Source organism: Malurus melanocephalus, unplaced genomic scaffold, assembly GCF_030028575.1.
Source record: "Malurus melanocephalus ecotype Western Australia unplaced genomic scaffold, MMel_1.1 scaffold_47, whole genome shotgun sequence".
Classification (NCBI taxonomy): Eukaryota; Metazoa; Chordata; class Aves; order Passeriformes; family Maluridae; genus Malurus; species Malurus melanocephalus.
This window is the reverse complement of record NW_026623279.1, coordinates 1,556,034-1,619,877: the sequence shown is the minus strand read 5'-3', so window position 1 is coordinate 1,619,877 and position 63,844 is coordinate 1,556,034. Positions and strand designations below refer to the sequence as shown.

The window sequence follows — 63,844 nt, the reverse complement described above, 5'->3', positions numbered from 1 at the left end:
CCGCGGAGCACCGCGCCGCCAAAGTTGTCGCTCCGTTCGCGGCCGTGTGGGCACAGGCGCGACCCCGGCGCCGCAGCCCGGCCTCGGGCGCCCGAGAGGAAGGGGGCAGGAAAGCCGACAGGAAACTTCTCAGAGCCGTCCTACCAGGTGCGATTTCCCCTACTTTCTCCTTTGCGGGGAGTTGCCTCAACACCGGATTACAAGGAAAGGGAGAAAAGCCGGTTTTTTTTTCTGTCTTTAGCTGTCGGTGACCACAGGAGCGGCCCCGCACAGGCGCCCCGGGGCAGAGGGGACTCTCCCGCCCTGGGGAAAGGTAACACTGACGGCCTGTAAGCTGTCGCCAGACCGCTCCATCGGACACGGCGAKGTCATGCAAAACAGAATTGTTTTTAAATATTCTCCAGGAAATTAACGGAAATAGATTGGATTACGTTGACCACGCTCCTTGAGTGCTCTTTATTCTGTTTACAGACGGAGTACCTCGAGCACGATCCTCTGACAAGGGGAACATTTGACCTATCAGCTAACACTGATATCACAAAACTCAGCTAAGAGTAAATGTAAAGCAAATAATGTAGAGGGTTTTTTGTTTCGGAATAGCTGTTTTGTTTCATATACAAATATATGCTTTTAACTTTTAGAAAGTACTGTATTTGGTTCCAAAACAGCTGGGACAGAGGGTTTGTTGCATTTGGTGAGCAGCACCCAGTAGTCACAACAGCCCACAGCCATCAGTGGAAAAGGCTAGACACAGTTTTGTGGCACAAGTCTAATCAGAAGCCCACTGAAACTCCTCACTCCCCTCACCTGGTACTTCAAGAAAGAAACACCGTTTAGTAATACCCATGGAATCCTTTGGCCATTCCATTTCTTGAGAAAGCAACTGTGGCAGAAGTATGAAATACTGTGAAATACACTTGAGTGTAGTAGAAACTCAGCTTTTTGATGTGAGTTGACTGTCCAAAAGGTTAGCCAAGAATTCATCATCCAGAGGAAGCTTTGTGACAAGCAGCTCTGTACCAAATAAGGTCAAAGAGCTTTTCATCCTGCCCTAAACCAGGTAAAAATAGAGCAGGAAGGTTCCCAGCAACAAAATGTAGAAAGTRGATCAGAAACAAAGTGTTCACTACGTTCAGAACGATTCTTTTCTCAAGTTGCTCCAGTATTTTGTTTCAGAGACTTCATCCTGTTTGGGCTACTCATCAGTCACCCACAAAACTCACATGGCTTAAGCATTTATTTAAGCTTTTTGGACAGCAACAATTAAGGCATCCATTTCTTGCCACTTCACCATCATTTTTGAATTTCCCTTTGTATGAGGGGTCAGTCTTCAAAGCATCTCCTAAAATTTTAAACCATTTGACATTTTATGTTTCATCTTCATATTAAGTCTTAATGTGTTCTATTCTGACTCTGTACTCCAGCAKAGCCTGACTTCTGAGCTATTTAGTTTATTCAGGCAAATTTTGCACTTTATCTGATGTTTTTATACACTATAGTAGGTGGCATTTTACCCTACTTCCCTCTCTAGTGACAGATACACTATCTGCCTCTCCCATGACCATGTTCTTAAAAATTCTTAAAACAGATTATGGGTTGTTAACTGTTTGGGGTTTTTTTCTCTTATCTTTTTCCTTCAAACATTGTTCCTCACCCTGCTGTTAACCATTTGGTCTAGCTCAAAATCTGTTCATTTGAATTCCAGAGAGTTCCTCTGGGGGACCATCACTGGCAGGAGGTTAAGCTTAATTGCACAGTGATCAGTTACCAGTGGAGATCCGGTTGTAGTCTTTGCTGATAGCTGTGAACTGCTTCGAACTTATTCAAGGCCTCTGCAGAGTTCACTTCTGCTGGCAGCAAAACAAGATCTGAAAACTTACAGCATTATGTGTTGCTCCTCCAGACCACTTGTAATGGGTCTGGATAACACTTACAGTGTTCTCAGTCAACCAGCCATTACTGAAATAGCTAATTATCTATTTGTCTAGTGTATGAGTTAGCACACTAAAATCATTGTTACTGTGATGGTGGTAGTGAAGAAAAAAAAAATTGTATGCTACTTCAATTACTAGAAGTGTGTCACCAAACATAATAAAATCCACAAATAACTCTTGTCTAATATCCCATCCCAGTGCAATAGCACCTCCACAGAAAAGATGCTAAAAGTGTATTCAGTTCTGTAGACAGGAAGAAGTAAAGTGGRGATAAATAAACTCTTGTAAAGATCGGTGAGGGGTGGAGGAAACAGCAAAAGCCATTAAATGTTTGAATAACAAAAGTAATCTCAGGATAACCATTAATACTCCATCTGTGCTGAAAAAAGGCATGGTGCAGATGGAACAGAGAAAATCACTGACATTTCTTTAGAGATGCATAATAGTGTGCACTTARGATGTGCCAGAGTACTAGATAAAGACTAGCAAAGCAGTTAGAAAAGYATCCTACTAAATACACTCTAGAATTTAATTTGCTTTGCTCTTTGCTACCATGTTTTCACCTTAAAGATTTCCAAGGTCTAATAAACAAGAAACTCTTCTTAGAGGGGTAGGAGAGGGGTGGAATTTTTTACATGCAAARCCTGTCTGGTTTGGGAATAAAGTGAATCAGGATGGAGCTTTTAAATGAGGCTGGTCTTGCCTTCTCACAGCATGAGGCAGGTGGACTGTGTTGGGTTTGGCTGGGATGCAGTTAATTTTCTTTGCAGTAGCTGGTATGAGGCTGCATTTTGGATTTGTGCTCAAATTGTTGATAACACAGGGATGTTTTTGCTATTGCTGAGCAGAGCTGACACGGCATCAAAGTGTCTCTTCTGCTCCTCACCCCACCCCACCAGTGAGGAGGCTGGGGAGTGCACAGTGAGTTGGGAGGGGACACAGGCAGCACAGCTGACCCCAACTGACCCAAGGGACATTCCATACCCTGTGGCATCGTGCTCATCATATACTGCTGGGGGAAGAAGAAGGAAGGGGGGACATTTTGAGTGATGGTGTTTTTCTTCCCAAGTCCCCCTTATGTGTGATGGAGCCCATGCTTTCCTGGGAATGGCTGGACAACTGCCTGCCCMTAGGAAGGGGTGAATTATTCCTTGTTTTGCTTCGCCTGTACACATGGCTTTTGCTTTATGTGTTAAACTGTCTTTATCTCAGCAGATGAGTTTGCTCACTTTTATCATTCTGTCCCCCATCCCACTGGAGGAGGGGAAAAGGTAAGTGGCTGTGTGGGCCTTTGTTGCTCGCTGGGGTTAGGCCAAGACATGCACTGAGACAAGACCGAGGCCAAGGACAGTTGTTTCAGGCAATAAATAGTATTTATATTTAAATAGGTATCACCAGGTGCCAAGTTTTGTCMCAGATGTCTCAAAGAGAAAACTAATACCTCATTATTATAGGCAAAAGCTGGAGCATCTTTCTTTTTTTATGCAGAGTGATGTCTTCAAAAATTTCTCTAGGAGCAAGAAAGGCTCCTAGAGGTCTTTGGTTTGAGAAGCATATGGGGAATTTGAGATAGAAAAGACATTCCTGTGCWACTTACACATTCCATTTAAGAAGACAGATTATCAGAACAAACCCAAGGAATCGGGGTTCAACTCAGCTGTAGCCTCTAAGTTAAGATTCTACAACACAAAATTAATTCCCAATGGCTGTACAATTTGTTTAGGCAGCTTAGTGTCCCTCCACTAATCAGTGTAGCATCTGAACTGAGTGCCGTGTTCCCCACTACTTTTAAAGCTTGTGATCAATAAACACCTTAAAATGTTTTTGAGTACTATTCTTTTATTTAYTATTGTCACTTGCATTAGCAGACGTGTAACTTCATCTGACTTCATTAGCTGAAAATCCTTCTCAGAGGGCAAGGCTATAATATCAGACATTCTAAAATAAAGGTAGAAGCTGTCCCTSTATCTTATTTGCAGGTAAAAAAAGAAAAAGGGAAAAAAGACTATTTCTTCTTAGCCTATTCATAAGTACATAAAAAGTCAATTAAGAGAGTCCATAAAAATTGAAGAGGAAAGGCTTTAAAAGTCCACTCATAGGTTTTCTATTAGGCTAATATCTTAAAGCTTCCTTAGCACTTTCCAACAAATCATTTTATTTGGCTTTATGAACACCTCTGGAGCTAGGTATTACGTCTTTTTAATATTTAAGAAGATCAACAGTTTAAGTAGTAGACCCTTGGAAAAGTCAAGCAACATTGTTAAACAATGTTTATAATAGCAATTAGCCCCAGAGGAGTAAAAGCCTACTTAAAGCAGAAATAAGTGGAGATTTCAGCACTTGTGGGTGTCTGTTTAACTTCCAAGATAACTTGTGTCTATAATACAAAAATGTAAGATTAGGTATAACTGAGAATCAAACTACAAGTGGATGAGAACACAGCAGCCACGGTCACCTTTAAAACATCTCTTCAGAGTTCTTTTTTTGCAATGACTTCTCACTGTATTCTAGATAAAATCCAAATGTCTTTTTTTCAGTTTTACATGGTTACACAGCCCAGTTCCGAGCTACTTGAGACCTGGAGTTCCCAAAACAGCTTCCACACATTGGATTCAGCAGTCTCAGCCACAAGAGCTACAGGTGCAGATTTTCCAATATTAGCATAGATGATGTTATGATAGCAAGATGATTCAAAACACAGCTTTTTCTAAAGTATTGTGGGACACCACTCTCAAACTTCAACTACACAATACCATTCAAAAAATACTTTTGGTTACTGTGCAAACAGGTTATASCCTTGTTCAGAAAGTTCAGTTACATCAAAGAAGTAACTGGCACTGGCTTTGTCACTCCTGGTTTTCATCCCAGAGCTGAGTTCAGGCCGTGAGTTTTGAAGAAGAAAATCAAGACCTGGAATGCAATTCATTTTTCTAAGTTTGCTCGATGGTGAAGATTGCATATGCTGTACTTCATCCAAACGCTGAAAAAATAATTGAAGCTAGATGATTGGTAAGATAGGATAGCAGCTCCAATAAAAAAGAGGACAGTAAAAAAATACTTTTTTTCAGTGTTGCTATGTAAGACCATCAGAAATGAGTAACAAGGTTCTCTAAAGCCATCTAAATGCAAAGACCAATCGAAAATATACAACCACAGAGAAAATGGTACATTTTTCAATATGTTTTGATCTCACCATCACTCTATTATTTGCTTTGCCTGAGYTCAGATTCAGTTGCTTGCTCTTCATCCATGAGCTAATTCCATCTAAGCATTGGGTCATCATGATAATTGCAGTTACATGAAAAAGGCAACTGAATGAAGTAAAGCTGATTATTCAAAATGAAGGGAAAAAAAGTGACAGGAGTTTTAAAGCTGGATTACATGAATTTTACTCATCTCAGAAATGCAGGAAATTATTTTTCCTTGAATTCTGCAAGATCAAGTGTGCCACTGATTAAAACTTTGTCTACTGAACTGGAAGAGCAGAACACTGATGAGTTTGATTGTCCTGCAAGCAAGATATTTTCAATGAGACTGTTAACAAAATGAAGCCACTATGATAATTTAATTCCTAGTTCAGGCCTTCCAGCAGCTTTTCAACATGAGTAATCTCCATCAGTTCAATACYCCTAAAATTATAAATAACAACCAGTGAATATATGCCATTCAAATGTCAGCAGGCATGAACTTATGAGGTAGTTCATAACTTTTATAGCCTCACTATCAATTAACAATGTAAATAAATTGCTAAAGACCTATCAGATTATAATTTCCCCAAAATAACATTCCTGTGATTATGTTTCTGTGATTACAGTTATGAAGTAACTAATCAGAGATGGGGGGGAATCCTAGAATAACCCAAATTAGCAGGAAGCAAGATGGTTGGCTTGTCATGAGTCCCTGCCTCCAGTGTATGTTTACATCCGAGAAACCCCCTCAAATCTTCTGCCAGCTTCTGGGTACAGTTGGCTTGTTAGCAAAGTACTGAGTGATAAAAAAGGAGTAGACTTAGCATTATTTTATCGGTCACAGTAATTCTCTAAGGATGGATGTACTGAAAGGTGTGAGGAGATCTCGTCATTGCTCAGATAATGAAAAAGGCAGGAGGCTACACCATTCAGCACATTATTCAACACTCACTGATGAAGCAGTAGCACCTTCCCATCACAAAGTGTATTACAGATTCAAACAATATTTGGCTACTTCTTTGGCACTATATGCTGCATCACGTGGAAAGGAAGGTGGAGGAGGGAGGAAGACAGACTGCCAGCCACACATGGTAAAACTTGGGGAAATTGCATTTAACTGTCTTTTGCACAATCCCAAGAAGAGATTTGATCAATACAGAATTCCATTTTTACACAAGAAATACCACAAAGAGGCAGCAAAGCCTTGGAGATAATTGATAGATGTTTCAAAGTGTTTTGACAGAATACTCTTTGGATTTCTTCGGTGACATCATATTTGAGCCATTTAAGGAAACAAACCTTGCTAGGAGAAAACCTAGGCAGGCATTTGTACCAGAAATGGTTTCCCAGCTTGTAAGCCCATGTCCTTTCTTTTACATGTTGGCCAAAATTAAGGGAAAGAATAAATCATTTTTCTTAAAGCATGTTGTTTTAATGTTTTAAGTTTTTTAAGCAGTAAGAACAAAGACTTGCAGCTTTGTTCCTCATTTAGGAAGTTCAAGTCTATGAAATCCAGCATTTATAGAGTTGTTTTTATGATCAAATTAATTTGCTAAAAATAAAAGCAAATTAATTTCTGAGACCTCACTGTAATGAGAGATCTAAACATTAGTCTAATATCGAGCCTGTAGACTACACACATTTGGATCCTTAAACTTTTCTTGCAAAAATAATATTCATTTCAGGCAATTATTTTGTGAAGAACAAATGTGATTATGAATGAGATCACAAAGTGGTGTTTTCCTATTCACTTTTCCTTTCATAATTCTCCTCCAGAAACAAGCAGGATTTCTGGAGGCTTCAGAAAARTCAGAACTGTACCACCACATTATGTTTAACATTGTATTTGACAGTGCTTGAGAATGTGGACAACAGACATTTGAATAGAGTTTGGATTTGCATAGCAGCAAGTCCAGCAGGGAGCTTTAGAGCAAAYACACTTTAACACTGGTTTCCTTATAGGGAGAAACTGTCCATTGTCCATAAATTTACTGAATATTAAATGTCAGTTTTCAACCAACAGTACATACTGCAAACATCGAGACTGGAATTTTAAATTCTTGCCAMTTCTTACATTTTATTTCTGCTCTTGATCAAATTATTTGTCTAAAGTATGTAGAAGTAGTTCTATTATATTGTATAATCAGTAATGCATTGGAACAAAGCTGTCAGTGCCCTCTTGGACAGCTGCTTAGAGAAACATGTTGAGACTCACACTGCTTCAAACCTGCTGCTGCTGTACAATTTGTAAGCCTTTCTGTACAAATTGTCAGCCTTTCACAAAGGGTTCACAGGGCATTAATTTCTTTAAAAGAATTATACTATCCCTGTCACAGTAAAGGCTTATCAGTTACTTGTTATTCAACATGCAAAATGAAACAACCTCAAAGGTATCATTCTAAGGTTTGAAAGGTCAAATTTACTGTGTAAGTCGTACATGAATTTTGATAGCAAACACTAGCATCTTCATAAAGCTGAAAAGGTTGATGTTTTTGAGGTTAAAACTGGTTACTAATATAATCAGAAGTGGTTTGACTACATAGCTTAATATTTAAATAGATAAAGCATTCAGAAAAGAGGTCCACCAGTAGCCTCAGTGGAGGCTACTTGGTAAGTACTCGATGCTSTAAGTGTTTATTGTTTATGCTGCTGGAAGCAATGAGGCCGGGAACATAGGCTCACAAAATAAACACTGAATTCAAATGGAAGGCAAGAGTTCTACTTTGCTGAAGGAATAAAACCAACCCAAAATAATACATGTTTGAAGCCACAAGAAATATTTATTATCAACATTAATTTGTGCTGTTTTATTTTTCTATACAACAAAACTACTGCATAGCTTTCACAGCTGGAAGAACCACTCAGAGCTGAGATGTACACAAATGAAAATTATTTTATCATCTGTCCAACATACATTCAGTGTTCCTGAGAAACCACTATATTTGAGTTGAAACTGCAAAATCAGAACACCTACAATCAGCAGAACTAGTCTTGTTACCRCTGCTACAGGAATGTTATTTTACTGCTGTTACCATATTTAGTTTAATCCCTTGATAGTGGAAGCTTGATCTCCTTGATGCCAACCACTTATCTCAAACGMATCAGTGCCAATTAAGAGGCAGCCCAAGCTTGTCATTTGTGAAAGGAAAAGTGGAGAGGGGCAAATGCTCTCATAACGGTTTCATTCTGGTTTTAAAGCTGCTCGTTTCAAGCTTAAAAATATGAGACATTGGTATACTGGGAACCAATGCCCAATTCTAGAACAGTTCCAGGAAGCATACATACTCCAAAACAAAGCTACTAGTGTCAGAAGTACTACTAGAAAAATAAACTAGGTTGACCAAGTAGATAATTTTTCCCCCTGCATCACATAAATCTAATGTCACATACACAGTCATGAAGTTACATAATTTTAGGTCAACAAACTACCAGAGTAAGATTATACTTCTAATAGTAAAACATGTTTATTATTAAAACCCTCAGCTGTTCCGAAACCAAGACAGATGTCTACTCACAAACTACARTAAGTGAATAAATTTATGTACTTTAGAATATAACTCTGCTTTCTACTGTCATGGTGTGGTATGGCTTTTTATTGCTATACATTATTAGAAAACAACTAGAGCAATCTGATTACAAATTAATAATTGTAGCTGGACTGGATGGAAGAAAATACTTTGACTTTTGCTACAGTATCTTTTCAAATGACATGATGAAAGCTAATTTCAGCATTTTTGCTTTGAGCTGCATTACTTGTGGCAAATGAGCGGTTTCCAATATGCACTGTGTAGCAGTGCAGGTCGTAAGTTACATGTCACAAACCAATGCTGTGTCACAAGTTCTGATCCAAAAMGGGAAGTGGTGATCACACAAAACTGACCAAAGTGATACAGAAGGTACCAACCCAGGCTGGCCCAAACCAGCTGCTCTCTGACTTCAAAGAATGGGCACAGGTACAGAGTGTGAAGATATTCCCACAAACCCTGAAGGAACTTCAGCATGTCTCTTGCATTGCAGTATGCACAGATCTCCCAAAAGCAAGAGTTCAGGGGCTTTTATGACATTAAAACATGGCGAAGCATGGAGTCATCCTTTATTCCCTGAAATTCTAAGCGCTATAAAATCCCTACAAATTTGAACACAATATTAAGGAGTCACTTCTTTGTCTCACCATAATGAAGATAAGTACCTAACCACATGTACTTAGCCATTTGTAACCTGTGTCTAACAAACCTAAAGACACTTACTACCTCACACTAATACTAGCCCTTTACTGCTCTGAGGTATTACACAGCAGCACAATTAAGACAGAAGACTCTCCTCTTTTCAAAAAATATACTCCTTTCACTTAGTACTGGTTTTCCTATCRTCTAATCCATTCTGTATTTTCAAAAGTCCCACACTATAAATACTTTATTATATACAAACCACATATTTTCAAAAAATATCAGAATGTCTCTGATAAAAAGATCATTGTAAGTAAACAATACATCATTTTTCCTTTTAGATTGTTCCAAAGGAGATAACCAGCTAATCCTAAGGAACAGTTCTGTACTCCAAAACACACATACACCCTGGCTAGCAATCTGAACACTCTGAAGTGGCATCAGTAATGCAGGGAACACAGAAGAACAGCAAATGCTGCAGCTGCTGGGGGCAGCTCTGTACTTTGAGAACCCTYACTCTACAGGCCAGCAGAAAGAGCCCCAGTCTTGCAGTTGTGGCTTCTCACAGAACAAAACAGAAGTGGCTGAATTTTTGACACCAGCAAACTCTTAATTTCCAACCTTCCCCCTTATTTACTGCATTCTCTGTATGTAAGCATAAGCAGCCAGAGCTCTGATGATAGGCAGAGATGTATTTTCAAAGCTTTTAAGAGGGAGGCAGTAATCTTCATACGCTCATAGATAATCTACTTGTCTACTTCCTGTATCTACTTCTAGGTCTCCTTTTGTTTCTCTGGGCAATCTTTTTTGACATTTTCCCATCAGAAAAATGGGAACAAGGTTGTATCTTTCAAAACACAAGTTAAAAAAGCCCAGAGTTCAAACCCAAGCTCCTCTCCATGCATCTGGTGTACCCCTGAGACAGCAGTAGCTAAGGAGGCAGTTCCTGGTAAGAGTTTCCCTTTAGAAGTCAGGAAACATCTTTCTTCAAGAAGTTGTGCTTTCCGTCATTACTCCTTCAGAAAGAGACAGTGACTCCTTAGATACCTGGTTCCCCTCAGTAACTGAGGTATTCACAGTGATTTAAGCGAGTCTATTTCTGCCCTTAACCCTTAAATGCCCTCAGTTGTTTGAGATCAGCACTGGGCACAGGACAGACTGCACCACATCTGCACAAAGCTGCTCCAACTCTGKGGCCATTCTCCACCACCTGATCCGTAGCGAAGGAATGGCTCCCTACACAGCGTATRTAACGCTTTAGTCCTAAACCCAAGTATTGCCAGTGCTTTGTCAGTTCAAGAACRGGGAGTGTTTTTCAGGAATACACAAGTGTCACACAAGTATAAAATGCAATAGGTTCTCGAGGTGTCAAGGCTTCCAAATCTTCCCAAAGCACTACCCCCAGATTCCATCAGCATCTCAGCAGGAAAGCTGTTTCCCGTTGCTCACAGGTGGAGTTGGGGCACTGGGCCTGCTCTGTCCCCAGTGACGGCTGGGACACCACCAGCCTTGCAATTAAGTCCAGGTGTCACCAGCTTAATTGGAAGGTGGCAGGGTTGCACAGCTGTCAGAGAATATGAGTTTGGCCAGTAGTATTTACATTCCTGGTAGCAAAGGCAGAGCASAGTGAAAGATCCCAGGTCAGCTGTCACAGCCCAAGCTGAGCTTGTGGATATGACAATTCAAGGGAAAAAAAAACACCAAAAACAAGCCAAAGTCGCTCCTGTGTCAAGTTCCACTCACAGCCATAGCCATCTGCTCCCCCATCCCCAAGGACCCAAGCTACAGCAGCTGATGCCAGCTGGTTCTGGGGTCCCTGAGGCGTTTCATGCAGAGAACTGTCCGTGGCCCTTGCCAGACCTAGGGAAAGTCATGCAGAAGGTGGTTCTACACCATTCAGCTGCACACAAATACTAAGAGAAATTCTTACCTGGGGAGCAGCCAGTTTTCAGCATTGCRCAAAGCAGCCCCCTATGCCCCCCACATAGAGTTGGCAAGAAAGTCATCAGGAAATCCCACATAGCCAGCCTCAGTCATCCCAGAGCAGGAATTTGCAAAACCAACATTTGCATATTGAGGAATACTAGTTTAAAATCCAGTTGTTTAAGTTCGGAATCTGTTTTAAATAAAACATCTTGTAACTGCAATCAGAAAACTCCAATCCAGTTCAACATTTTATGCAGAGTGAAGCACCTCCCTTTTTTCTTTCTGAAAATGATTTTGTAGGGCAGGAGAGTCCAGACTCATCTCACTTTCTCTCTCACTTAGCAAACCCAAGACAGACTCCAAAGTCCCACTGCATATTATAAATCCACTCMAATTTTAGTCTTCTTACATTTTTATTTTCACTATTATTGTTTTAGTTGCTAACAAAAAGTTTCTAAACTTCTCTACTCCCATCTTATAAACAGCAATTAAAAAAACATGTTTGAACTGGAAGAAAATCCTCTAATTATTCCAAGTAATTTTATAGCCCACTGCTATGATTTAAATAGGACAGGATACCCCAAACATCAGTGCTTAAAATTAGTCTGAGGTTGGTTACCAGCTCCACAAAGGTAACCTATTTTTGCTTCAGCCTTACAGCATGACAGTGGCACAGCTCTCCTGAGGGAACCAATTTCAGCAAGAGCTGATCCAGCTTCTCTTTGCCAGAAGGACCAAAGTTCAGTGTATTCCAGGGGGAGGGAAAAACTGAAATCTGATCAGATACATTAAACCACAGAATGGCTTGAGTTCAACCAGACCCTAGAGATCATCCAGCTYTAACCCTCCTGCTAAGGCAAGGACACCTTCCAGTAGACAAGGCTGCTCAAAGCCCCATCCCACCTGACCTCRAACACTCCGGGGATTGGGCACCCACAACTTCCCCAGAAAATTCTGTTCCAGTCCCTCACCACCTGCACAGAGACAAATTTCTTCCTTATGTCCAATCTYAATCTACCYTCTGCCAGAGTAAAACCAATGTCCTGTCACTGGTATAAGTTTTTACCACAAGCCCTGATAAAAACCCTCACTCGTTCTTCTAAAACCTCTGGAGGAATTCAAAGGCCACATTAAGGTCTCCCCCTTCTTTTCTCCAGGCTGAACAACATTCTCAGCCTGCCCTCTTAAGTGAGGTGCTCCAACCCTCTGATCAAATTTTACTACAAATGCCTCATGGGATTACACTGTCAAATCGTATTTCACAAAAAATCATTACAAAATTACAGTGGTGCGGTGTGATTTGACCTACAGTGTTGTTTATGCTATCATTTGTGTTGATCCTAAACAGTACCTGAATATTGCCCAGCAGGAAGGCCATTTCTACCTGGCCACAGACACTCCACTTTACAGGACACGCTACTACAGTTCTGTCTGAGAAATATTTAGGGATATGTTGGAAGAAAGCATTCTCCTAACATATCTGCATGCATTTTGATTTTTTGTAAATAATTTTAACAAGTTTGCAAGGGATCAACATTGTATGCATCATATTGTATTATCACTGTGCTGCTTAAACATCTGCACTTTTAATATTAAAATATTAAACTACTGATATGTCAATCAAACAGCAGTTTAATGGGAGACTAAATGGGCTTCTCGTACTTCGATCAAAACAACAGAAATACTGACATACTGTGGCACAAAAGTAGTATAAATAGACTTTATTGAAGTCAGTACCCTTGTACTGAAGCCGAAGATTGTGTCTACAGAAGCACAAGTTGTAACATTTCACAACTTCTAAAAGGAATGTCAACAATTACAACGATCATGCATACCATGGTCGATAATCACATTTTTAGAAGCATTTTCAACCATTTCTAAAGAAATGCTTATAACATTGTTATATATAGAACTACTTTCAATAAACTGCAAAACATTGATTAGCTTTTCCAGTATGAGCTACAGTGTCAACACAAAAGGGAGGCATAAATGTTTAATTTATGAAATCAGAATGGAATATTTACTGTAAAGAAAAATTAAAAAGCTTTCAAATAAAGGCCATTATTGAACCAAAGTGAAGAGCACAACTTGAACTTTGAATCCTTTCATCTCTTAAAGCTGTCCTCTGAATAACTTCAGTTCAAAGCATAAATTCAGTACTGTGAGTATTCCTTGGACTGAAGTTTGGCAATGATGCGATCCAACTGTCTCTTTGCTTCACACTGTGGAAAATTGCTCATGTCATAATACTGAGGGGCAATTTTCACCAGCCTGTCAAAAAAGGAGAAGCTTGTTACTGATACTCAAACTTGAAGATGCATCTTACAAAAATTCTACAACTGAAGGAAACAAAGTTTATCCATTATTTTCAGCTCACTCTGCAATTCTAAGACTAACAGAAGTTTACACACATGTACACACACTTAAAATAGCAGCGCCATCCTGAGCAAGTRTCCAAGTCCAAAGCAAAAAGCCACACGTGACACTCACGAGACACTCCTGTTTGGCTGTGTGACCCTTACAGCCTCTTGCTGCTGCTTCAATTCCTGCCATGGTAACCCACACAGCCTGAGCTGCCGTTTAATGTCAGTGTGACAGCTACWGACAGAAGTCTATGCAAACATCCATTTGTGCCTGTTCATCCTTTGCTGTTTTAAACTTAAAAATACAAACAAGGCCATAGGATCCTGCTTCAGGCCAGACAGTCCYGGTCAAAACAAGATTTTTAAGCAGGGATTCAAATATATTTTCCATTAAAATACTACAGAACAATATATATATATATGCTGAGTTTTCCAGCTTAGGAATCTTTACACTCTTCCTGCTCAACAGTAAAATTTCAGCAACTGAAGAGATTCCTGTGTCCCCAAAGCTTACTACAACCTGGCAGTTAAAGTAAAACCTCAAAGACAGGCAAGATGCTTCAGATCTCTGCTTGTTTGCAGAGATTCAAGCTTCTGATTTCCTTGATATACTCTGTTGATGAATAAATATCATGACATGGCAGCTTGCACCACTATTACCACCTCTTTCCTTAGAACTCCAAGCAGCTCCAGGATCCCTGAAGYAACTGGTTTTAAGTCAAGCAATGCACTGCATAGAGTCCAGACATCAGAGTTCTAAACACAAACACACACAAGTATACACAAAGAAAACCTTTAGTCATCTACAAGACCTCAACTCCATACCACTGCCATCCCTCAGAGTTTTTCTAAAACTAGCCTCAGGGAAAGTGGAAAGAATTACCTCAACTTTAGAAAAAGGGAAAAAAAAAAACCAAACCAAGAACTCTACAGTATGTCATGACTGTTGCAAGACTCTGGCTTACCATTCTGGCTTGATGTCTGTACATGTCCGGATGTAATTCTTCGTTGTAAGGACAAACTCATTATACAGCACCCATTCTGGTTTGTGATCAAGAACAGTGGAGGGATGCAACTGCACCACCTGGTTATCTTTTACTGTTAAGTAATGACCTGTTCGCTCCAAATGTGCCACCTAAATAAAAAGACATTCTTTCATTAACAAAGGCAATTTTTAAATGAAGCAATTCCAAGCTGATTGTTAAGTGTTCTATACAAAACATATTATCCCAACTTTCAAACCTCATCTAAATTTGGCACATTACTTGACCACTTCAACTGTTCATGCTTTTTAATAGACACAATCGAGATGCCAGATGTTTTTCTAACTGCCATGGTAAAATGTATATTCTAATATACAATTCAAGCAACATACAAACATAATTATCATCCAAAGAGAATAATCATTATTAGAACAGAAGCAATGCAAACACGAAGCAYTGGAAGGGGATATATATTGGACAGGTCTGCAACATCACGCAAAGTCAACTGTGGTCTACTACAGACATCTGCTTCAAGCGTTTCATTTGCAGCAGCTACTATGGGACCAGTAAGTCACAATGTTATCCTTTTATGAGAGACATCTTGCTAAAAGATGAGCTTCAGAGCTGGAAAAGGTAGGTTCAGCAACACATTTCTGCTGTGACCTTGGTGAAAATCAATTAACCTTTCTCTGACTAAGCTTTTTGCTCTAAGAAAGGGAAGAATGCCTGCCTTGCCAAGATGCTCCGATACCTAGCTCATTAAGATTTGGTAAATCAGACAGTTATCTGTAGAATGATATCCTCTGTATGAACAGCTAATCTAACAGAACAGGTAACTAAAATTAACCCTTGAATACCAGTAACTGAAGATAACAATCTGATTTTACACACACACACACACACACACAGAATAAAAAGATTAAAAAGGCTGGGCAATGGCCAATAGACATCAAAAAGACACATTTAATAAAATCACCCTTAGTTGTTTTCCTTTAATATAGACTGTGTACTTCCTTGTTTTCTTCAATTCCTAGGTATATTTCACTTTTTTTCCCCCAGTCAAGAACGAACTCCACCCATTAGATTAAAACTCCACCACTTCTAGAGCAATAGCTACCTCAAATTTTAAAGCAGCATATCTATTTAGTAAGGAATTACTTACTTTGTGCTTCTCTTTTATACATTATGACATTAATATCCAGAGCATATTTTAGGAGTAGAACAAAGTATTTCAATAGTTTGCAAATCTTGTCACCTGAGATTTTAGAGATTACACTTTACTTCAAGTCTGGGAAGCCAAAAGAGGTTTCTTTAAATGGAGACTAACAGCACATTGTCCATAATGATTTAGGCCTAATTTCATCCAACTTAATACAACACTGCAAAATTAAATAGCACAGGTGCAAGCCAGACTAGGCCAGACAYTCATCTGTCACAGGCCTAGCACAAACACAGCACACCTTGCTGTGGGATTAGGATTTTTTTTCAAAGGAAATTCTGTTTAAAAACCAATTTCATTTTTCAAATCAGAAGTACACATGCATACGAAAGTATATTTTACCTAGAACAGGACAGAACAATGCATTATTTATGTTTCATGCTAGAAACATGTGCTGTTAATTTCAATACAATTTACCTTAAGCACTTCAGTCTCATATGTATTTTAACAGTAAAATCTTACAATTTACCTTTCCAAAGTACAATTTCCTTTCCCATGTCATTTATAGTGGTAGAGTTCTGTTTCTTACTGATTTTGTGTAATTCTGAACTAAGTTAGAAGACTCCAAAATAACTAATTAAGCATACTCAAAATAAAATAAATGCTACAGAAACATACAGTTAACTCTTCATTTCCAGAGATGGACTGAATTTGGAAGAACTGAAATGACCCCAATGAAGAAGAAAATGCTTCCTTAGACCACCGGTAGCAGGGATATGCCACCTTTAGGTGGTTACACACTATTGTGACTGGCTTTGATCCTGAGCTAACAATGGGTTGCAGTATTTRTTCTGTTCAGATGTTTCTACAAGGTGTGTTTGTTGGCACACACCTTGGTAAAGAATTTCAGTGTCAGTGATGGCAGCTCTATGGGGAAATATACAGTGAAGCTATGGCTCCACAGCAAGCCATGGTGATCTGCCAGCTGCTGCATTTTCCTGCTCACTCCCGGTCTGCGCTATTCCAGCACAGCTGACTGAGCCCATTCTTGCTTCCATTCTGTAAGTGGCCCACCAGGTCACTGAGCTGGAAGAATTTAGAATAGGCTCAGGCAAGCACCAAGGTTGACATAAGGGAGCAAACAAGGACAAATGGGAGGCAGCTTATATACACTTCTCTGAAACCATGGCATGCAACCACTATCAGTGCCTGTAAATGCAGGGGTGGTTGGAGCAGGCGTGCTCCCGAGGGCCCTTTCACCTCAACCATTCTGTGAYACTTTTCAGAGTACAGAAAGCATAAGCTTCCACAGAAACCAAAGTATCATAAAAAGTATGTCTAGGAAACAGATTTATTTCTTGATAAGTAGAACATAACTGAATCCTGAGATCACCAGTTAGGCTACCTGAACATGACTCAAAAAGGATGGTCAAGTGCCAAGCCAGCCCATGTATCACTGCAACAGATCACTCTGCAGCCCCAGAAAGCCCACCTAACTGATGATTTAGAGACAATGCTTTTATGAACATGACAAACTCACACGGAAAGAGTCACACATACCACCAGGGGCAAATGTTTTACTTAAAGTTCTCATCACAATTTTATTAAGAATTACACACCCTCCTCTGAAATTTTAAGTATGCTTGTACTTATTTATTAGCTATCATGTCACTGAACCTAGAGGGTGAAATCAGGGTCTTCAGTCAAACATTAACACTACACCTAAATGCCCTTGGAAAGGTTAAAAGYAGGAATAGTATCACAAGATCCAGCCTTTTTAGATTTAAGGCTACACGTTGTGGCAGGCTAGTCTTGCCAGTTTAGAGAAATTATTGTTTTTTGTTCTTTCTGACAAAAGAATCCTAGTATGCACCAAAGAAACCCTGGAAATTTCCTGGATTTCCAAAATTTCTGCTTGCAGCACACCCAAGAGTGTTTCTGAATCTATTAAAAAGTTTTACACCATTTTTCTGCATTCTTAAAAGAGCAAAATGAATACTATTAAATGCACCAGTAACCACCTTCATGTCAAAGGTTTMTTTTATTACCATTCTATTATTATAGGAGCCTAATTATGTAAAGACTTCAAAATATACAAAATTCCATACAAGAAATAAGCTCCAAAGACTGAGTAGCATCAGGAATGAGATTTTAACTAGAAGGCAAATCATCTGACATCTAACTTCTTGTACATTACTGGTCATTTAAGGTTAYCCTCTGTAGTGACCATTATATACATATATAGCCTGTATTTGACTAAATCACATCTCCCCAGAAAAATTCCAAGCCTGATCTGTATACCTTTGTGGCCAAGAAGGCCAATGGTAGCCTGGGGTGCATTGCTGGAAAAGCATTGCCAGCAGGCTGAGGAAGGYRACCCTGCCCCTCTGCTCAGCCCTGGTGAGGYGCATCTGGAGTGTTCAGTTCTGGACTCCTCAGTACAAGGGAGACATGAAACTCCAGAGGCAGGTCCACAGGAGGGCTACAAGGATGATGAAGGGATTGGGGCATCTCTGTTACAAGGACAGACTGAGGGAGCTGGGCCTGTTCAGCTTCAAGAAGAAATTACTGRGAGGGCACCTCACCAATGTCTGTGAGTGTCTKWAGGGARGGTGCCAGGAGGATGGAGCCAGGCTCTGCTCAGGGGTGCCCRGCAACAGGACAAGAGGCAGARACTGACAGAAGTTCCACTTGAACAGGAGAACTTCTYTACTGTGTGAATGACAAAGCACTGGAAGAGACYGCCCAGAGAGTTTGTGGTTTACCTCACTGGAGATATTCCAGAACTGTCTGAACACAATCCTGTACCATGYTCTCTAGGATGACTGTGAGCAGAGGATGGACTAGATGATCCACTGCGGTCCTTCCAACCCRACCCATTCTTTGATTTGAAAAACCACAAAGGATTTGCTTCCACCTCTAAATTCTGACTTAAATTTTCAACTATCAGGTCTTGATGTGTCTTCAATACTAGACTGAAAATATGACAAAAACCTACATTCTTTTTGACAACTGGTAAAAAACAAACAAAATCACTAAGAGGAAGATGACCCATCCTTAAGATAATCTGTCATTTGCTTGCCTTTTGCAATTTCTTAGCTACACCACAGAAAGTAATCTATTTTTTGCTTATCTTTACCACAGTTACTTCAGCTACTATTAACACTTTGAAGATTCTAAGCTTAGTTTTCAGTGGATATCAGGGATAAGCCTCCATTATGGGGTAACCTACTCTTGTGCTTTGATCCCCAGCTAACACTAAGCTACAGTATTTATCCTATTTAGATRTTTCTATAAAGTATGATTAGTTACTCGGAAGAAGTAGGAGAAATAATCTATACCTAGTTCCTGAATTTCATTACCAAATTACAATTATATTACACTTGTACAATATGCCAATTCCTCTCCCTTTTTAAGACAGGCTACGTCCGAAAAAAGACTTGGAAATCAGTACTGGAAATCAGTACTTCTCTTTTTGCAAGTGGTTTTGCAAGCATCACTCGTGCTGTATTTTACATTTCTTTGCATATTGATGGGTGATATAGAATGTTATTTTWAAAAAAACAACTTTTTCATTATAAAAACTAGAAGACATCTGAGACACAGCACCAAAATTTTCTAAGACACTTAACTTCTTGTCAATATCTATCTTTCCAGAAGTTTTACTATACACAGAATAGTTGACAGTTTTAAATTAATTTACTACTCACTTTGCTTGTCTATGGCAGATTTACTGTARTTCAAATTTGCATTTAAATATGAAGGGTAAAGAGATGATTCATCACAAACAGAAATCCCACATGTATCTGTCACTAACACACAACTAAAGGCAGGTAAACATRTAGTACTGATTACATAGCCAGTACTACGATGATAGTTAGTACAGGCCTATACTGACATAAACCAGAGGTCTTGATTAGAACAAAAAATTCTACAGTGAGTTTTTTGACTGCTTTTAGGACAGCAGGCAATTGCCAAAGTATAAAACAATGCGGCAAATGAGAATTATTTCAGAACACTGGCTGCTATTGTTTTTTCCATTTCACACTACCTTTTTAAATTTAGAGTTTGAAGAATCAACTTATGCCATGTGCTGTCCACACGATTTAGTAATTTACATGCATAAGCTATTTACTGTACATGCACATACTTTGCAAGTGCCCACACTTGGAATTCCACACRTTCTGTACTTAGAGGACAAAGAATGATGGATGCATTTCATTACTAATGTTTTCTGAACAAGAGCCCCCAAATGCTAGAGCCTAAATATTGGCTTAGAGAAGGTGTAATTTCATACAKACTAGCATTTTAAGTACTTCAGCTGCTGGTAAATAACATGTCTTTTGAGTACTTGAAATTATTCTACTGAAGGTTACAGCAACATGGAATTCACGACAGAGGGTTCAGAGTCAAGGTCAAATAGACATCACTATCAGGAAGGGTTAAAGAGTTGAAAAAAGTCAAACTAAAATGGACTGAAACACTTTAAAGCAGACGAAAAACTGCTGAAACAGCTTCCATGCCAAATACTTTCAAAAGGTCTGCTGYAGCTATTTCTTGATATAGCCCAAAAATTCAATTAGGCATTTTGGGTGAGGGAGGCAGTAAATAACCTATTGACCATGTAAGCCCAAGAAGACTTCTGGACAGGCTTTAATTTTCATGTGCATGAATCTACTTACTACTCTGGTCACAACAAAAATACTAAGTCTAATCTTTAACTCCTAAGATAGACAGACCAAAAATCTACTTGCACCAATGCTGGTGCAGCTCCCCATTCATGGGAATAGGTGCCTTCTAATAGGAAAACACCAGTCAGAGGAAGTGTTGCACTCTGAGTAACAAAAACTGACGGCACACCAACTTCCAAGTACATGACTTCCCCACAGGTTCAATTAAGTAGAAGAAGGCATGGGGTATGGTACTAAACAAAAGTGCAGCTGTGGCACTCAGACCTGCCTAGGGCCCAAAATGGAACGTTGGACAGAATTGTTCTTTGTTTTTCAAAACATTTACAGAATTAAAGGTCTAGGTAGGAATGCGTTCTGAAGCGTTCACCAAAATATGCAGAAAACATGTCCAAAATTCAAGGACTGAACACAGTTACAGCCTGCTTGTCTGAAAAGCTACAGCAAGTAAGGCTTTAGAACCATTTTAATATTTAAAAGCAGCTAACAGGCTTAATCTCCCATTTGCATTACAGTGAAAGGCAGTTGCTGATATTCCTGTATTATGAAAACCCAGAAACATGTTTCTGCTGCAAACTGGCTGGCTGAGCCCAGGAGACACCCTGGCAGGGGCAGTTTAAAGACAGAGCCCCRGTCTGTGCCCCAGTTCAGGTGTGTAAGTGCAGTGCCTGTCAGGCCCACATCACCCTCACCCACACAGCACAGACCAAATGTTTGTGTTCAAACACCATGACAGCACASCCCAAGGGAAAAATCAGGAAATGCCATGAGCACTGGTCAGCCTCTTAACAGACTGTGCTTTCCAGAAGTATGGTAATAGGCTCTAGCAGAGATTTTGCAGAGATGTATCGGAATGCATTTTTGCTAGGAAAAGCATTATAACAACAATCCAGAGTCAATGAGGATGAAGATTCATGCTCTGGATCCACAAGAGCCAGCAAAGAGACTGGTAGTTCTAAGGATGAATGTTCAAGAGAAAAAGCACAGAATGATGGGACTAGGGGAAAAAAACAAAAAAACCAAACCAAACCAAACAACAAAACAACACAAASCCACAAAAAACCAAACCCAACAAAGAAAAAACCAAGCAGCATTCTAGCTTGGGGCATGCTTAACCTGAAATGCAAAGCATGCAGAAGGCAGCACTGGCAACTGGCTTCCACAGCATTCTAGTTCAAGGGGCAAACAAGTTTCAAACAGTATACATCTTGAGATTACAGAACTGCTCCAGTACTCCAGTATCTGACTCATGTAATTGAAAAGTGACACATAAATATGGAAAAGCATACAAAAGAAAATACTCTCCTTCTGAAAGGATCACATGTAATTCATATTTATATACCACTATACTTCCCCTTTTGGTAACAAATAACTTTAGAACTACATATTCTGCAATTACTTTGAAATGTTTTATGTAGTTACTTCCTGAATGGTCATGCCAGAAATGAGATTTTGATACACTAGTAAGATCACCTACAACTTCTTTTCCATTTGACTAAAGAACATGCTACTTGCATCATCACCTGGCAACCTGATAAAGACTAGCTGGCGATATAGTTAGCCACATACAATTAAAGTAACATTTATTAAGCTTCACTAAATTAAGTAAAATTTACTAAATTACTAAAGTTAAGCTTTACTAACATTACGAGCCACATAAACACTGAACTAAGCTCCCTATGAGAATAAACACATACCTGCATGAAATACCCAGTAACTAATGCCTTTCTTATGTTGATGTAATAGTCTCGACTGGTAAAATCTGTGCTTCTACGAGGCAAATTAAATCTATCCATGATTCGTGACAGCTGTTGGCGTACATTGTCTGCAGACATCAGGGACCTGTAGTTAATGAAGTTGTCGTAACACCACTGAACCGACTCATGATCTGCAACATTAGAAAACATGAATCAAACTTAGAACAAGTAAATAAAATAGCAACTAACAATTCATCAGATGAACCAGAAAAATATATCAATAAACTTTTGTACATGACAACAACTCTTGGTTTATTCAGTCAATTTCTTGCATAAGGTAACTTGCCAAAACTTTTCTATTCAGGAAGCATGTGRTCAGGACAGAAGAAAATCAAGTTTTTTCCCCTCACCAACATAACATAAATACAGTCACTGTTGTTTTACTGAAATATTGTTTTACTGAAACACCATACCACTAAATTTTGGACATTTCAAAAATCCATCCTGCAACTAGAAAAGCCATTTCCTAAACCTGAAGCATAAAACATAACATGATACAAGGAACACCCTGCAATCTTTAACTGCAGCATACAATGAACATACAAGACAACTGTATATAATAGGTAATTATTATGTACAGTTGTCACTGCATGCTGCAGTGRTATTAATATGTAATCACACATAATAATGTAATACACACGCTATATTTGAGAAATTAAACCCTACTTAAATTAAGGACTCAAGGAACAGCTAAGAGCTATACAAACAGTCTGTTCTAAGTTTGACACACCTCACAGCAGTTTAACTCAATGTGACTCGTAAAATACAGCAACTGTAACAGAACACTGTACTCTYACTGTTCCTACTGCTGAGACCTCTGAGAGGAAATCTGTTAAAACAGCTAGCCTCAGCCATTCGGTCAGTATAAATACCTGCATGTTTCACATGAAGAAACCCAGATCTCCCTAGCAATTCTCTTACTTTTCAAGTAATGCTCTTCTAATCTTTGTCAGTTTAATAATCCAACAAAGCCAGCCTTAAAAAGAATAAAAACTCAAGGTAACTCTAGAAAGATGAGACTTTTCTTAATTTGCATTGAAAACAATGAAGGTTATGGAAGTCAAGGTATGTCCAAGTTCTTTCTGCACTTTACCTTGCAAAATATACTTTAAATGAAGTATGAATGATGCTCTTGTACAGTTATGACTCTACTGTAYGGTACCATAGCATACAACTTTCTGAGCCAACTGAATTATGCATTGTAGATAATTCATAGATATTTTATATTGTTCTAGATACAAACAGTAGTAGCATTTTGTCTTCTGATCCCAGAAGTCAATTCACAATTTCACAAGATGATTTCTGAAATAATTCCATCCCTCAGTAACCTGAGTATTAAAGAAATGGCTTCTGGAAACATGCACAAAATGTCTGCAGGACTTATTGGATCCTATTAACAAAAAAAGGTAACAGGAAAGAAACAACTAACACATATCCCAAATTTACCAATGTTTAATAGAAGCTTCTCAGTTATTGTTTTAAACATAAAAAATATTTTTATTTAATAGTATTTTTATTTTGTATTGTCACATAATGATWATGTTAGAGGATTTCAATAAAAAAATCTCTAAATCAAACCTACAACAGGAAGAGGCTCTAAGTCGCATTTCTTTTTACTCAGGGTAAAAAGACTACTGGCTTCTTGTTTCCTTACAGGAAAATATAACTGGAGGACCTAAGTTTACAGGTCTGGCAGTTTATAGCAGCATTTTTATCTGCCACCAGTATAAGTCACTGTTAAAAAAAGTGGGCCACTTTCTCATTTTTCAAGAGAAGTCCTAGCTCCATCTATTCATTCTTATCTTCTTTAAGCTGCTAAAATATATTTCAGCTATCCTGAAGAGGACCACACGTTTCTCTAAATTCCATCCACAGAAATTACATAAATGAAACCTGTGTATTACACAGTTCTACCATACCTCTTGTTGATGCATCAACCCTTTGCCTCTCAATCTATTCCAAAGCCTTATTACARAACTGCTAATGGCATTAACAAGTTAGGATTAAGAAGGTTTTTGTTCTAGGAACATATCCTTCTTCAATTTCAGTTTTTTCTGCAYTGCTCTCTCTGAAAAATCACTAAGCAATTATGCAGATTTTTTAATAATTAATGCCATATAAACTTCCAATATTTCTTAATTACAGGAACCCTTGCTTCCTTCTGTCCAAGGTTACCCAGCATTGATTTAAAAGCCTGGCTTGTCTGCATGCTCATCAGTTTATTACATGACTGCTTGGGTAGTTTTTTGGTTTTGTTTGACCCCCAAAGGCAAGCACTCAAATAACAAAACCCAGGCCTTTGAACTGTCCTCGGAACCCAGAAATGGAAGTTGACAGCMCAAAACATTACAAACAATTTTACTATAACAGACACAGACTTACTTTGCTTGAAAGCATGGTAGACATTCAGCARCGTCAAATGATCTCCATCTATGTGGGCAAACCTCATCTTGGCTTCATCTGCTGCTTTCTTTGCTTCCGTGGGGCGAACAAAACACTGTGGGACTAAACAAGGTTGGTATGGGCCCAACACAAACGCCCATATCGATGAGTCACGCATTCACAGAYAGAGGAACAAGGCCTAGCTAGGTCAGTTCACAGAGCATAGGGCAGGGCAGGATGGCCTCCAACTGCATCTTGGACTGTTTACTACCTTGAATTGGTACATCAACACCTAACCACATCTGTAAGACAAGAGGGTTTCAAAGCTACAGAGTACCTGATTATTTTAATAGAACTATATGTAGGCATCAAAATCTCTAGTCTGAAGGCCATCAAGGTTACCTACACAGACTGGAAGGCTAAACAAATCTTAGCTCAAATCCAGTGCTGATAGCTCTACCAGGAGAAGTCAAGGTATGTCCAAGTTCTTTCTGCACTTTACCTTGCAAAATATACTTTAAATGAAGTATAAATGAAGAATGAAACTCTTTGTTTTTTCAAAAAGCAAAACAGATAGAAATAGATAGTTCTGAAACTGTACTAGCACAGTCTAAACCAACTTGAGGTTTTATTATCCTAAGTCTGTTACCAGACAAAACACACCGGTCAAGTCTCTTTCCAGATGGTATTGCTATCAGCACTGGTATACAGAAACATRTGAATGAAGGTATTAAGAAGTCTAAAGGCTGTGATGCTAGCGGTAGTGGTGGAAGGTTAAACCGCCCTCTGGCACTACTTCAAATAAAAAGTTTTAAAAAAATGTATTAAAAATGTAGCATGATGAGCTTTCTCTAYCATTATATTCTCTTACATACATCTGACTCATCTGACTTCCATCCAAAAATCATGTTTTACCATTTATTTTCCAGATACAAACTAGCAAAGATCACAAATAGTATTGCAGCAATTTTAATTCATGGTCTGTCAACATTCTATTTAGTTATAAGATTGACACCAATTCACAAGATCTTTAAAGTAGTTATAAGAGATCTGCCRGAGCAGGAAGGTTGGGCCAGGTCACCCACTATGATTCCTTTCAACCATACCCATTCTGTGATTTACTTTGTAATGATCTGCACAAAAAATGTCAGTTTGGTTTTAAGTAGATGTAATTTTAAAGAGATTATATTTCAATAAAATGAAAGCTAAAAAATTAAAAATCCTTTATCTTTTTCATGTTRCTTGGGACATTAGTTTTCTCGTAACTGAAGCTCCACAATCACGAGAAGATCTCTGCATATGACATATCCCTCTCAAAGGAGGGCTTTTTTGTGTGGTATTACATCATTTTACTTTGTTTCATTCAAAGATTTGCATACAAGCCCCAAAGCACTAGATATTGTGAACTGAATACCAGACGGAACTAGAGAAAAAACCCACAGAGCAACATGAGYCACAGTAACAAATCAATGAAGACTTATGCATTTAAGAAAATGGCAATGCAGGTGTGAAATCAACACCCTGTATAGTGGGTCCTGCATTTGAAAAAAGAGATAGTATAAAGCATATAACTTCAAACTCATACTAATAAAAGAAAAATCCAGATTATTTTATCAYTGGCTTAACTGGTTTTTTGAAAAAGTAATAGCACTTTCCATACCACAGCATGACATCATGGCTCTCGTAAGATGGAAGTATAATAATTTCATCTGCTCATTTATTTAATGCTATTTTGGCTCTTTTCTGTTATCTAGTTTCCCATTCAGTCCAAGCTTAATACACAGATTGCTATCGAGAGCCTGACGATCTTTATGTGCACTTAATGCACCAAAACACACAATTATGCTGCTACTTTAGAAGTGCTGACATTGGGAAACAGCCCTCACAAATACCACAGCTATGGGTTTCTTAAGAGTAGCATTTTAGTTATARTCCATACATTAACTAGCTTCAATCCATTTTTTGGTTTTCCCCCAAAACTTATTTATCATTATGTTAAACGTGGCTTAAAACAAAAAAGGTATCATGACCTGGGAAAAGGTTAACTGGAAAAGGAGTAAGGCAAATCAGTTGAGGGCCATGGAAAAAAAACTATACTGACTTGTTCTATAGTAAATACTGGAGGGAAAAGGGGGAAGAGAAGAGAAAGACAGGCACCAACCTACCACCACCTCCGCAATTAAGCCTACCATTTAATTTTAAAAAAATTATTCTGCCCTGCCCATCTGCTCTGAGTCTGAACAATCATAACTCTGAAACAAACATTTTAACTTGTACTTAAATGCTTTCATATAAATAGACTATAAGACTAAACTGAAGCAACAGATTTTACAATTAGCCAAAACTTCTTTTTTCTCTACCCAATCAAGTTAAGCGTGTCAGCACTGTGGACAGCCTGGTAAAATAGCACATCCCAAAGACAAAAGAGCACTCATGAGTAAGAATACCRCAATTTTCATAATAATTAAAACTTSCTGCTTGTCCTATGACCTCTAGTTATAAAACAAAGTCACTTCTACACAACTGGGAAATTAAATACAAGGTTTGTTTGGTAACATTTCACTCTCATCAAGCAGCTCTGCTCTGACACAGAGCTGTTCACATTAACTGCAGCAGAGTACAGTTGTGCACCTAAGTTAATTCTTATACATCTTCCTTCCAAGTTTCTTTTTTTCCTTTAAAAGAACTGACTGTTCTCCAGTTTTTTTTCGCCACTTAATGACTGAAAAATATAACATGTACGAGCTTATAATTTAATATAAATTATACTCTAATCCGATTACGAAGACTGATTTATCAAAGTRCAGGAGAATGCACAATACAAAATTGATTTCACCACCTTAAAAATAGTGGCTGACATTTCTGGTCCTGACTATGAACCTAAACAGCAATTTCTGTTCCACTAGCCTGATTCCCCACCCCACCCTCAACAATTCAAATATATATACTTTTAACCAATTTTAGGAGCAAACTGTTTTTGACCATTTTATGCATTAGTTTTTAACCTTACTACTCACTAGCTTCAAGGTCTCTACGTAAATCCGTAATAACTGAACCCATATATGAAGTTTTAAAAAATAATTCTAGTTTTATTAGAAATACATTTCTGTTATTTGTTTTATGWGAAAAAAATAAAAGTTCCCCAAATTGAAGATCTGCATTTTGTTTAGTATTTTTTTTCCTGCTATTACCTGACAACATGGCAGTAATAGATAGGACCTCATTAGAACAGTTGTAGTCACAGCTTGCAATAACCATTTTAGCCAGCTGTGGATCCAGTGGAAACTCTGCCATCATGGATCCCAACTCAGTCAAGTCTCCATCATCATTTAAAGCAGCCAGATAATTCAAAAGCTCTAAGGCTCTCATCAGTGTTTCAGGAGCTGAAAGAAAAAAYATGCAAATTCACGTATTAACCCAACTGCTCTGAATCAGCAAAAATTATTAGGTTTTTTTGGGGGGATTTTTGATTTTTGGTTTTTTTTTTTTTGTTCTCTATTCACAAGCATCCAAATGCAAAACTGTTACCAAATTCAGTAATACACACCCAGGCATGAATGAATGGAGGTGGCAGGCAGTGAACACCTGAGAAAAGCTTTATACTTAATCACAAGCTTTGAATATTTGAAGATTACTGCTTTTCGAAATTCAGACAGCAGTGGCATTGTKAAACATTCAGTATCAGTAGCATCACTTCTCCCTGCAGATACTTTTTCCYTTGTTCCACAGTAAATAGATCAATAGTCCTAAAATCTCAGCCATGTCAACTCTAGATACCTACAGTCTTTCAGAAAGCCACTAAGAATGTTCTCTTAATCTTGCATTCCTCACACAGAGTTAGTATTAACAAAAGAAAAAAAAGGAAATCCAGAAGTCATTCTGCTAAGCTATTATAGATGTTGCAAGATATTGCACAGCACAAAGAATTTAACTGTTCTGTAGAACTATTTAAAAACTTACAGACTCTGTCAGATTTTTATTTTAGGGGGAAAAACAACTAATTCACATTTATATTTGGTAGATTTACATTTTTAATCAGCAACATAACTCAGTTACTTCTGAAGCACGTATGTACATTTAACACTCAGAAGACACACATTAAYGCTACAGTCTGAGCCAAAACCATGTGTTCAGCTTTAAAAACACCAGCTCATTTTATTTACAAACAGTTGTTAACTGATTGCACAATYAGAATATGTAATCAAGGTGATAAGTTAAAAAAACTCAACAGATTTTCTAATGCCAAGAATTTTCTCTTATTCTCTGAAGGCAAGAGGCATTCAGTAAACTCCTTGGCTCCATTAAAAGCTGTTACACAGCAAGCTTTTTGTGTTTCTTCCTTCAATATGACACAGAGCACTTAATTTCAGGATAAATGAAAGACATTCCTTACAGATTACAATAAAAAAAACAGAAAAAAAMCAATAAAAATTTATTCCATGTTGTCATTATATAGAATAGTCACAAAAATAAAGATTGGAAAGATGGAAACAGGTACCTGGAGGATCCATAAAATCAAAGTGCACCAAATCATCTATACCAAGCTTCTTGAGCTGTAATACTACAGATCCTAAGTTAGACCTCAAAATTTCAGGGTATGTGTTGTCCTGGGGGGATGAGGGGAAAAAAAAAAAAAAGAAAATTTGTAACACTTCTTCCAGACACTTTATACTACAGATGCATTGAAATTCTGATTTTGTTTAATAGCACAGTACCCAATGACCTGAATCAGACATTCTTACAGACACAATGTAAAACCCACAATCTTACCTGCATTTCAGTTTTGTAAGCCTTCTCAGTGTAAAGCCTGAAGCACTTGCCTGGCCGAGTACGACCAGCACGGCCAGCTCGYTGCTGGGCAGACGCTTTACTGATCGCAGTCACCAACAGAGACTCCACTCTGATACGAGGATTGTACACCTATTGCAAAGTGGAGGCATAGCAGGAAAGAATGGAAAAGAATAAATAATGCTCATGCTTAAGGTTTAAAGCAGTTTGGATAGTTCTCTTTTTTTAAACACAGCTTCTGACTAGGAAATCACAAGTTGTATGCATCTGAAAAGAAACCTGGCTMCAAAACTCTGGACCAGTGACAAGAGCTTCAAATACAACTGCCTAGAGAGTGACATTTTTTATTCATTTGTTAATAGCAACTCCTGCCAGGCTCCCTGTTCTTAAATGTATTTTTAGATAAGATTTTGTTGGCAAAAGGAATGTGTCCAATTTGTTCTACAGAGCGCTAAACACTCCTGATGCTCAAAAAATTCCATAAAAATGCTGTCCTGATATAATGATGAGGATGAATAATCATATTCTAGAGATCAGAAAAATCTAACATTAAGGATATACACAACTGCAAAAATCAGGCTGATGATTAAAGAAAACTGTATTTCAAGGGTACAAGCAGACTGTCACAGTACAAAACATGKGCTGGGATTTACAGTAAAACTTCCAGGGCAGTCAATACCAAGACAGCAACCCTGCCAACTTAACAGGGCCCATGCAAAGGAATACACTGAAAAAAATGGCAGTAGTCAGATAGAGATTTCAGTTGAAGGCATTCTCGGTCCATGTTTTAAGACCTTTCTGGTATGACTAGATATAAAGTATGTACAGGAACCTTAAGTTTTTATATGGAAGAATACTTTCCATATAATAAGAACTATTTGCGAAAGAAATTCAGCCATACTGATGATTCAAACTTACGCATTCCAACACACCAGCTGCACTAACATTCTACTGTATGTCTGTCTCATTTTGCAAAAGTTGAAAAGGCTGACCTTGTGTACCACTACTAAAGGAAAAGACTAAGAAACCAAGTTATAAAGAAAGTTACATTTAGTGAAAAAACTGAAGACAATGAGATTCATATTTTATTTGATTACTGAGTTGACTGTAAGAAAGCTACTTCAGCTACTCTGAACATGCTATCAGTTCCAAGAACCACAATCTTCAGGRCTGCAACACTACATGACAAATACTCATGAAATAGCAGGTATCATTTCTTTCTTCTCATTTTAGTGCTGGAGTTTTTTATGGTGACTTAAAAGGAGGCATCTATAACCAGTTTTATTTCCTTTCATACAATTTTTTTGTTTTACTTGAGCATTCTCAAGCATAGACACATAGTACAAAACCACCCTTCCTGAAATATCTAGAAAATCGATATTCYAAGCCTAACTCAAAATTCTCCTATTTTTTTAAATGAAATAATTCTATCTAAAGTTTGTAGACTAAGTGCAAACCATAAAAAAAATAAGTTAAAAACCAAACAAATCCAAATCAACCAAGTTCAAGATTTCAACTGGAAAAAGACCTATCAGTGTTTGCAAAGTGACAAGTTACCTGAGCAAACCAGATTCCAGCAACTTTCCTACCATAAAGAGAAAAAAATTGTACGTACCTTCTGTTTTGCAAAGCCAGGATCAATCACAAACACTACACCATCTATTGTTAATGATGTCTCAGCAATGTTAGTGGACACAACAACCTGCCGGAAAAAAACCCAAAAAAACAAAAACTCAAACAACTAAATGAAACTACTGTACCTTGAAGATGAATGGCTGCAATTTTGTCTCCACACAAATAATTTTCAGCTAACTTCCCATCACTTAATCAGTAACTACCAGAGCTGTGCTACAACACTTTTACAGGATCATCTCAAATCAACCTAATGGATTTCTACTGAAAAGAGAGCAATTTTCATCCACTGTTTTTTGCTCCACTGTGAGTTCGTTAACAACATAACAAATGTTGGTTGAGAAAAAGAAGAGCAAAAATTTAACTTATGAAACTACTACTCAGAATTTTTTCTCACATCTTTGGTGCAAAATGACAAGTTATACCGGASCCCTTAAACATCATCTATTATTCTAGCTTTTTTCCTTTTTCTGAAAGCCTGAAGAGGGCAAACTGGTTAAATAATTTAAACCAAAGGTTATAAACAGTGGCAGCCTAATATTTTATTTGGATTGAAATAAAGCTGCTATGGACACATTCCAGCTAAAATCCTGAACAATACGTATTTAATTTCTACTTTGTCTATTTCCATCACCAGATACACAAACACCATCACACACCTTTAATGTTAGCTTCTTAGCCTTTCAGAAGGTAAGTCACACACATAAGTTAAAGCAAAGGTGAGTTCCAAGGTTTGATTTGTCCCCAYTTAAATTTCTATATCCAGAGATGCAGTGTAACAGGCTATGGACACCACTAGCTCTCATTCCAACAGTGACCCCACTGAATCACTTTATTAGCAAATTGCATCAGCTRCCTCAGAAAAGACCCAAAACTTGTTCAGCATTTCATTACAAGTACTTACTCTTCACTTCCTAATTTCAGACCATTCTGCAATTACTGCTTTCAGTTTATCAGCTAGAACTGGTGAGACCCCTAACATTTAGTTCAGAATTACAATGAGGCCAGTGACTGGATTAGATTGGCAGCCCTTCCTACTGGCTGATCACTTTGCCAGCTGGCTACTTATTACACTCAGCTTGTCTCCTCTTAAGGTATAAGCTTGCCCAAATACTACAATATATTGAAAGCAACACTTTGATGGAAAAAACACTGCCTGCAAGTAATTTGGAATTATCGTGTTTCAACCTGAAATTATGTGCTACTTACAATTCCTCAAACATAAAATCCTGTACACATCATTCACAGGCAACCTGCACACGTAAGTCAATAGATAACAGCTACAAATTCAGTTTAAGTCAGTTAAAAAYTGCAATATGTTTTCATTAAAAATTTGTACAGCATTAAACATACAAATTAAACGCACATTCCCACATTAAAAGCCTAGTCAATCCACATTCAGCTTACCATTACAGAGTATACCTAATTTTAAAAGTTTTGTGGTTTTCTGTATCTACTAATGTACAGAACCATCCACACTCAGATTCTTCAAATACTAATTACAGAGCAGCCACAAAAGGTTTTTATCCTGCTTTTAACCACTGATTTCTGTTAGGACGCTTCAATAGCGGCAACTCAATACAGTTAGTATGCTTCATCCACAGTGGTACAAKAATTTTATTCCTGCCTGAATTTACTTAATTTATAGTCAATTTATATAGAACTTTCCTAAGGTAGAAGGAAAAAAATTATTTACACAGTGGATTCTGTTGCACATGCTGGTATCATTTGTAAATGTCACACTGCTTCAAAACCAGTAATTAATAACTGTAAAACTAGAAGATTTTTTTTTTAAGTTGTTGAAATCATAACACATCTTTCAAATCTAAATCACAGTACGTAGTTACCTGGACATCAAACAGCTGAAATTAGCACTAAACTATATAAAATAATAAATTCTAATTAGCCTTAGCTGCAGTTTTACAGTTTCTGAGATTGTTTTGAATATTAAAATATACACAGTATCTACCATCTAACAATATATCTATATTGCATATGTATGAACTAGCAATGCTTAAGACTGCTGAAACAGAAACTAGAACAGTATGAAAAGGATAAGATGACAAGGGGCCTTTAACATAGGACAAGAGAAACGCTATGTCATCTTCATCTTCCTCAATTAAAAAAACATTCTTACTTAATCAGAGTATTTGTCTGTAATCTTAAACCTTCTCGAAATAATAGCTGCTTTCTTAGCACAAAGAGGAGAAAAAAAGTGCTAAGTTATCAAGCTGTATCACCACTAACTGTTACCATCACTACTACAGCAAAATGCCACACTACTTCTGCCATCTCTCACTTCACAAAGTTAAAGCACAGGAGATATTTATTCAGATACTGCAAGCATTTCACTCKACTTGTATAATCGGTAGAGCCTTTGAAATGATTCAGATCACCTACTAGCTCCCTCCTCAGCAGACCTAAAATCTAGGTTCAACTCCCACAGGGCACTGGATGAAAACAGACATTTTCTTATATGGAGAGGCACAACACCACATGGTTTTACTTTATGCATCTTGATCACTACAACTACATGTAACTAAACCAACATTTGAAAAATTTACAACACAGATGCACTTTCACTCATAGTTAGGTTTGTCATGGAGATAAAAACGGAAACATGGAAGCCAAAACATTTCAGCCAAAGTAGGCAAAGAGGAAAAGTAACTTCATAGGTCTGAGTCTGTTGCCTATGTACCGTGCCTGCTTTTGCCTACAGTTGGCATCATTTCGGCTTAACAACTTTTCTTGCAGTAAAATAGCTGCTACATCAAGAGTGTCTTTCTCTCAGAGACTGGTACTGGCTCTRTCATTTTAACAAAAATCAAAGCTCTGCACTTGTAATCCTCTTATGCAGAAAACCAAARACTACCTATTTTGAAGGGCATAGTTTTCAACATGAGTGAAAATTCATGAAATACACAGCTATCACTTGTTTATTACTTAAAAGRAATTTCATTCATTTAAGTTATTTGCAAACACAATCTTGTTGCAGCACTAGTTTCATTATTTCAGACTGAATACTTTCTCCAATCAACTTCTACAGGAAAAGGAAGATARTTTATTAAGTGATTTACTCTTTCTGAAGACTAGAAAGTTGTCACTAGTATTCTACATGCATCGTACTGCACAAAACCAACAAATAGTCAAGGAACAAACTCTGCCTAGAGCACACAGTATGATTCAGCTTTGACCTTCAAAATCTTAGCTTTGTGACTGCCAATTTCATAGAGCATTAGTTTAGTTTCAGGAAACTCTAATATGCTTCCTTTCTATTAAACACACAGCTTCTACTACAGATTATTGTGAACACTGACATATTAATTTTATGAAGAACATTCACTGTGCCATTTCAAGTTTTTCAGTTTTTTAATCAGTTTTGCCTAATGAAACCCTAATGAAATAACCTAAATTCCTCATTTATTACTACACAAAACACTAACCTCAAACTTCAACATACTTTTTTAACTTGCACCTTCTCATAAACCTTAAGAAACAGATATAACCTACCTGACAACCTACCCTGAAAGCCCATTTTGTCTCTAAAAAACAAAAAAAAACTCCAAAAAACCAAAACAAAAATCAGACAAACACAAAAAAGGGAACAAAACAAAAACAAAAGAAACAAACCAACCAACACACCACCAACACGTCTCAAAATAATTATTATGGAAAAAAAAACATCCTTCCACATAAATCATTATTCTCACAAGAAACTTAAATTAGTGCCACTTCCATTCAGTCAAATCAGTTACCACAACATCCTGGCTCTGTATAGGTGGATGACAGAACTTTGATTTGTTGAGAAACAAATGTCAAGATATCTAACAATTCTAATGTAATAAAACACTGCATTTTTAAGRCTTCATTAAGAAACAGTTGTACTTGTTGGTGTCCAAACATATTTAACAGAGCTGAATGTCATATTTCACTGCCAATAYAACTGTGGTAGCTACTTACAGAAGAGAATACTAAACACAGCTTAGTATTTACCTTTCTTCCTATTGCTCCATTTTGTTTTTTTGGTGGGGGAGGTTCAAATATCCTTTGCTGTTGCTGTGGAGGAAGGGTGGAATACAATGGAATGATTTTTATGTCACCAACTTCAGGACCTAAATCATCAATTTCACGTTTTATCCTCTTGCAGGCTTCATCAATCTCCTGCAAAATAAAAATATAAGTTAGAAAACTCCATGAAAAAAGATGCACATTTAGAGTGCCTATGAAAATTAGTTTAAGTCTACACCCTGCAGAACAATTACAGTAACTTCTACTTTATAAAAATAACTTTAAAAAAATCAATCAAGGTGCTTACTGAATCTGCAATCAAATTTCCACAATACTTCAAGATGTTTCAGCTTCTATACTCTAATGAATAGCCTAATTTGCATTCCACATCCTTTTTCTTTTAGTCATGTTCCCTAATTAAATCTCTACAAATTGTACTAAAATTGAAATCTCTCACCCTGGAATATTAAACTGCACTCATGACCTTTTCAATTTTCACAATCTGAAGGAAATTGATGTGCAAGATATTTAAAATAAGCCAATTAAGCTTTAATGTCACGTATCACTAATGCAATTATATGGAAGATTTGCTTCATTGTACCTAATGAGAACAAAACACCTTTGCAGTATAAACATGGATACTCAAAACCAAACCTCTCAATCATGTGTTTCAGATTTTACTTTAAAATTAACTGAAACCCCATTTAAGCCTAAGAAAAATCAGTGAAATATTCTGAAGATCAAAGATTTTTCATGCCTTTTTTTACATAATATTTTCTTAGCCTATTTTCTGCTTACCATACAAAACAGTTCACAACAGCCCAATCATTCTAACTCCATTTTGTTTTAAAACTACTATATTTAAGCCAGCTAGGTGACCTGTAGTTATGACAAGATCTAATGAAAATTGGAGTGCACAGAAATTTAGGTTAATGAGTAACACCACTTATTATCTTCAACTTTAAAATCACAAAATACCTCCTCTAGTGGAATTAAGAGACAYACTGACCAACTACTGATCTTCCATCTGAACCACTAATGGGAGAATAAAGTCATGACAAGAAACAACAGTAGGCAAAAGCAAAAAAAAATGGATCCAACATATCTGAGAAAAGAGGGGAGAGCCYCCCTTATCACATTCTAGTCTGAAGGTGAAGTGGTATTAAAGACCTTAAAGCAAATACATGGAACTAGAGGAGGTAATCTGAAGACTGTATAAAATGACTGCTTTCAACTGTCATTTAAAAAACAAAAGGAGTCTCCTCAGAAATCATAAATTCAGGTGGATCTGCACCAAATCTGGGTCTTTCACTTGTTTTTAAAGAGACATTTATATTCTCAGCGCAAATGCACTAAGTATGTTTTAAAGAAGCACAGACAATAGTTGTTCTGTATTGATCAGTGCATACAATTAATGTAAGCATGGTAAAATAAAGGCTCTTCTTCTTTGATGTCCAAAGCCCTTTTAAGAGTAAGCCTAATGCTTTCTGGTAATGCAGTACCAATTTGAATAAATTGCAGAGATTTACCAAAACCCTCTTTGTTTAAAAGATGCACTTTGCCAACAAATCCAACACATCTTCATAAAAAGTATACAAAAAACTGAACTGGAATGCCCACTACCGGTTTACTACAAGAGAATTTTTTTTTTTTTTTTTTTTACACAGGTGTAAGTATTCATTGCTCTCCTGATTACCCTGTAACAAGTTCAGTAATAGCCTCCCAGTGGAAAGGGACTTTGATATTTAATATAAACAAAAGTACAAAACAGACCTTAGTTCCTAGTCTGAGTGCGGATTACACTGTTTAATTAGGAAAGCTGGATGATGGACAGGAAGCTTAGTCTTCAACAGTAATGACTAGAGACCCCAGGACAGTTTAGAGAAGGTAAAATACAACCAACCAGGGAAAACCATAAGAACTACACTCTTCAGGGCATGTGTGCACAGCTACCGATCAACTTTCAGAAGAGATAAAATATTCACTCTTCCTAGAGTTTACCAATGTAGTTTCAAAATACCCCTACTCAGGACTCATAAGAAAACTCTGAAATAGAGAAACCATATTTGCAGAGTAACTATGGACCTCTCATCATAACCCGCTTTAAGAAGGACGCAAGACACCAAAAGCCATTGCCACTCATCTAAAGACAGCAAGAGAGAATTCTTTAATAGTAGTAGTTTGCTTTTTAACACAAAATAGTTGCTTCCTTTAATTTACCACWGTAACAGAAAACACTGTATCAAATTCAGTATATCTACTACTAGTACATACACTTCCCCAGAATAGTCCTCAGAGTACCAATCCTGCCACAGTCAAGAAACAACTGCACAAAGCTTTTTGSCACAGGGTGTGACCCTCAGGGCTGTCCTCTACAAGGCCAGGAGCTGAACTTTGATAATCCCAGCAGGTCCCTTCCAATTCAGGATATTCTAAGACTCTAACTGTATCCAGAACCACACAGATGATAACCAAAACCAGTACCCCAAGTACACATGCTAGAAGGAGTATGTGTAGTAAGAACAGTTTGAAAGTGTTAAAGATGCCTTTGAGCATTCACAATCTCTTTGTATCACATGAAGACATTTAAACCCAGACATATGAGACTTATAGTTGAAGGCACAATCCTATCTTTAATCCTTTAAAGATTCAGCAAGTCTAATTCAATTGTCTCACTTTATAAGTATGAAARGCTTTTTAAAAACAAACAACCAAACCACACACCTTTAAATACTTGCACACCATCTACTCCAAACGAATTCATTATAAAACCCCTTGAAGAGATTATCGCATCAATCTGCACAGAAGAGGAAACTTCTCAGAAAGAACAACAAGAAGGTAGAGTGAACCTGCCTTGCATTTGGATTATGCCTGAAAAACTCCTCAAAGCCCTGAACTATCACACTGACTACGTGAGATAGTGGGTAATGGCATATAGGAAGCAGGAACAGGATCAAAGGATCTGAAGGAAACTGACCACACTCAGACCTATGATGCCCAGCGCATCAGCACAGGGACCTKCTTCAGAGCTTATCAGAAAAGAACAAAACAGGCCTAACATACAAAAAGCACGAGGCTTTCAGCAATGCTGAAGTCACTAGATTGATTCTAGTTCTTCACTAACCAGACTTCCTAGGACTAATAATTGAGAAATAGTTTTCAGTAAAATCATATGAGTCYATCAATGCACTCATTCTAAAAAGAGCTGACTAGCAAAAGGCAAAAAGCAWGCACACAACAAGAAGAGGAAAGATTACACTAGCTAAAATGTTCTTTCTTCTCAAGCTGCAAGTGTCAGAACACACCTATTCTTCACAAACCCCAGTTATCAGATTTGTCCCAGTCATCTTAAGTACTTTAAAGCTTCCAGAAACTTCTTCTTCATCCCATCAAAATAAACTGACAATATACMTACAATAGCTACAGTTTAGCTGCAACACTGTGGAAACTAGAATCAAGTAGCAGTTAAGAATCCCATAGTAGAACATTCAACACTGAACACTAACATAAGTCTTTAGCATTCTTCCACACCATCAGCAGCCTAMTACTGTGATATTCCTTGGAAAAGCTTCAAAGACTACAGTCAGCAGAGAATTTTTTTTTTGTATACTAGTGATCAATGCAGTAATGAGGTGGTGAGTATTTTTCAAGCAGGAAAAACAACATCAACTCAACATCCAAGTGACAGTCAACAATTTTTATTTTGAASTTACAGCTAAGTAAAAATAGCTTAAATGCGGGGAGGGGGGAAAGCAGGAATCAGGAAAATAATTTTATCAAGATTATTAGTATTATTAAATAAAATTTAAGCTAATTGAAACCGTGTTCCTTCCAACAAATCAGTGTGATTACAGACTGGYTCTAAACAAACACCTGAGCAGGCTGCTTTGTTTTCAAACAACTGGSGGACAACAGTCAACATTTAGAACACCTGTCAAATTAGGTGAATTTAATTCAGGAGCTTAAATATCAGTAAGCAATTTAAGACCCCAAAAAGCTTCAGGATTTTAWCATGAACTTCCATTTGAGCAAGCTCAAGTCTGTATAGGAATCAATGCTTAGCATTGTATTGTTTAGAAAACAATGCAAGAACAGGGTGCACAGTTTCCCTCCTGTTTATTAGTACTAGTAGTGCAGTCATCTATATTTTCACAGAACACTAAGTAGATTACTTATGCCTCCTGAATCTGACAGGAATTTTACTCCATCTTAACCCACTTTTCCAAAGAACAGGCAGCTAACGATTAGTGCCTAAAAAAACCAAAAACACCTGGATTCACTTTTATTCCTCTCACTGAAGCTCTATTTTTTCTATGCAGCTAGAAATGCAAAGGTATACCAGCGCAGAAGGAAATTCTTCAGTAYTAAGCCTGTTGACAAAAGGAGTCCTGAACTCTCAGCATGCCAGGATTGAAACCAAGAGGACCATACGACTTCCTATGGTTAAACTTCAAAAATACCACTTACAGGACTAATGCTTAAATCTTCACCCCACTGCCACCTTTGATGTGTACCAAGWAATACTAACAAGACTAAAAATATGATCAGGACTTTGTAGTACTAAGTAATATTTAGCAATACTCATTTTTCCCACATYTGAAAGCCTTATCACTAAAAATCTTCTAGGTATAACTTTTAAAGACTATCTGTGCTAGTTCAATTTAGAAACATGTTGGTTTCTCAGACTCTGTGCAAAGAGAAACTTAGAAGTAAATGAAYCACAAGCCAACAACTCATCAGCTGCCTCCAATACCCCAACTCCATGCTTTGTAGCATCTCACTAGTCCAACATGTAATATACCCTAGCTCTGCATCAAAAACAAAGGATTTTAATATATTATTAGYAGTTTATCTAAAAGGAGATGTATAAAATTAATTGCACAATAGACTGATCTTGCCTATCATGCACATTACTTTTTTCTGCTGCTGAAAATCAAGTCTTTATTACATGTTCAAGCTGAATGCTCAGTRAAAGTTCCATTTCTTTTCCTGATGGCAGTTTTGCAATCAAAAGTAAGGTGCTCATACTGAAAACAATAAACAACAGAAAAATATTACAGGAGAAGTTGCATGCATTATTGAGTTAGTACCCCACATCTTTAAGAAGCAAATTTGTGCTGAACAAAATACATGATTCCTAGTAGTTCCATTACAAGTTCCATTCAATGACAGGCCAAAAAACACCCAAACTGACAAACATAAAAAAGAAACCCAGAATGACAAGCCRCAATGCAGTTCACAGAATCACTGAACATGAGGTTGGAAGGAACCTCGAGAATCATCTAACCAAACTTTTTCTGTCAAAAGCACAGTCTAGGCAAGACGGACAAAAACCCTGACCACCTAAATCCTACATGTCCAATGTTGGGGAATCCACCATTTCCCCTAGGAGTTTATTCCAACAGCTGATTATTCTCACTGCAAAAAATCTTCTCCTTGTGTCTAATCAGACTGCTTCAAAGGAGTAACTTTTATCCATTACCCCTCATGTTTTCATGTGGGTCCTCAYAGAAAAGGGAATTTCTATCTATGTTGTAGCCACCCTTTAAATACTGGCTCATGATGATGAGACCTATTCGGAGCCTTCTTTTGTCAAGGCTGAACAAACCMAATCCCCTCAGCATTTCCCACTCCTTTGAATATCTCTGTGACCTTAAATTACTGAGTTATATTGCCCTTGGAAATCTAACAATCTTGCCTTCTGTTTGTGTGCAAGACTCATCTGTGCTGCCATGAAGAAGGTACAGTGCAATTACACTGATACTAAAGAGCAGTTACCGCRTGATGGGTGAGTTACCCTAAGCCAAAGGAATTCAAGTGCTGATGTTCACTCTAACACAAAGGCCAAAGTGGTCTATGCACACAGCCWGTGAACTTGCTGGCCAGGCTGCACTCAATCAGATCATCTAAACTGTACCTCATCTTAACAAAATCTTGAGCAAAATTGGTATTACTACTCTTCTCTTAGTTCACACTGCCCAACTCCCCAAAKACAGGCAGATAAAGCTATAAAAGAYRACTTGTGTGTTCACTGGAGCCCAATACACAGATTTCCTCTTAACCTCACCCAACTGCTATCCTGAACCAAAAGAATTAATTTTTACTTCAATTTCCAGATAAAACAGTTTTCTTTCAGTTCCAGAGTTTAACCAGTCCCACTGTGATGAAAACATTGCGCCTTTAAAATAAACCCTCATTTACCAAACCTTCTAYCAAAATATCAAAAATGTTTTGTAACTCTTTTATACACCATCAGTTTTACCAATATCACTTTAAGCCTTTCTAGAATAGCAAACTTCACAGCAGCATTTTTAAATATATTTATCCAAATCAAGAATAACACTGCTGATCTGTATTTCACATCTCCAGATGCAGACTGGATTTTTCTTCATAAATGTTTAACAATGCATTTGGCTTTATWAAAAAAAGGGTGACAGAGAACACAATCAGCATTCATAAATGCCCATGTTACCAAAATGTGTAAGACARATCAGTTTGTGTGTCATTATTTCTCTTTCCCACCCCACAAGTTTCATCTGTAAGGATGTTACACCTACTCTCAGATTACTGATGTTAAATCGAGTGTAAAATCTAACACTGTTTTAGAAGAACTCTAGTAGAAAATAAACCAGCTGCCTCTCAGATCTGCAAGCTTAACAAATCTGTGTCTACACAACTAGACTACCAACTTTGTAATCTCAGACTGAGAACAAGTCTGACAATACCTATTGTCTAAGACATGTTGACTGAAATGTAATTATGCTTTTCCCCTGTGAAACAAAATCCCTCTCACTTTCCAATTTTGCCTGTGACTGATAACAGGCAACCTAACTTACAGCTATCCAGGTGTAGTGGGTTGATACTGGCTGGATGCCAGACACCCACCAAAGCCTCTCTTATCACTCCCTTCTGCAGCTGGACAGGGTTAAATATAAGTTAAGGTTCATGATTTGAGATCTGGACAGAGAGCTCACTCATAAAATACCACCATGGGAAGAACAGGCTTCAATTACAAAATCAGAGCACAATAATGAGAAGTAAAATWAAACTTTCAAAACACCTYCCCCCCACCCCTCYCASCTTGTCTCCTTCYCAGCTCTRTCTCCTACCTCAGTGGCACAGGGAGAYRGGGAATTGAGGTTATAGTCACTTTATCACAAGTTCTTTCTCTCGCTGCTCAGGGAGAGGAGTCCTTCTGCTCCAGCATGAGATCCTTCTCTGATCCATGGGTCCATCTTATGAGCAACAAATCCTTGCAAGCTACTGCAGTGTGGGTCACTCTTCCACRGGGCCCAATCCTTCRAGGACAGGCTGCTTCAAAGGGGGCTCATCTCTTCACGAGCCTTCCACATGGTCACAGCCTCCTGTCAGGCACCCAACTGCTCCACCATGGGTCTCCTCCACAGGTTGCAGGTGGATTCTGCATCCTCATGGATCTCCATGGGCTRSAGAGGCACAGCTGCTTCACTATGGGATGTACCATGGGCTCCATGGGAATCCCAGATCTGGTGCCTGGAGCAYCTCCTCCTGCTYCCTTTACACTACAYTGACCTTGGTGTCAGCAGAATTGTTCCTCTCACATGTTCTCACCCCACTCTTCCCTGACTGCAATTACAACTGCTCAATAATTAGTTTTCTTTCTTCTCAAATATGTTATCACAGAACTGTAACCACCATTTCTAATTGGCCAGCCTTGACCAGTAGCACATCCMCTTTCCAAGCTGCCAGAGATTGGCTCTGCTGGAAATGATTGAAGCTTCTAGCAATATCTCAAAGAAGCCACCCTGCTATGCTACCTAAGCTTGGCCATGCAAACCCAATACACCAGATTATAGCTTTTTAGAACACTGGCATTAAACATGAACACTATTCTCATGTTCTGAAATTTTCCTGATAGGCCAGGGTGGTTCGTTGTTTGTTTTTAAAATCAAATGAGCTTTCCTCATTACAGAGCCTGTAGGACAAGTCCTGTTTCAAAATGTTGATTCCTAATGAACTTTGGTTTCAAACATCCTTTTTTGTTATTAATGGAYTGAAAAGCAGTTCACACAATGTAAYCATATACTTTTGCTCCTTTYACCATCCAGGAAGGAAATTTTTACTGAACACATATTTCTCCACCATTAACAACAATTTTATCTTCATCCAGTAACAGGCTAATACAATTAAGATTCCTTTAGTTTCTGAATACATTTAAGCTTTTTTAATTTTMTGAGCATGACAACACAGAATCTTTCCTGGTATCTCCAAGTCTCATCGTCCTCTCTATGTCTGAACTAATCTGTACTAATTAACCGCTATCCATCTTTAATTCCCATGTGAAATTACTTCAAATTCATCTGGATGAGAAGACAGCAGCCAAAAAGGACCCCCATTCTACATTAGACCACTGCTGTTATACCTCATTTGAAGCCTCTTAAACTCTGAACATGTCACACTTGGATAGTTTCACCTAAAACATCTTCCCTTTCCATAATTTCATCTAGCTTTGYAAAAATGCATCTTTCTGACAACAAATAATCTTGCACCCTGTTTATATTGATTTCAAAAATCCAAAAGAACTAGAAAGCATCTCTGCGTAGTATGTATCAATTTTAGCCTAGCTACTAAGCCTAACGAACCTGAAGCACAGTGGTGGTAATGGTACCTAGCGCACATTTTCTGTTCTTTAGAGTACAGCAGGTCACATCACTTTAGATTTAACAGTGATACACACAGAGACACTATCATGAAACTCAACAGAGGTCCTAAAATGTCATTAATCAAAATGGTTAAAATACTTCAAAGCTTCTCTACAGAAGCTAAATCAGACTTAAACTTCTTGCTAACCACCCAAACTCAGACTAGCTCCAAACAGAGTCAACTCCAGTACCCCTGGGTAGTACCAACAGCTGACACACATTTCTGGAGAACTCTAGACTCCAGAGCAGAGGGCACTCACTTACCAATGCAAGTTTTAAAATGATTCAGTAATGCAGTGGTAGATACTTTTATGCATAATTATATAAATACACATATGTACACATACTGTGCACAGAATTTTATTCAGAATTTGCTTATATCACATCATGTCCTGCGAACTGATCCAGTGGAAATCAAAGAACCTGTTTGTACAACAGAACAGAGTTCATCTGTAGCACTGACAAGTCTAGAACCTAGAGCCACTTCCTAAAGGAAGACATTCATGCCGTGCCCCACAGTGACTGATGTAACGGGTTATTTAGAGTAATACACAGCAACAGACATAGCAAKCAAAATTTATAAATCAGAAGGCCATGTATCTGTGCTTCGTGAAAAGTTGAAAACCAGCCTGATTTAGCATCTTGGTAAGAAAATAAAATCTGCTGAAACAGCTGGACCGCAGTATTCACCCATCTGCAACAGCTGCACATTTAMGCAGCCAACTAGCCTGAACTACAGCTTCAAGCTAAAACCAAGCAGATAGGTTTCAAAACCACTATCATTGAAAGTATTTTTTCCTACCTGTACTTTAACTCATAACAATACTTAAAAGAAGAAAGACAAATGTAAAAGTSAGAGTATTTGCCTTTATAGTGACAGTCATTGCTTTGGTTTTCTAAGAGATGACCTGCCAGAAGACACTTTAATTAAATGTCTTAAAACTCATGTAAGAGGCAACACATCTTTATGACTGGCAAATCCACTCAAGAAGCCTGAGTACCTTCAGAATCACAAATTATTTGTACCACTTTCCCCCTGGCATAGTTAAGGCTGTGTATGCTTAGAAAAAAGACAATGAATTGTTCTATGTCCTTTCAAAGGTACTTCTTGAGGACTACTAACTGCAAGAAGGGTAACTTGAAAAACATTTCTGCTAGCTATATTTCTTCCCCTACTAAAAAGAGGTTTAGGATGACTGAGTCCGGCAAACTTTCAAAATGCCTCTTCTACTTCTCGGTCTACTTGCATGGACACTCAAAAGAGATTCAAAGAAAGACCAGGATTAAAAATACTCCAATTTATTTCAAGTAAAGTATTTAAGATTTCCAGAAAATCCTTATTTCCTAATATAGTTTGGCTTAAGTGCTTTTATACAACCCTCCTTTTCTTGCAAGGCACGAAGCCTATTTCTGAGACCTAAGCCCCTAAATTTGTGGTACACAAAGTCTACAGCCTAATACTCAGGTGAAAAAAACTGGACATTCTTATTAAAACTATTACTGATAGCTACGTAGCAGAACCAAATGGTTATTCTTCAGCTAAGCTGTACAATACATGTCCAGAGGTGCACGAAACTATCTTTTCAATAAAAAYCCAGGATGCTATCAGGTACCCAGATCTTTGGAGTTCCCATCAGTGCAAACCTAGGGTTCATTGTCTGTGTTTCTGTTTTAAAAGAACTTGACTTGATGAGAATTTTCATTTTAGAAAGGACTTGCACAGCATTTACGTTACAGATATGTACAGTGTCAAAGGATCTAAAGTATATTATAGGTAAAAAAACTCAGATCATCCAAATTATAAACTATAAAATGAAACTAAGTGTTTCAGTCTACACAAGACACTTAAAATAGTTACTCTATGGAACAATTAATACAAAACAGAAGAAAGTACCTCTTGTCCCGTAAGGAAGAGTAAGAGATCTCCTTCTTCTTCTTCACACATGTGAATTTGTATCACTGTTCGAATGGCAGCCTCAAGGTAGTCCCTTTCAGGCTCTGGAGTATAGAATATCTCCACAGGATGGGTGCGACCCGGGATAGTTAGAAGAGGACAGTTATCAAAATAGATCTGAAACTTGCCAGCATCTAAAGTAGCACTCATAACTATAACCTGTAGATTTGGAGGAAAAAAAGTTACTCCAAGTTGACAAGAATTTGTGATACATTATGCATGCAAAATGTCATTTTAAGAAACGAAACTGCTGACCATGATTAAAGAATGCTTTTATTACCTGAATACAGCACTCTTGTTATAAAGGCCAAAAACATTCCAAGTCCAATACATAAGGTTAACATACAATTACATGGTTTCTAGGAACTTCCTCGGTACAAAGCACATTAAGTATTTCCCAGGGTTAACTTTCCAATATGCATCATCACAGATCAAAAAACAATTATAAAAATGAGCTAATGGTAAGCACACAGATATTTTATCCAGTATGCCTGCAACTAGAACAGACATGCTGGTGGACTTCATCACTACTGACCTTCAAATCAGATCKTTGTCTTACAACTTCCTTCAAAACACCCATCAAGATATCTGTAGCCAGTGTTCTCTCATGGGCCTCATCAAGAATTATAACACCATAACGCTCCAGCAAAGGATCATTCATTGCTTCACGCAGTAACATACCATCAGTCATATACCTAAACACAAACAGTAAACAAAATGAGTGCTGGAATTGTTTCTAAATTTGATGCAGAATCTCTTTCCACATTCAAAACTTAGCAATTTTTTAAAAGTAGGAACACCAGCAAACTACTTCCAACACTTGTAACAAGCCCATTTAAAGTTTTTAAATAGAAATAGAGTCTAAGTGGAATCTGGCATTATGGGGAGAAAGCTTAAAAAAAAGGGTGAACAGAGGGAAACAAGGTTTAGTAACATCTGCAAGTTTGTAGACTATAACTTGCAGATTTCCACACATCAGCTAAGAGGAACAGAAAGAGGAAAACACCCTCGAAAATCCAAGAGATATTGTTTCTGCAACTGGTCTCCTTCTGTGTCCACAGATCATCCGTTCACTCCTTGCTTTTCTACTGYTACATTTCTTTTTCCACATAAACTTTATGCCTGCCTGTTCAACTACTTGTAYGACCAAAGAGAAGACATCTTTTGATAGAAAAGCATTAATCCCTGAACTACACTATTTGGCGTTTTAAACTGAGCATTTTGAATGTAATCCACGAAATAACATACTAAATGCACTAGGTTTCACACATCCACCATGCCTATCTGTAGCAGCTGACAACTAAACACTCCTGACTATGTGTCCCAGAGCCAGGTGTAGGCCAGTTTTGAATCTYTGGATAGTTCCCTTTACTGAAATAATCTACTAAACCTCACCAGAAGTATCCTGAATAGAAGATACCAACATWAAATGTCAGTTGAATGTACAGCAAAGAGAAACTGCATGCTGAAGGGCTTTATTCTGAATAGCACCCTAATAATGAAATACTTATTCAGATCATCTTCTTTATGGATCATTTTAAATTAATTTCTATAGGATTCAGTGATTTCTTCAYGATGAATGAATCATTTCCAACTCTACTCATGCTTCATCTCAGTTTTCTCTCAGCTCATGCTACAGTTCCTGTCTCCCCTCCCCACTCAGACACAAAGCACCAATCCACAGATTTACTCCCTTATTACTCCTTTCAGAACTCCATTTGCACCCTTCATTACCCTGCGATTCCCACCTCCAAGTATGCTGTTATACCTTTATCAGACAGCTGACATACTTACTTCAAAATGGTTTTTGCACTACTGCAATCTTCAAACCGAATGGAGTAACCAACCTCCTGGCCCAGCATAACATCCATTTCATCAGCAACGCGCTGTGCGACGCTCATGGCAGCCACTCTCCGGGGCTGAGTACAAGCCACTCCCCTCTTTGGGCCAGGTAATGAGCGCATGTAGTCAACACACCATTGAGGGATCTGTCAAGAATAAAATTCAGTGAGAAACACRCTTCAAATGGTCATAAGGAATCTGAAACCTTTGCACTGGATCAAAAGTTAGTTCGAATTCCACAGAGATGCCAAATCCACACACAAAAATACCCAAAGCAGGAGAGCAGATAGACCAGTCAGCTGGATCCAATGCCACTAAATAAAGCACTCTCATTAAGCATGTACATATCTATCTTTAAAGTTATCAAGGAAATACMTGAGTTCACAGCATATTTTAGCCCTGTAAGATCAATATCTTTTTCAGGTACTCAGCAGCAGCCAACATGCTCTAGAGCAACCAAAATTAAAGCTAACATACTAAAACTTTGAGATCAATAGCATAGTTTAAGTTTCACAGTAAGCAAAATGTATTACGTGTCTTGAAAAAGTAATGCTTTTTAATACATTCAAACAAAAACAATTATTTTAGTAATAAAAAACTTGTGCTAGCCAGGAAGTACAACAAATAAAATGAACAAGTAATTATATTCATTAGGTTTATTACTGCTCCTCATAAATTTCATCAACCAGATATAAAACCCCTAAGCTTTCTTTCCTGTGTTAGCACTCATTTTATTTGCCAGTCAGTAGTTTTCTGCTCCTATTAGGAACCTGGAAACAGTAAGAGCCATGCAAAACAAGTTTTATTTAGAATTCCTAAGGTCAGTAACAGTTTGATGAAGACAGAATATTCTCAACATGTTCACAGCGTGACACTTTATGAGGAGACAACTCCAGGACTAAGTAGTTCCGAGCCTACAGACAAAAAAAAAAAAACCCTCACTCTTCCTTAGTAACTTTTTAAAAGAACAMAAAGGAAAAGAAAACATATCCTTTATACACTCTACCAATAAGGAATAGACGAGAAAGCASTATAATTTAAACCAGGAAAATATCTGCTCGTTATTACTGGATCTTCACAACAAAATGGATTTAAGTAAACACAAAACATAACCAGAAGCAGACAAGTSTGGTCCAATGCAATTTTTAAATCAGAATATACTTCCACTATAAACGTAAGAAAAATAAAAGCAAAAATAATCAAAAACGACAGGAGACTGCTAGCTTGCTGCGAAGAACTCAAATTTCTGAAAATCCTATTCAAAACTAAAATAGCAGTTCTKGAACACTAACAGCAAAATGAAACCCTATCCTGGTTAACATACATGGCTCCCCCACTTCCCAAGTCCCTAGTAACAGCTCAACTCTTAAGTATATTAGATGAAGCTTTCTGACTTTAAACCAAGCAAATCCTGAAATAAATTTTGAACCAGCAGATCTGTCAGGCCACTGCAGCAKGAAATAGAACCAATTTAAAAGTGATTTTCCTGTAAACAGCAAAACCTTCAGCACTGGTGTCAGATCAAAGAAAARGGCTCCATAAACTTTCCTGTGCTAGGCTGGGACAGACAACCACCCAAAGACTTTTCCTGCCCAGCTTTCAAAGACATACAAATACTGGGAAAAAGGACTGTGCCACCCTGTATGCCTTTCTTCAGTCATGCCTGAGAATATACCGAGCACTTAGCATCTGGTTCTTATGTAACCTACTGACACAAACCCTGCCCCCTTACCATCATCAAAACCCCTGACTTTCTTCAAAAAAAGATCATTTTATCAATACCAAAAGCAGGAGSAACAGCTTTAGCCAGCATCATTTAATCTCAAGGACTTTCTCAGTTAAGGGGGATTTTCAAATATAACTTCCATGAACATGAGAAGGTAGTAACTAAACATACAACGGCCTCTAAGATCAAGGATAAATGCATTAACGTTTCTTAAAGACCCTTTCAAAGGAAATTYATTATTTTAAGGAACACAGAACAAGAGAGGGAAGAACACTGCCCTTTCTGGCTTTTTTAGGCCTCTCCAACTTACTGAAAACTTCCTCAGTTAAAAGTTAATGGTAGAATTCTCTGTATTTTCCTTAGTTGAAAACCTGTATCTGTTCTTCTACACACTGCAAAGGACAAGGATTAAGCTACAGTGCGCATCAGCTTGCTTCTGAATKTCACCTGCCACGAAAACCTGCTGAAAAAGTAGCATCACTTCAGAACCACATATGATCCCGTATTTAAAAAAGAGTGAATGTTATAATTACACCAAGTAATTAACCCCTTCCTAAGAGAAGTCTGGCAAACCCATTCCACCACTGAACACATTCCCAATGCATTTAGAAAAACTAGTTAACTTAGAAGGYAAAGTTTAAATTACAAATCAAGCCACTGCAAACACTAAAGAACTGAAAATCAACGTTTTGGCTTCCAATACACCTCTTCACTACTTTGGGGTTTAMGTCTATATGAAACAAGTGAGAAAAGTTTCATTCAGTTTTTTCCACTGTCTGAGCCAAGCATTTCCAATCCTGGGTGCTCCATAAGACTGAAGGGAAAGCATGTACATAACCACAAAATGGTTTGAGTTGAAAGGAACCTTAAASATTATCTGGTTCCAATCCTCCTGCAGCGGCCAGGGATGCCACCCACCAGACCAGATTGATTCAAGMCCCACCCAACCTGGCCTGGGAACACCTGCAGAGATGAGGCACTCGTAACTTCTCCAGGGACCTGTTYCAGCATTTTACCACTCTCACAAAAAAAATTTCCTAACCCCTAATCTAAATCTCCTCTCTTCCAGTTTAAAACTAATTTCTCCTTGTCCTATCACTATCTGCCCATGAAAAAAGTCACTCTTCATGCTTTTTTCTAAGCCCTCTTTAGGTACTGAAAGGCCACGATGAGGCCTCTATGGAGCCTTCTTTCTTCAGGCTGAACAATCCCAACTCTCCCAGCCTGTCTTCACAGGAGAAGTACAGATAATCAGAGAAGCGACCTGAAAGGCAGCAGCTCACTGTAGAATATCTACTTCATAGTCCTCTACTATCACTACGAAACAGAAGYTAATAATTTTGGAAATAGTATTTTTCAAATGTTGCTTGCTTTTATTTATATAAAGTTRGCATTAATAGCTCATGTATACCTGMAATCTGAGCACTAAAGGATTTCTTAGCTGCACTAAGTACTTATCTTGGTCCAGTCAATGAATTTAAGGAGAATAAAAACAACTATCCCACAACAGGTTTTAAGACAGCAATAGACCACATAAAGGATGTGACWCTACAACATGCAAAACAAGGTTTTCACTACATGGCAGCAGGACAAATTTCAGTAATATGTCCCAACAGAGACTCCGTCAATTGTTTCAAAATGTATCTGCAACCTCACAGAGCAAATTCAGAGGAGGAAGTGAAGCTTCCAAGACAGCGTATGTATGTGCTTCYGGTAGCTTAAATCCAGTCTTTAGGTAAGATGTGTTAAATTACTTAAATCCTTTCAGAAAGTAAGGTTTGAAGTAGTAAGATAACTCGGGTAAAAGCTTTATACCTGAGGAATGACATTAGGATGTATTTGAAGTATAAGACATGGATATGAAAACCACACAACCCTCAGATCTTGTCATTTTCAGATCACACAARTAATCTTGTTTTCCTATAGGTAAGTACCATTTTTCAACATAAACATTCAGAACACTGCATCTTCCAGACAACTACATAATCAGAYCTTTCTGAAGAATTCTTAACAATCCCGGTCTTGTCTTATACACTTAAAAAAGCAATACAGATGTCACAGTGTTACCTTCTAAACTATACACTGGTTCCTAGAATGCGCAGCATGTCCTGTAACCTCAGGTATTTCAGGCACAGCTCTRAAAGATATCTAATGTACTATGTCCTTCACATTTTCTCAATATCCACAATTTTATGACTAAAAATTTACTGTCTGTTAAGACTCTAAGTTAACTACAATGCATTCTATAAAGAGTAAAATATTCTAAYGTTTTTGTTTTCTGCCTAGATAAAAGGATTTTAGATTACAGAACAAAGAACTTTTTACATCACTTTTCCACACAGACTTTAAACAGCAAACCAAAGGATAAASTTTTGAGCAAGTTTGCCCTGCTATAAATACACAGGTTTTCTTTGTATCTTAGATATTCCCTGTTTCCTGGTCCTCAAAATTCTTCTTAASGCTTAAGGAGGCTCTGCAAATCTGTTATCACAACCTTTGGTGCCGAGGAAGACTTTTAAAGCCATCAATCTACAAAAGAGAGTGTTTTTTAACTGCAGCACTAAAAAGTTCTATGACCTCTGAGAAGTTTCAGTACCTAGGAAATCCAAATCTCTACCTCTCAAGTTTGAATTATCACCAAAACACATAATCCAATCAGATGTCAGAATTGTATCCGACATTTCAATTCCTCTTAAGTTTATATTGGTAGCAGTAAGTTTCATGTTTTATGAAACAAGTATGAACAAGTTCATTCTATGTAACTGCTATCTACACAGACAGGTAAATAAATTACTTGGAACCACCACTTCAGTTTGTGGATTAGCACACTTCTGTCACACCATTAAAACTGTATCTTCCTCTACCATATACCCACCAATAACAAAGCCCAGTGGAAGCAGGGGCCAGAGAGCAGGACTTTTAGAGTGGAAGATTCTGTGAAATTCTCCTCAACTTTACACTCATTAAGCAAATATAACATTCATCAAATTAGTTTTGYTTACAGTTTGTGAAGTATTCTCATACTCTCAATTAATTTTGCAGACACACTAGYAACAGTCACAACCTTTAAAAAAAAAGCAGTATCATGTAGGTAGAACTCACCTGCGTTGTTTTACCAGACCCAGTCTCTCCAACCAGCACAAATGACTGATGCCTAATCAAAATATCCGTAAATCTTTCTTTATATTCCCAGACAGGCAGCTGCAGCCTTTTTTTCAGGATATCATAATATCGCGGTGTATGTGGTAGATTTGTGAAAGGGTTRATACTGTGTGGAATCATTGCTGGTTTTATAGCTGGTAACCCAGCAGCCCCATAATAGGTAGAGTTAGATGTAGGTCGCAGATCCTTTTCCTTGTCCCTTTCTCTGTCACGATCTCTATCTCTGTCACGATCCCTGTCACGATCTTTTGAACGGTCATCCCGGTCCCTGTCRCGGTCCCGATCTTTCCTAAAATGAGTTAAGAGACAGAGCAGAAAATAAGACACTTGAATATTTAAATGCAGAGGAGGAATTTACATACAACACAACCCTAACGGTACCCAGTGTAAAGTGGATACAAACCAAATCTTTAACATAGTGCAGACAGCTACCAATAACAACAATAAATACGAGGYATTCTCAATACTAGATGTAAATAGCTACATTTATTGTATTAAACATTAAACAGTTCCTCTCATTACTGGCAAGACTGAATTTAGCTATCACATGGAGACATGAATGTTTTAACCCTCTTCATTTAATGATTACAAGGAATCAGCTGTGCAATGTAGATGTCTCAGCTGTCCCCACCCCTGCTTGCTGCTGCAGAAAAATAAGAGAACACTAAATAGTCTCTTTGCCTACCTACCAAAGGAATTATGCTCACCCACAAAAAAACTAACTCAAGATAATAAGCAACCCATGGAAGAGAAGTTTGATTTTATTATTCCACAAATGCTCTACAGCTTTTTTCTGTTTCAAACCTTACATACAATTCTGACTCCATCAACTTTGATATACAGGTTGCYGAGTCTCGAGCTTACAACTTAAGACCAGACACTACAATTCACAAAATCCGAATCATTGAGGTTGGAAACGACCCTTAAAATCATGGAGCCCAACTGTTAACCTAACACTATCAAGTTATACAGTATCTTCTCCAGTATCACCTCCTACCATACATTTAAACAGCATTTATGTATTACCATTTGTTCCAAATATTAAGTAGAAAAATTCACTCCACATGCAAAWGAAAAACAGCATTTTTCATCTCTGGCCTCAGTCTTTGTGAGGGTTTCTGATTCCACAAGTCCATATACTTGTTCTTGCACACAATCCCACTCTTCCTACAAACACATATTCGCAAAAGAATTCTCAGTTTGATCCAGAAACTACAGCTGCATGCTTTTAATAAAAATTCCCGATTTGGCACTCTGAAACAAGCCCTGCTTTACCAAAAAAAAAAAAAAAAAAAAAACTCCATCCTTTTCTAAACTAGATTAAGTTAAAAGATTAGTGGCATCTTTGCCTGGAAAACTAAGGATAGCCTCAGCTTTGGCTCTTTCTGTGCTTTAAGAGAAATCCTATCAAAAAGGCAAAATAACAAACTAAGTCAACACTAGCTTTATAGTAAGTGCACACATAAACATTGACAGGAATACTGAGTAAAAACCAAACCTCGCCTCCTTCTTCACTGATGCTCAAGCATGTCTGAAGTAGAGAGTATGTCCAAAGACAACTGTTGGCCAACATTCCTCTCCACAATTCTTTTGTTTTAAACATGCAGTTGGCATTCAGATGTAACTACTGAAATAATACCAAATTCCTACCTATAGAGAAGATGCAGTAACCAAGATTATATTAGTACTGGCTCTACAAATTTTACTTCAAAATGTGCTGTGCTTTGGAAACAACCACCACTACTCTTCTTGCATAAATGAATGTAATGTATGCAGCCTTTTTTTCCCYGGCAGTACTTCAACATACTATGGCCACAGAGGTCATAATAAGATTTTTTTCATGGGACATCTTTTAACATAGACTCATTAAAAAGAAAGAGGGATGATAAAACATACTGCTTATTGTCACTTACTCAACTCAGTTGTATACAGTTTTTCCTAGAGTTTTGGACTGAATAATCTAAAAATTAAGACCCTTTCTAGGGCATTTGCTTGAATCTGAGATACCCTAGCTTCAATATTACTTCTAACACAGTCGAATACTGCACAAACTAGAAATCTTTTCTTGCTGCAAAATGGCAGGCAGATATTGCAGAACCCAATAGCTTCATATTCCCCAWACGGAAGTTACCCCTGTGACAAAGTGAAAGAACTAGGCTCCATTATACTACGCAGAATGGTGTAAGAGTCTAATAGCATGTGTCAGACAGCAATAAAGCTTCACACTTGCAGCTGATGAGCTGTTCACTTTTTAAACACCTCCAGTACTGGGACATAAAAGTGCATGGTCAGACAGTAACATCATTAGCAAGAAAAAGAAATAATGGTATAAAAGCAATTTAAGTACAGTAAAGYCAGGGTAAAATACAACACACTTCAATCAAGGCAGAATAAGTCACACTACTAATGTGCAGGTTTTGGTTTGGTTTTCAGTGTTCTTTTCTGTATGYGTGTTTCTGAACTATTTTTACCCTTCACTGGTATCTAGTCAAAGTATRAACAAACCACACTAACAAAATTTATTCCACAACCATTAACTTAAACAGTATCAGTTCAGCAGCTTCCACGTTGCAGACCATCAAGTGTACCTTCAGGTACACTTCAGCCTCCATGAAGCAGCCCTAGTGCTAAAATGAACAGATCCACACTGTTGCCAACCCTTCCCATGTGTCAGCACAAGCCTTTCATCAGCCTTGTGAAGAACCAATCTTCCCACCAGCATCTATTTTAACTCGGATCAATTCTCTGATCTAGCCCTCCAAACACTCCCTTGTAGCACTTACTTTCTGTGTTGGTAGCTATTTGTGTGGGCTTAATACAAAAATACAACCTCAAGAACAAAACAGTGAATAAAATGGACTACAATCCCTCATGGAAAGTGCCAATAATCCTCCATGTCTCAATTTCTTCACTGAAGTCTTACAGCTTTTTAATTGTACAAACAGAAAGGAAATCTATCAAGCTCTACGTACATTTCAGAAGTAAAAAACTATGCGTTAATAAAGGGAGTTGAGTCTCTTTCTTGTTTTCAAAGAGCAGAAGAGAAGTAGGGCAACCAGATCCCAACATAGAAACAACACAAAATACAACATGGCTTCAAATTTACCTCCTACAACTTACAATTTTATAGCAGCACTTTCTTTTTCTAAAACTGTTTCCCAGTCTCCCATCATTACTGACGCTTAACAGACACAGGCTCATTTGGTCAACAAGCAAAAAGAGGAATGACAGCTATGCTGCCATATTAATTTCCTAAACGTTTGTAAAAATGTGGCTTGGCATTTCTTCACTTATAAACTGTCACATTTTAGTTGCTTTTTAATTATTGCATAGAATAAATAGAACTCAAACACAAAAATTAACAGTAAAATAATAATTTAATCACACTTGTTCTGTGCCTGAAACCCGTAACAGCCTCCATGTTTAGAGGGAGGTTGGGATTTTTTGCTCTGTTTTTAAGTGAAAAAGTCAGGTCTGCTAACTGCTTTCACTTACTTACACTCACATATATAATACATATACACATGAACACAAAATAAGCATTACAGAATCACTATAYAAGAGTGATTTCTTTTGGTAAAAAAACCACATAAAAATAAAAATGGAAACAAAGGAATCTAGGTAAACCACAGTGATCACAGGGAAAGTCTAAGCCCACCTAATAGCTCATCARTATTTTTCCGTTACTAAACACAGCAACAGTTGATGCAAAAAAAGCAATGCAAGTAAATGAGTTTATATTCTATACAAAAAGTAACTGAAGTATAATTAGTCTGAATGATAYACAACCCACTAGATCACTAACTCTGTTACACAACTAAATTTTTTTTTAAATTAACGTATTTTAAAATAGCAATTCATGCACACACTGTAACCAAAAACCTTCCACACAATTTCTATTTTTTCAAGAAGTTTTTTACTTCACAGATGACACTTCAAGTCTGAAAGAAAATAGATGCCATACAGACGTTTAAGGCTGCACCAACAATTATAGGCCTGTTGATCATGCAGAGCCCATATGGCACTGCTGCTGCGTGGAGACATCCACACCAATAGAGGCCTCCATTAAAAAGCAACTAAAAAAATACAGCTTCACTTGATGTAACCCTCTTATTTTGTCAGGCGGAACTTGACAAAGCCTGGTTTGGATGCAAGACAAACTACCACTCAATGTGAAGTGGAACCATGCAAGGAGCTCATCCAGCTTTATCCAGCTCCAAAACCACCTAAAYTGCAAAAAGGCACTCTTGACACAGAGACAGACATGTACACACACGCTTCTAACAAGATTCGGAGCATCTTCCTTATGGCCTTGTATAGGCTGCAAAAGCAAACTACTCTAAAATAACCAACCATGTAACATCAGTATGCCTCACACATGAATTAAGATTGCAGGTCATCTAAGAAACAATCAGGCTCAGTAATTATCCTTGTAGTGATTTGTTTTGAGTCCTATACCATTTAATGCTTTTAGTAGCAGAGGAGGGGACAAAGAAGGGGCACAAGACCAGCACTTCTATAGCTTTCAGGTGCCATAAAGGTCGAAGTCTTCCAGTTTAAAAATGTTAACATTGGTGGGAACTCACAGCAGTGTATTCCAAATGGTAAGGCTAAGAGTTAAGAATGACATTACATAATCAGTAAACACAATGACAAGTAAAGCCACATAACTATAAAACACACCAACATACAAACAAGGAAATACTGACTTGGGACTATCTTTGCAAACAGCWGTAACAGACGTTCCACATTTAAATAACGCCCAGTTTTGATATAACCACTTGGTAATTTTACAAAAGCCTCTTCATRTAGAAAAGCTATAGAACTTTTCCACAGATTCAGGGGAGCTATTTCAACCTCCCGGAAATTATATCAAAAATGCATTAACAGAGCCAAATAGCTCAATACATTTATTTTTAAAAACATAATTATAATGATCRTACAGGCAGGAAATAGAAGTGGAATAATGAACGTTTCTTTTGTTGAGCTGAAAAGAATGCATCAAAGTCTAGGGGTTAAAAACTGAAGCTGTACAAGCTWACCTTAAAAAAGGCAAGTTTTGCAAAGATTATTTATCAGTGAATATTAACTGCTACATTAGACTTGCAGCTATTGTAACCTTTGAGAACAAACTCAAGGATTTTTCTTAGATAAATATTTTAGTCCAAAACAATGCTGATATATTTTAGTAATTGTTTAATTCACGGAAGTCTCCCGTGCAAGACCAGATAAACACTGCATTTCTTTGTACTCCTTGAAACTTCAGAAATTTATTTTAAAGAGTCGCCTGTCTTTCCTCCTCTCCTGTCCAATTAGAGGGCAAACGATTATGTAAAGAAAGTACTAAAGCAACGCTGAATTTAAGGACGGCACCAGTGCATTATCTGTGTTCCTGCAATTTCATTAACCTCAACAAAAATATGCTGAAGCGTGTGCAGTACAGTCCTAAAAATTTAACCTTTGCAAAACYAAGGAAAAAACAACCACCCCCTTGCCTCCTACCTCAAAACCCACCTCACCATTGATTCTTACTTCAAGCCAAGCAAATCATCGAGAGTGATTGGGTGAAAGACGTTAACAAAGAAACAACGCTCCCACCAGGGCATGCACTGATAACACGGGCTGCACAAACCTCGTGCTCACCTCTAGGCCCACGTTTTCCAGACCTCTCAAGCCAGAGAGAATAGGTAAACAAACACAAAGGAAGGAGGCAGAAGGAGGGGCAAAGGGGAATATACACACGAAGGAGAAAAATTGCAAACAAAGCGCGGCGCGGGGGCGCGGGCCCGGCAGCGCACCGCCCCCGCCACGGGCGACCAGCCCAGCCGTCTCCCCCAAACGGGTAGGCCGGCACCTTTTCCCCTTTCCCCTCCCGGCGCCGCCGCACGAGGCCCTCCCGCCCGCTCCCGCCGCCATCCGCTCCCCCGAGGGCCCCGCCCGGCGGGGCGGCCGATGCCGGGCCAGGCCCAGCGCTCCGGGGGAGCCGCGCGGCTTCGGGGCCTGCCCGGCCGAGGCGGCGCCGCTGCAGCCTCTCCCTACGCCTCAACGCGGCCGCCCCGCGCCCCGGGGAGCCCCGGCCCCGGACGGGCGGCCGGAGCCGGGGATGTGGCGCGGATGGCGCGGGAGCCACCGCGATCCCCCCCCGCCACCCGCCCGGCCGCGGGCCGCGCCGCCCCTCACCCGTCGGTGGTGCGTTTTTTGCTGGAGCTGTAGTCGTCCCCCAGATCGAGGCGATGGCGCTTGGACATGGCGATAGCGATAGCGGTCGCTCAGTCTGTCTGGCGGTCAGTCGGTCCGGGTGCGGCGGACGCGCGCTCTGCGCTCCCTCCCCGAGCGGCGGCGCGGCGAGGCACGGCCGACAAAATGGCGGCCGGAAGGAAGCGCCGGGACCGCGCGAGGCGCTGGCGCGCGGGCCCAGTGGCGAAAGGCTCCCCTGGGCGCGAGCCCGACGGCCCCGCCCMGCCCCGCGCGCGTTCCCGACAGGGAATTGGGCTGGTGGCTGAGGAAATATCCCCGGTATGGGATCCATCGGTCATGGATTCGTCCAGGGTGGGAAGGACCCTCGAGATCGCCCAGTCCAACCGTCCGTCCGGCAATACCACTGTAGTGGGTACCACTGTAATCGCTAAATCACATCACCCACCGCCACATTCAAACGCCTCTTGAGCACCTCCAGGGATGGTGACTCTGCCACCTCCCTGGGCACCCTRTTCCAGTGCYTGACCACCCTAACACTGAAAGGTTTTATTCTAATATCTAATCTGCATCTCCCCCGTGCCAGCTTGAGTCCATCTCCTCTGCCCGTCTCACTGCGAGCACAGCAGAACAGACCAGGCCTCACCTACAACCTCCTGTCATGGATCTCTAGAGAGCCATGAGGTCCTCTCTGAGCCTCCTCCAGGCACAGCAGCCCCAAGTCCCTGAGCCATTCCTCATAGGATGTTTTTTAGACCTTTCACAAGCTTTCTGYCCTTCTCTGGACATGCTCCAGCACCKCACACAGTACTTGAGGTGCAGCCTCATCAATACTGAGTACAGGGGAAAACAGCCTCTCCACTACCCTCCTGAGCAGAGGATGGCAATTTCCACTGAGAGGGCTTGAGCCAGGATAAGTGTCAGGAAAACCTCTTTTCTAGGCCTTTGCAGGCTTCCCTAGCAACACTCGCTTAGCATGCAATAAAAGACAACCTTTCACAAGTCACCTGTGGCAGCAGCAGTGCTAGAAAACCAGGCRCATTATGGCTGCCATGCTGTAGAAGCACATATGGCCTTTACCAAAATATCAACCATAAGTGTGCRTGGCAGTGTATTTCATGAGGAGAAAATTCAGCTGTCTCTCAAGGACCTAGAAATACAGTCACCAATTTTTACTGTTACAGCAGGCAAGAAGCCTGAGTTCATAAATAACAAACTCCAGCAGACCTCTTGAGTCCTACCGTATCCAAGTCTTCTTAGCAGGAGCACAGCTACAACGACATTTAGTAAAACAATTCCAGAAGTGAAATAAGACATACGAGTTCAGGTGCCATTTCCTCATGACAGTTAGGTCTTGCTTGAATAGTTGCAGCAGTGATTAGTTATTTTTCATACTTCCAACCAGCTTTAACTGCCAACAGAAGTCTGCAGGTTTAAGTTTGGTCCAGAAGAGTTGGTCCTCAGAGTTATTTCTTGTACCCCTGAGCTGTTCCCCATTTCCTGCCACTCCCAGGACCTTTTAAGTGCTTGATTAACCATCCACACAAGCAGCATTTGTCCTGTAACTGAAACCACAGATGTGGCTGGGCAGGAGAAGATTAAGACAGGAAGAGATCTCTCTAATTACCATATCTTCAGGTCAGAGGTGCACAAAATGCTCACTGAGCAACCTCTACTCTCACACTAYTTTATTCAGCCATTTCTGCTCCCTCTCAGCAGTCTCAGCAGCTGCCTCACCTTCCAGTTCTGTCACTTGATGCTTCCTAAAAGCCACTCTCTAGGAAAATCTAGAAAAGCAAGAGGCACTGTTCTTTATACTTCTGACAGCTATTTAGAGGACATCAACCACTGGACATTCCATTCTCTATTCTTCCCCTCTCCATTCCCATGGAGAATGGGAATGTCATTCCATGACCGTCTATAACAAGCTCCTTTAGCACCATGGTAGGGATTTAAATTTATACCACAGACAAATAATTTTAAGATAGAAACTAAAAGCACTACCTCTCTTCATCCAAGGGCATTTGTTGGAAAACATGCACTTTGCAAGGCTTGCTCCCTGTCTCTCTTCACAGTCCTTCTGCTAGAGACACCAGCMTTTGCTCAGCTACTTGAATGATTGCTGTTGGAGCAGGGGTGCATTCACATCAATGGCTCAGCTAACARACATGAAAGCAGACAGGAAAGATCATCTAGCCTGTTCCACAAGTACAGCCAGCTCAACAACCAGGTCTTTGTCCATAGCTTCATGTTCCAAAACTATTAAAATATTTAATGAAAACAAATCCTTAGATTATGTTCTTTAATAGAAGAGCATTTCTGTTCCTAATTTTAGATAATATAACAAAATAGCACACACWGCTCCACTGGAATTCTAGATGTTAATGTAATAAAAATAAGATTTTTCTGCTTAGAGTTACCAACAAAAATAAATATTTCTGGAAACTGGATTTTAAACTTTTCCTGTGAAGCTGGAAGTAATTTTTAAAGTTACACTACAGAAATCACTGGAACATCTATGTTAGAGGTTTCCAGGAGATAAACACTACAGAGTAATTCTCTCTACCACAAATATCAAGTTTACCTGTTGTTGTACAATGGTAATGTGCACAGAGCTGCACTGGCTGAATGCAGAGAGAGTGGGAGACCTTCTATACATCCCTCCATGAATTTTACATTATGTCTATCTTAAACAAAAGTGTTTATTCAAATAGAGTACTTGAATAGGACAAATTTAGGAGGGAAGATATAGTGGCTAGGTCTCCCTGGAAAGTGGGAAAAGAGGGGAAGAAACATTACATGCGTTAGCTGGSATGAGAAGCTAGTGCTGGATGGTTCTGAGAAGGCTACAGCCTGGACAATGGGAGCCTGGAAAACTCAGCAGCTCTGTTTCAGATCTTTATTTCTCCTCCCTATGCACAGCAGCATAAATCTACTTATGATCTTGCTCTAGATTACCCCATGGCAAATATCAGGGAAGTTTCTACTTTAGGAGGTAAGGAAAAAGGAGCAGATGTCTCAGCTGGTATGAAGTCTGAGGCTACAGCTCAGCAAAAAATGCAAAAAGAGGGGAAGAAGRTTTTGTGCTAGTCAGGGTGAACAACTGCTTGTGTGCTATGCCCCTGACTGATATCCCACAAACTAGTTCACTCTGTTAACMGTTATTAACTCCACAAACTTCTGAACTCATCCTCCACCCAACCTTGCTTTGAGCCATCTGACTGCATAATAACTGATCTGGTCCCACCCCCAAGGGTTTACAACATAAGACCTTCCTCCTGAAAGCACACACATGCCTTACTTTGCTAATGCAAATAATCCTTTTAACTTCAAAGGGATTAACAAGGAAGGAGTAGCAAAACTAAGCATGTAGGTAAGTGTTTGCAGCATCACAGCCTAAATATAAGATGAGAYGAGAAAAAAAGACTGGTAAGCACAAATTGACATAATGGCAAAGTGATAAGCWTTACGTCAAAAGCCTAAAGGATGAAAGGAATGTGTAAAATAGGGCACATTTAAGCATATTTTCTGCCTTTTCAAAGGCATTTGTTAAGAAAGAGGTTTTTATTGCCCCCCCAAGGCCTCTTATATCCATCTATAAAAGTGAAAATCTTTGGTTACTGAAACAAGACACATTTGTATGAGCTGCCACTTGACTATCTACTGTTCTACCCTCTGTTTCTTACCCTAGTTTTAAAATCACTGGTATCAAAATCCTCTTAGCCAACTTCCAGTGAATATTTCTTTACTTTTGGCATGGGCATATTTATTCTGCTATTTGGATTGAAAGGAGTATTAACACTTAAAACTGAAACAATGGCTTAGGGGAATAATGTCATGCCTATTTTCTTTTCCTGATGGCACATTGCCTTCTCCCCCAAAGAATAAACATGGGTCTCAGACCMGCTGTAATTCAAAGACCCTGGAACATTCACCTGGGTGAGATGAAGTTTCTGGMGTAGAAGTCTGGTGTCATAGTGTCATAGTTTAGGTTATTATTGCCTGAGGCTAATTGCTTCACCCCTTCTAGAGATTACTGAGTCTATAAAGCACATGAAATCTATCCAGTCTMGATTCTCAGTCAAAACTCACCTTCTCCATTGGCTTAAGCCAAAACAGGGGATGCTGAAGAGAAACCACAAATCTGCTGCAATGGAAGCCATAGTAATGAGCAGAGTGGTAACACAGACAGGTAGGAGAGGTTAAATCTTCTAAAAGTTGTGTGTTAGAGCCCTAAAACCTGTGCAATATGTATTTCTTTTATGGCTGGCTGGCTTGCAGTAGACCCTAAGCTACAGTCTATATATGGTCTCAACACCATGGACATATGCTGCCACTTTTTAAAAAACAGTAGTTTCCTTTGTAAAAACAAATCTAACTCCTGGGTTTTTTTAATAGAGCTACAAAATGTTAAATGAAAAAWTTCCTGCAAATGAGTTAAAATATTAAAATGAAGTATTTATGATAATTATAATTGCAATCACAGTTTTAAAATTTTATATATGTATATACAAACGGGTAATACCCTTAGAAAATKATCCAGGAGTCTTAAATGCAAATGCTTATCACAGACAAGATCTCATTCTATCCTCCCCCACCAAGCCCATGTGACTAAATGGATATTATCCTCATGTTCTGTCATATCATCAGGGAAAGAATCCTTGAGACAAGAACCCACAATCAGAGCATGTTTAAAAACGTCAGACTTCCACATCGTTCAAATTAAAAATATGAAGATGAATACATGAACTGATCTCAATTTCTGCAGTGAAGAAAAGAGGCAGCTTCTCTGTAATTACGGAAGCTAAACTTTGCAACACTTCAAGTATATATAAATCRGCACTTTGAATTGCTCTGGGAAGTACGCTGTAGGAAGGAAGGCAGCATGGCAACAGCACTAGTGCCGTGACAGCAAAGTTTATCAGCCATACAGACACCCATCTGAATTTTGTGAGTGGTTATTGAATGTTATCCCATACAGAACACACCCCTGTGACTGAATCTGCAGGTCACAGATTCAGGTGACTGAATCTGCAGGTCAGAAAGACCTCAATAACTTCAGCAAAGCTTCATAAAGGAGAAGAAAAAGAGAAAGAGAGAGAAAGAGAGAGACATTGCAGCTTTTGTATCTACTTGAACATTACCGAAGAAAGAAATCRCTTTTTAAAACAAACCCCATTCTCTAGAAGAAAACATATTGTAGACAACTAGTTGCTATTCTGAGCCCCTCAGTCACCTGTTAAGGCCTTATGATTACCTTTAATCCCGTCAGAGAAACCCTGCAAGAGCAGGTATTCATTATGGGCCTTG

At 38.5% G+C, this 63,844-nt stretch overlaps 1 protein-coding gene across 1 annotated transcript; it reads right to left on the bottom strand.

Annotated features, from left to right (window-relative positions):
* Positions 1-7,887: 7,887 nt before the first annotated feature.
* DHX15 (DEAH-box helicase 15) lies at positions 7,888-58,719 on the bottom strand. Its single transcript, XM_057365068.1, has 14 exons — positions 58,520-58,719; positions 52,280-52,628; positions 47,404-47,597; positions 46,145-46,304; positions 45,550-45,768; positions 34,960-35,127; positions 30,950-31,036; positions 29,317-29,466; positions 29,045-29,153; positions 27,738-27,929; positions 24,547-24,669; positions 22,105-22,295; positions 14,543-14,712; positions 7,888-13,485 (listed from the first exon to the last, which is right to left on the bottom strand). Exons 1-14 carry the CDS (start codon positions 58,585-58,587, stop codon positions 13,368-13,370), a joined length of 2,298 nt encoding a protein of 765 aa, XP_057221051.1. The 5' UTR covers positions 58,588-58,719; the 3' UTR covers positions 7,888-13,367.
* Positions 58,720-63,844: the final 5,125 nt, after the last annotated feature.